The following is a 72,089-nucleotide window of genomic DNA, read 5'->3' on the forward strand; positions in this document are numbered from 1 at the left end:
TTTTTAATAAATTATATTATTAGAACTTATTCATTATATTAAAATTCTGCTCATCACCTTGGGGGGAAGTGGATTTTTAATTGCGGTAATATTTCAAACTAATTTTCATAATATTATAATTCGCTGAACAGCTGGGTATTATATTGAATACATACACATTTTTTTCGTTTTTCTTCTATAGCTAATAATAATACAGGCCTGCACGAAATTTACGTGATTTTATATGGAAATAACTAATAAAAACACCATTTATCTCTATAAATTACAGAATTTTTTTCCAAAAAATAAGAAAATATTCAAATTTATGTAGTGAGGAAAAAAATCGACTCAAGTCGCACACTTGCGGTTAAAAGTCTCTAGAAAAAAATTTGTAGCTTCGATTTACAATTTCGTGTTCAGTTTTTTTCCAGTTACTTGTGATTGCAGGGATGTCGCCTGAATCGAATTTTTTGCTCACGAGTGTAATTTTGATAATGTTTAGGGGGTTGTTATCATGTCATCACTTTATTGGTACTTCAAGGAGGAGTATTTATTTATATTATATTGTCATTTGTCTTTTGGTTCAGTCTAGTAATAAGTTTTGATCTCTAGCTTAGACTTTGACATGGTATTTGACATAAAATGTATAAAACACGTTTAGTCGGTGCTGCAAAAACAAACCAGATCATTTTTGTCTTAAGCAAAGTAAAAAATCAAAATTGAGCAACACACTTTATTTACAAGGTATGTAAGACATTGAGATAAAACGAATAGAAGAAATTCTTTCTATGGGATACGATGGTCTGAAAGGAAACGAAGAATCATCAAATTTGGACATGTGAAGCTATAAACAGAGGGAGGAAGTTATTTTGTAAATATTGTGCGAAAAATAAGGAGGAAAATCGAATTTGTACGTAACTTTATATGAAACTACGTTGAAATAATTGAAAGTCTGTTTGCAAATTCAGGATTCTTGGTATAACAACTCTGTTTCCTGGAAAATCCTGGTGACATGAGTGAAGATCAGGACAAGTGTTTAAGGAAAAAACATACCAAGGACGCTAAGACCGTTGGACATCAAGATCTTTCTTCAGCTGAATATGGCAGAAAAATAACAAAAAAAATTTTTTTTACAAAAGTTTTTCTCTTAAATATATTAGAACTAACTAAAAAATTCTCTTAAATATATTAGAACTAACTAAAAAATGAGATATATCATGATTTTTCTATAATTTGGAGCTCGCTGTTTTAGAAAATAAGTTTACGTGATACCAAAAGCAGTTAAAACTATTAAATCAGCTTTCAAAGTGTTAAAAAACAAACGCATTCGATAGAAAAAATACTTAACGACGTTTAGCTTTATAGAAAAGTTTGTATCACAAGGTTTATATTGTTTTTTTTATATATAATAAAAAAAGGAATATATGATATTTACTGAATTTAGTTATATTTTTTCCTTGGCAACGCTGTTTCTTGTGTTGCCCGCCCGCAGACGAACGCCCATGACCGCGAGGATGAGCAAACAGCGCGTGTTTTGTACGGAATCGGAATGCGAAGCCCCGGGCTGTGCACCTGGCTGCTCGAGACCCCCGTCACCCCCCACTATCCCCTGAGACTCTTATGCGATACTCCACCTTCAACTTACATCTCTTTATTTTACCTATATTAAACGATTTCAATTAATTTGTTTAACTAACAAAAAATAATTATAAATAATATTATAAAGTATGAGTAGATACTTAATTTGTTTATTATGCAATTTAGATTTCATGAAGTAAATTAATTTTCATTAAACAACTTCAGATTCTTCAACTATTCAATTTTGATTTTGTAATATGAAATAAACATTTTCAATCAATGACCTTCTGCCATCTTTCTTTCATCTTGATAGTTACCCGTTTGACCATTCAAAGATTCCTGCAAACTTCGAAATAAACGATAATCAGTGGGTGCCAGATCAGGGTTGTATGAGAGATGCGGTATTACTTCCTAGCCAAGCTCCAATAGTTTCCCACGAATTGTCAAAGATGTGTGACACTAAATCTTTCCGATTTGACTATTCTGACCGATTTTCTTTGATTGCTTCATCCAGTTGATCGTTTGGTTCTTTGGAAGCAGCTCAAAAAACACAACACCTTTGAAAATCCCACCAAATCGCCATTATAAGGTTTTTTTGTTTAGCTTACGACGTGGTTTGTGCTAGTTCATCGTGTTTACTCCATGATCGTTTCGAATTACTTTACCATCACCATCACCATCACCAGTATCACGTGACAAACTGCAAAGTACAGCAATAACATATGTTATTAAAAAAATAAAGCAACGCTCTCTATCAGTAAAAAATTAAAGTACTTAGCTGCTAATCTTTTATTTGGATCATTATCAAGAAGAAATATTTCGAAAAAAACAAATACGACACTGCATTTAATTAATATATATATATATATATATATATATATATATATATATATATATATATATATATATACATAAAGCAATCATTCGAAATTTCGTAATAATACGGTCCTGATGTTTTACGATCACGGGGTAGAATCGCGCGCGGTGGGAAAAGATGAATGCCAACGAAGACACAATATCCACAGATATCTTTGTTCTAAGACAAAGCTGCTGTTAGTGATGGCAAGTCTTATGGAATGTTAATTGCGACCCATTCGGTCTGGCATGGATGGCACGGCATCGGCATCACAACACCCGGTACCACCGTCCACTTGCCCATGCCACTTTTATATTTTACATTACTGTGCTTCTGGTGAAATACACTGCCCGACAATGTTTAAAAAATCATAATTTCATCACGACAAACGCTATCGAATTTAATTACGTATAAATTATTCCAAAAGCTCCGCTCCATATGACTGCGACCTTCTCTACTTATTGGGTTCCTCTAAATAAAGTTGTGCGACTGGTTTTTGTGACAGGGTGAGTTAAATAAGCTGGGGATAACATAAAATCACCTTCAGATGGGCTCTAAAACTGTTATATTCGATTAGAAGACAATGAAAAAGCAGACAGACCTTCTAAATTGTTTGTACTTAACCCCTTCGTAGAGACTGGACCATTCTGTGATAATGGCTACAATATACCAATAATGAAGAAAACAATATAAAGAAGATACTGGAACCCTCTACAGAGCCAAAGATACTGCTGGAAAACTATAATCATAGAAGATTCATTAATTGTGTGCAGGTTCTGATACGTAGAGGACGAAATCTCTATCCAAATTCTTTCTGTGTGTTACCAAATCACATCATCTTTGACGACCCACTTATTGATTCTTCTACAAGTTCCTTACGATTGGTTTTTATGACAGGGTGAGTTAAATAAGCTGGGGATAACATAAAATCACCTTCAGATGGGCTCTAAAACTGTTATATTCGATTAGAAGACAATGAAAAAGCAGACAGACCTTCTAAATTGTTTGTACTTAACCCCTTCGTAGAGACTGGACCATTCTGTGATAATGGCTACAATATACCAATAATGAAGAAAACAATATAAAGAAGATACTGGAACCCTCTACAGAGCCAAAGATACTGCTGGAAAACTATAATCATAGAAGATTCATTAATTGTGTGCAGGTTCTGATACGTAGAGGACGAAATCTCTATCCAAATTCTTTCTGTGTGTTACCAAATCACATCATCTTTGACGACCCACTTATTGATTCTTCTACAAGTTCCTTACGATTGGTTTTTATGACAGGGTGAGTTAAATAAGCTGGGGATAACATAAAATCACCTTCAGATGGGCTCTAAAACTGTTATATTCGATTAGAAGACAATGAAAAAGCAGACAGACCTTCTAAATTGATGGTACTTAACACCTTCGTAGAACCTGGACTATGGACTATTCTGTGGTATTGGCTACAAGATAATGGAGAAAACGATAAAAAGAATATACTGGAATCATCTACAGAGCCAAAGACTGAAAGCTGCTGAAAGACTATAATCAAAGAAGATTCATTAATTGTATTGAATTAACGCCTCAATGGACACTTGAAGATGTTAAGTTTAGCAGAGGATGCAGGTTATGATACGTAGAGGACGAAATCTCTATCCAAATTCTTTCTGTGTGTTACCAAGTAGTCTCCAATCACTACACCTTTTTAGACAAACTGATTTTTCCCAATTACTTAATTATTTTTGCAACATTAATCTGCCTACCTGTGATCCCCCAGATATCGGATAAGTTCTCCTGGTAATAATTACTATTCTAAAGTTGAGGATAGTGAATAAATCCACCAGCTTACTGCCTACAGGTACATACGTGGGTATCGGGAATGATCTTCTCCAAGACTCAACTCAATGAATGGTATTTCGAAAAGGTCGGGAACGTCAACTCATTTTGGGAGACCAAGGCAGTACTGTACGCGATATAGTTAAAGAATTGGGTATCAGCTTATATAATAGTGAGCAAATAATTGAACGGCTTGTTCACTGCAAAATTCCTTCAGCCAAGACTTCTGATCAGTGATTTACACGCTGAAAAGTTTGCACGCGTCTTCTACGGCGATAAAAAGAAGGAAAAAATTGTTTCCATGGAATATCCACCACAGAGAAGATTTGGATACATTTCTATATTCTGGAAGGAAATGCAGTTAAAGCGACGGGAAGATGTTGTGCACCGGGTTTAAGGCATGAAAGGAGGTTGATTTTTGTATTGAACAACGAACTGCGACCTCCTACAGATCCAAACGACGAGACATTCGAATCTGTAGTCTGATATTGCTGCAAAGCAACGCCAAACCGTATACAGCTCGTTTCACGATGAATACGTCGAACGAATTGGGTTTAATAAAGCCTCTTTATAATCCTGATTTGTATCAATGCGACTACTATTTATTTGGTCTATTGGAAAAGGCGTTATCACTCATAATGTTTTAATGTTCGCAAAAATTACTACTGCGTGAACGCCATCTCGTGTACCAGATTGAAAAGTAGACATTTAGTTTTGGAAAATTAAATAAAAAATCAACTCTTAATATTTTGTAGGGTAGTATATGTAGATCCCATTCGAATGCAGTTTTCCCACAGTTGTGTACGCGGTGTGTGCACATCATCAGGGAGGAGTACCCAAGCATCCGAATAGTACCGCGTATCGCTCTGTGGTACCAAGTGCACCGTTTCAGAAATTGAATAGGTACAGCGTGACGTGACGTTTCACTATACAATGTGTCATGGTCATTTTATATATATATATATATATATATATATATATATATATATATATATATATATATATAGCCATGTAAATATGGGAGAGCAGTTCTATAAAATAAACGTAAAAGATGAAATATTCTCGATACCAAATTTCGAAAACGTAATTTGAGTTTTTAGAAATCAAAAGCGATTCGGAAATTTTCCAAAAAATGGACTTTCTAGCTATTACTTGGAGAGCTACAACCAACGCAAACACAACTATCGTCGGAGTTGAATGGTCAAGAAATAATAACTGTCGATCTCCCCTCGTCATTATTGGAGAATTTTGAACCACCAGGCAGTTTTTATTAGCCTGGGAAGAGGAAATAGTCCGAGGGGGTTAAATCTGGTGATTAGAGTGCATGTAAACTTTAATTCATTAATTTTGAGCATTGCAATAACCGATGTGTGAGCTGGTTCATAATCTTGATAAAACAACACTTTCTTTTTGACCAAATGCAGCGTTCTTTCTTGATTTCTTAGCTCAAACGTTGCATAATACTCGCCGTTGATAATTTTTCGTTTTTCAAGGAAATTATCCCTCGTGCATTCCAAAAAACCGACGCAATGACCAGATGGAACGGTCATTGCCTTCTTTAGAGCTGGTTATCTCTTTTCAGTCCATTGTTTTGATTCTTCTTTTATTTCGGATGTGGAGTGATGGACTAACGTTTCATCGAACCAAACACTCGATGGAAACATCGCTGTTTTTATTCTATTGTGAGCAAACGCAGCGTTTACATTCAAAGCTCGTTTCCCAATGCAAAATTCAGTTCTTAATGGCAATTATCGTTGAATATAGTGTTGAACATCCGTTGTACTAACCCACAAACAGAATCCTACCATCTTAAAATAAACTGACACTCAAACTCTAGAGATATTTCTAAAATTCTCGTGAAAGTTTTACAATATCATAGTTTTCTGTCGGATGCTTAAAATAAGCGCCTGGAAGAGATGAAAAGCTCAACAGGAAGCTTTCAATAAATAAACGACATTCACTAGGAACCCCAGCGAATCCTAATTGCTTCAAACAAACCTCTGATATCGTTATAATAACAAAGTTCATCTTCGTTGGTATATTATTTGTTGGTATACTTTGTTGGTATATTATTTTGACATCTATAACCTTCAAACGGAAACCCAAAAGCTCTATCTTACTCTTAGACAAATTCTAACCCCTTATTAAGTCATTAAAGGGGTAAAAAATTAGGTTTTGGTAAAAATACCAATTCTTCATATTCAATAGTTTCATTTGAACTATGATACTTTATTTAAATAACGAACAGGAAATTTGAAATTTCATATTTCATACTTAGAGATGATTCCAGAAGCACCTGCTCTGACCTAGAGATTTCTTGACAGCCAACGTCTTCTACAATAGATGAAGAAATGATGTTTCTTCTCTTCTCTTTATTTACTTATAACATTTAAAAAATATATTATACAGAATGCAATATTCAAAACAATTTCTTGAAGTATTTTTTTTCAAAGCCGGTCCTGCAATTTCCAAATGCATCGTGGAAAAATTAAAAAAATCAAATCAGCTGTGCGAACACTATAGCCAATAAAAAGTTATGATCAATTTAACAAATCACCCTGTAAATAAATTAATAAAAATAAAAAAATATAATATAAGATTCTTGATTTTAGGTCTTTTCTGTTTATATATAAATAAAAATAAAAAAAAATAAAATTCTTGATTTTAGGTCTTTTCTGTTTTAAAATTAGTTTTCTTTTAATAACTTTTGAAAGATTGATAAAAAATTGACATTTATACTTAACTTCAGACTACTGGCAACTTGCGATATAAATCAGTGGATCACCTAGATGATGAACATCAAAATAAGAATAAATTCAAAATAGAAATAAATAAATAACTGAATAAATAAATAAATAAATAGATAAAAAATAAATGAATAAATGAATAGATAAATGAATAAATGAATAAATGAATAGATAAATGAATAAATAAATAACTAAATAAATAGATAAATGAATAAATAAATAAATAAGTGAATAAAAAACATGGTTTCGACTTAACTTCCATCTTTTGGAAAAATATACTGACAATTTGCATATTTATATTAATCAATATATGTATATCAAAAAAAAAAATAAAATTAGAATAGAAATAAATAAATGAATAAAGAAATTAAGTAATAAATGAATGAGTAAATAAATAAATAAATGAATGAATAAATAATTGAATAAGTAAATGAATAAATGAATAAATAGTTAAATAAAGGAACGAATAAATAAATAAATGAATAATTAAATGAATAAATAAATGAATGAATGAATAAATAGATAAATAAATAGTTAAATGAATAAATGAATGAATGAATAAATAAATGGAAAGTAGAGGGCATCCCTCCTTGAATTTGAATACGTCTGAGTCCGCCCCTGTAATTGAAACTACCTACAGCAGAGAACCAATAGGTAGTACCAATAGCGGCAAGGTTCCCATTCAAAAAAGGATATGACAAACAATACAGTCAGTCTGGTTAAGTACCTGTCATAACCTAACAATGCAGACTACATTTTCGACTGTGTAGTATTTCTTTATTCAATGATTTGGTTGTATATAAATCATTTGTTGTGTTGACGTGTGTGTGTGTGTTTGTGAGTATGTGTATTTAATAGAGTGGCTGCTCGAGAGCCTAAGAGGTACGACTAAATAGTTGGGGATTGAAAAGATTAATCTTTGACTTCTTATAACCACAAAGATCCCACGTGTATACCGTTTGAAGGGTTATTGGTTTTATTAAAAAATAAAATAAACAAATATGAGAAATATAAAATCGGATAAAATAATAATTTTTTTGATATGTATGAAGTGAGAAATCACAAATAAAAAATCGAATTGGATCATCATAATTTTTTGACATGATTCAATTCGGGGATTAGATACGAGAGTTTTCTGAAAAGTTTGAGTATATACGAGGGTGCACAGGTATTTTCGAGTGAGATGAAGATTATCTATAAAATTTCCAGACCAATTGATAGAAGCTCAATGTCCCTTGTCTTGTCGGCAAAGACAGATCCGTATCCAATTTTTTTACGTTAACTATAACCTATTTTTTCAATAAATTTTTATAAATGGGATTCGCTATGCTTTACCAAAAACGATTCCACCACTATCTATTTGAAAATTGAATGAATCGAAAAATATTATTATTACTTTTAATTTGGGTTAATTTTTACATGATTTTTGGGTGGTTAAGGCCCCTTTCTGCATCCCCTTATATACGTTCTTGACTCAGTTATTATAAATTGATATGACGGGTTGTAAAATACGAATTGATTTGACTGAAAAAATAATTTTCGACCATTAAAATTTTCGTGAATTATTTTTGAACAATCGTAAAACCGATAAAAATAAATGTATATGTCAAACAATAAGCAAACCCACAAATTACGAAAATTACGAGTTGTGGTCGTAAAGTAGAAAGCACCGAACAAAATCTACGGCAAATTGATGACTAAATCCGGGGCGTTTCTGCGGAAAGGTCGGAATCAATGCACCAAAAGGAGGCGCATGATTAAAGACGTGAAATTCCACGTTCAGGGACTCTAAAAGTCTGATCTGCGGGTGGCGAAATAGTCCTGTCCTAAAACAGCCAGTCAAAATTTTTTTCGATAAGTCTCAACTGCACCGGAGAAAAGAATAAAAATATCGAACTTCATTTTTTAGGTTATGATATTCAATTTTAGCTTTTTAGAGAAAAAAATCGACGCCATGTCCTTGCTAGCAGATGGAACGATCTTTGTCTTCTTTGGAACCGATTCTTCCTGTTCAATCCAGTGATTCGATTGTTATTTTGTTTCGGGTATGAAGTGATGGACTGGAGGGAAGATTATAAAACTGCCTTATTTATATAATTTCTCGATGGAAACATCTTCATTGTGTGAGCAAACACGGCACCCAGCTTTCACACAGCTTTTTCATGTCCTAATTTCCAGTTAATATGCGATGCATTGCACTGTTTTAAATGTCTACTAAGTCTGCTAGCTCGCGCACTTCCAGTCGTCGATCATCCAGTACCACTTTGTGGATTTTCTTCAACATACCTGTAGTCTTCACCTCATTTGGTCGACTACTGCGCTGCTGGTCTTCACAGATCGTACAGTCTCGTCTAAACTTCGCTTTCCAGTATTTCACTGTTGATAATGAAGAAGCAGTCCCAGCCAGAGTGGAATCTAGTTCAGCTTTCATATTAGTGGTATTAGTTTCCATGTTAACAAATTCACTAAAAACGTTCATATTGATGGCTGCCAAACAAATACTAAACTACGTGGCGTCTTCGAACTTGAAACATTTCTAGGTCAGACCAGGTTTCGAACTCGTATAGATCGTGTACTTTGTAATACAAGCAGCAACCGCCATCTCTAGGTCAGACCAGGTACTTTGTATCTTACGTTTTGGTGTTTTTCTTCATACTTTTTTATGTATGTATTTAGACCCTAGAATGGTACTATTATATCTTTTATATTGCTCAAAATTACATATAATAATATTAAGTGCAGTTGTTTCAATCCGAGTTTTTCGCCTTGGGAGGCAAGAAAAGAAGTTCTAGCATCCGGTGAGGCCGCGGCCGGCGTTTGGGCCATGTCATTATTCGGACTCGTTAAAAAGCACACTCTGCCTCCTAATTGGTCTAGTATGGTCGGTCTGACAGTTCAAATAACTTAAAGCGTTTGTTTAAGCCGCTCTTTCAGATACGATGATGATCTACTTCTTATCGGGGGACAAATAGGGGCGGGTGATTCTTTCAATAACATCGACGTTGCCGATTTCTTCGAGAATCGGGTGTGATTTCGTTACATGGAAAACCCGATGTGATTCAGAATGAATCAGTTTGTTATTTAATCTTTTATTGGTTCTAATTTATAGTTTTCTGTAGTTATATCCAACAAAATCCAACCAATTTGTACATTGATACTCATACATGTTAATTAAATTGAATAATAGAGCTCCAAAGTTGGTATAAACATTTCGAGAGAAATTAATTTCTTTACAACCTCTTTACTTGAAAATACCAACTTTAGTACACTGCACGATACTATTTACGGCTTTAAGATGGTAAGTAAAAGGTAATAGAACCATTCTGGGTGGTTAATTAGTGGTAACATAACCTCAAAATTTGACACAAGTTTGTTATCTGGCGGTTTATTTGAAAAATTCGAAAAAACTGATAGTTTAAGGTTAGGTCTCCCCAAATTTGTATTTTCTAGCTAAAAAATTGTAAAGTTTACGTTTTCTTCGCCTACCATGTAAAACATCAAACCTGTTGGCTAAATTTTAGCTGTACGTAATTTTCGCGTAAATCTTTAAGTGTTGCCTGTACCTTTTAAGAGTTTATTGAGTACCGAAGAGGTTTTAAATCAGAACGATTGACAATGAATCAAATTTCCATTGTTAAACAACTTCAACAGAAATGGAAAAGTAAATTGTGTAAATACCAATACGAAAAAGTAATTTTGTATGAAAAAGAGTGAAATAAACTGAAAATAACGTAAAATGATCGCTATGGAATTCAAGAAGATGGAGTATACACAAAAGGAAGAAACAAAGAACTGAAAGAACTATCACCAGGTTGGATGCAATATGATCTGCCTTAGGCAGCTTCAAAAAACTTCGAGGAGGTCCTGCAGGTTTCTTCGCCGAAGCCCACACTTTTCTATTTATCCTGGATAGCTCTGTCTTGCATGGTCTGTTCAATTCCTTCCTTCCAGGTCCTTGAGGTCCTTCCTCGTTTTCTTCTATTCTGCGGTTGATACATCAATGATTTCTTCGGCCACCAGCTCTGCTCCATCCTTATCATATGCTCGTACCAAAGCAGTTGCTTAGACTGTATTCTCACTGAAGTCGTGTATACTCGACCTCGTCTTCGTCATATATACTCAGTTCTAGATACCCTGCACGATCTTTTAAGTAGTACTCTATTATTATCTAGGTATTTGAATTGTCTACATCGTTCAACCCCAGTTCAGAGTCTCCATGACGGTAAAAAGATTTAAAAAAACCGAGATGGTTGGAACTTCGACTAGAGAGAATGACAGATGAGTAAAAAGGTGGGGAAGGTGGGGAAAAAGATGAAAAAGACGCAGTTAAAAATATTGGAGAAACATAAAAGAGATATGAGAACAGTAGGAAAGGAAGTGAAACGTATATTATGGAAACTGATGATCGCGTTTAAATGCTCAAAACCTCACGAATTATATCATAATACACTACTGATTTAATCGTGGTGGAATTGTTTTTGGTGTAGAGAACGCGGTTCTTTAAAGTACTTAAAATTTCACGGTAGTTTGTCTTCCAGTGAACCGAAAATAAGAGCATGTCTAACTTAACCTTAAAATCGGTTTAACCGTTTGTAAAAATTCGATTTAGGTCGTTGGTACAGTATAAGAATAATCTATTTTGATAGATTTTGAATTTTAAACGTTCAACTTCTTAATACATTAAACAATAAGCAGGATTTGTCCAAGTAAATTCAACAATTTTTTGTTAATAAAACTATTTTCATAACGTATTATTACAACCAATTTTTAAAATCCTAAATTGATAAAACCATTGATACAAACGTTGAGTAAGTAATAAAAATAATAAAAATAATGTCTAATAAGCAAAGTTCGTTTGTAAATGCTTAAGTATATTTGATAATATTATAAAGAAGATGAAGGATAATCTACCAAATAAAATCCCAAATACTTTTCTGATAAGCTCAGTAGAATCAGCACCGATACAAACTAAAAATAGTTTATTCTAATAAAATGACAAGCGGTGAGGTTAAGGAACCGCTAAGTTTCCCAAAGTTGCCGCTAGATGCGCCAACAGTTTCAGTTTGACATGATTCAGTCCAGCAACGTCAACGTCAATCAGTTGTGGAAGTTTCATTAATAAAATTTAGCAGCGATTTTAAGTTTCCTTAAAGTTCTCATAGTCACTGTTAAGTTTAAAGACTGTGTGACCTTGTTTTCGTTTAAGGTTTTCTTTATGTAAAACTAGTTGTGGTGGAATGATTTGGTTTATACTCGATAATGATTATTTCTTTGTTGTGGAATGAACAAAATGACAACCACAACACTCCCGATTTCACACACAAAATTTCATGCCAAATTTATTTACCCATATGGGTTTCTTTATGGTATTTTAATAACGTGTTTGACTTTTATTATTAAATAGGTTAAGATATTATAAATATATTTATTCAAAAGGATACAGTATATCCCATGACAAAAAATGAATAGTATACTGGGGGTTACATTTATAATTGAAAAATTAATATAATCCAATATTACATGACACACCCTGTATATATATTTTTTTAATCCCAATTTATGACATTTGACAGTTCTATATCGTATAGCGTCGTGATTTGAGGTTATGAGTTGAATGCATTGTTTAATTTGTGACGTTTTACGCCGTATATCGGAACGTCAAATATATAACGTAATAATTCAATTACAGAACGTCGTACTTTGAGATCAAATTAAAGTTTGTTCCAAGCTACTAATCTGGATCGTTCTTGGAACGGTTTTTTGGAAACGTTCAAATGATATTTTCTGCGCAATATCCGCTTCACAAACGATTCCTAAGTCGGTTGAAACATAAAACAGAACGTTTGGAACGAACCTAGACTGTACGCTCTGTAGTTATAGCACAGAAATAGTAAATGTCAAACAGCTGTCAATACGCTAAAACATCTGCAAACCGCGGACCTAGTATTTTCGTAGATTTTTGATGTTTTTAATCACTCAACGAGACAAAAATTGAAGAAGGAACTAAAGATACAAATTTTGAAGGAAAAGTGAATGATTTGGAAATGTTTTGTGAATGTTGTCCAAGAATTGATTTTCCAGAAGTTCACGAAAATCGTAGTTATTTATTTTACGTTCAGGAAGTGATTTTTGCCACAAAGAAACCTTGTTTTTTGGTGGCCATTTTTTTACAAATGGTTGAATGTAAATAAAAAAATAATACATAATAAAATTTTTTAATATATACATTTTGTACAAGTTTACATAATTTTACAAATAAGTATTGGCTATTTAATTTACAATATGAGTTTATCATCATTCGATCAAATAAAAATCTCAGAAAATTGTTAGAGAATTATAATTAAAGAGCCAAGCAAGCTCTAAATCGTTATTTCAAAATATATTACATTTAAATAATAACCTAGCAATTTTCAATAGATATATAAAATTATGGACATTTTCCCAATCATATTATTGAACAATTTCAGTATAAAAATTCATATTCAAATCAACATTCACCGATTGGCTTGTCCAAAAAAAAAAACTTTCAAATCTTCAGTTGAGTGCTAGAAGAAGAAAAATCCAAACGTCAATGATAAATTTGAAGCGTATATAAAAGATTATAAGGGAAATCACAACTGAATGAACCAAGATCAGAAAACATGATTGGAAAAGATAACAGACGATGATAACGAAGATAAAGTAAAAGAAAAACAAATAGAACAAATCAAAATATTGATAATTGTATATCTTAGAAAACTAAGAATTCAATGTATTCAACGAGAAAGAGATATCAAAGAAAATAAATTAGATGCAATGGAAATTGAGTTACTAGAAGGAAAAACTAGTTACAATTAGAAATGAAATTATGACAAAAAACGATCAAAGAAAACTATTTTGGACATTTAACAATAATAAAACAAAAACAACAAACAGATAAATCAAATGATGATACTGATACAGGATAGGAAAAGGCAAAAGAAAAATGAGAAGAAAAAGGATAAGAGCTAATTTAGAGTATAGCAGGGAAGCCAGCACAAAATTTAAATTAGAGTTTTCCTAAAAAATATACCACCCGGTAGACGTCAAGTTTATAATTTTTTGTTTATAATCCTGACCGCGGAAACATATTAACGTTTCTTTATCATATTTGGATAGTTTATGAGCGTTTTCGTCGTGGGATTGTGGCAAAATTAAGTCCCAACGTGTAATATTTCTAATATATTTCCTAGCTACCCAATATTCCGAGTATTCATCATCAGGGACCGAAAATTTGGAAACAAATCTATGAAAGCATAAGAATAATGAAAATTACTCATATTAATTGATTGCGAATTGCGGTATCTTAATTTTGTTTCCTAAAAAAATATTAAATTGATCAATTTCAATATACAAAATGACGCTTGATGGAAATATTGAGATTATTGACTCCGGTTGCCGTATAAATCGTGATTTATAAAAAACCGTTTTCGAACATAGATTTTTTCACGAAATATGAAAAGTTTTTGATCTCTATCAACATAAAAATTAGTGATGAAAAAATTTTACACCATATACACTTACCAATATCCATGAAAATCTATGGAGGCTCAAGGAAATCAGAGATGAAAAGCTGTAATAATATATTTGATATTCGTAATCATTTTTCGAGATATCCTTTGCAACTAATTTGATGTTCATTATAAATCCTTAAAATTTCAATGAATAATATTTTTAATTTTGTTTATTAATATACAAAATGTCCACAATTTTAATTTATTGAATCGAAAAATTATTTTTTTTGTACAATATGCACATCATTATATAAAATATTCAATAAATATTCCTTAGCAGGTACTAATATTTTACAATGACTGTTTTTGCATCGCTCTGAAGTATACAAGGTACAGTCGAAAGGTATTTAACAAAATGATACAAAAAAAACAATTACTGTTAATTTTCCTTGTATACTTCTTTTTAAATATTAGATGTCACGCCCCCTATTGCATTTCTTGTGAGATATCATCTCTTGGTTAACAGAAAATAGGTACGTGAGATCAGTATTAGTAGTTATTCCAGTAGAATGTATCTTTGATTTTTAAACAGAATTATAAAAAATATTATATATGAGAAAAAAAACACTGTATCCTGCTTTTGTTTCTCATCATTTTATTTTGCTCACCAAGCGTAATTTCTTAATACAAGATTAAAGTTAGTTTATGTATATGAATGTTAATATTAAATATATCGCGTTCTACTGAAATAACTTTATATTAATCAACTCTTAAAACTATTACAACTATTGATAAAACAAAACTCAAAACTAAAATTACAATCACAGATGAAATATAAAAAATAGTCAGCGCATTTTACAAAATTTAGGTTATACCCCAAATACGACAAACAAGTTAAGTAATCTGCCGAAAAGTGTAAAACGGAGCAGCCCTTAACAAAAATTGTTCTGCAGATGTTGTAGATTGCACCCCTGGAAAATTAACCTCTCTAAATAATGTTACTCAGTGTTAAGCAAGAAGTTAATTTCTCGAGGACGCTCTACTCCACAAAACAACAAGCGAATAGATCAGAAATGTAGAAAAAAATGTAAAAAGCTCGATCTAGTTGTTATTGAATCTATGAGTGTATTTATGAAGATTTTAGAAGAGGAAAAGATTTAATAATAGATGATGAAACTCGAAAAGTTGTTAATAAATTTCAATATCTGGGAGGAAATGTTTAGAACCAAACCAAACCAAGCACAGTCATACAATATGGCAATGGAGATTATTCTATGAAGCTCAAGAAAAACAAATAATAAGAAGAACGAAGCAACTGGAATGTTGGGCGATGACAAATGAAATCAAAAAAGAATATTTGAACGAAGAATTATCAGAAGGAATTAGCATGAACGAAAAAGATGAAATAATAAACAATGAAAGCTCAGAAATTAAAATGGTTCGTAGAATAAAGATCAAATTCACGAATACTAATAAACAATTAATGTAAGAGGATGGGAAAGTTGATGAAAAACTGGTTTGAAGGCGAATTGTCGAGGAGGCCAAAGCTTTAAGTTGTGAAATAACTGAGATCATTTTATTGAAAATATATTGCTCTAAAAAAAAAGGTTCAAGCAGTTTTTTCTTAAACCTCATTATTAAAAAGATATTGGAGGTTAAACAGGAGTAATTTTTAGGAAAATTTAATTTTTTATTATTTTTTTGTAAACCTCAGTATTCAAAAGATATTTTTGAAATTAAATTTGGATAACATTTAGAAAAATTTCATTTTTTTTATGAGTTTGATGACGATGTTCCTTTATAGAATGAAATTTTTTTTTTGATGAATAAAATATTATTGTCATAAAGGTATTTAAGTATTTATTCATCTGTGTTTTAAAAAATTCAACTCCAAACTGTTTGTATATATATATATATATATATATATATATATATATATATATATATATATATATATATATATATGTATATCTTTCTGTAAGCTAAATTAACAACAGTGTGTTAGATCTAGATTAAAGCAGTTCACAAAAAAAGTATCCCGAAGGAAATTTTCGCATATTTTAAATATTTCGTGTATTAGGAAGTGCCTTAACGTTTTTGACGAAATTTGGAACGAAATATATATTTTGAAGATTGGGAAGGAACTTAACATGAATTAAAAAAAGACAAATTTGATGAAACTCCAGATTTTTTCATAAAGTGCAAATAATTGAATTACAACAAACAGTTTGTACAATTTTTTTGTCCCCAGAATTTTAGTTCGAGAAAATTTATATTTTAGTTTATAGGAAATTTTGAAACAAGAATTTTCAGGACATTCATCGCTCTATAAAAAAAAACTCTCCTACAAGTTTTTCGTTAACTTCATCATTTGAAAGATACGAGGTCTGGTTATTAAGTAACGAGACGCCTCGTATTGTTGGTTCAAGATAAATAATTTAGACGTATTGGGCAAAACAAATTAAAAAAAAATAATTAGTCTACAGAAACTGTAAGAAAAGAAAAACCTTAGGAAGATATTCACAAAATAACTAAGAATAATAAATATTTAGAATATTTTCTACCAATAGAGAACGTTAACGATAATGCTAAGCTAGAGATATTTTTTACAGAATAGTTGATTTTCTTCAAAAATGCTAATTGGAGCTACAAAACCCTGGAACAAAAATTTTCCATATGTCTTCTTCAATATCGTTCAAATTGTGAGGTTGTCCAAAAATGATTATTACAAGAATGGAACGAAACAATCAATTTTTTTTGAACAAATACTTTAAAACAAAGAAACTTGGATGATTTTGGATAGTTTGGAGGTTTTTTTGATGAAAAAAAAAAAAATAAAAAAACTACACGATCATTACGAAATTAATTCCAAAATTTAAAACGAAACGAATTGATATTAAACTAGAGGTGATGTTCGAAGTTTTCTCTAAACTAAGAATTCAGAGAAAAACTTCGTCAACTGTCCGATATTCAAATGACAATTTAAGAAGTTATTTACTAATTTTCGATTGTCCTTCTGTTATTATGATAAGGTATTGATTTTTTCTCTTTTAGAATGAGAAAAAAATAAAAAACTGTAATGCGGAAGATCATCCATAAAGTGCAGCGCAATATTTTCAACATTAGACTGTTGCACCTGACCAAAATAGTCCTATAAACACATTCTAATGGATTTCAGAAATATTTGATAAAGTAATACTAGCAGCAAATACAAATCCTCCGTATATCAAAATGTCATATACTCTAAGAAAAATTGAAATGTTCACTTACGCTTATTGTGAAAATAAGAAGAAAAAGAAGTGTTCAACGTTTTCATCATATTTTCCGATAAGTATTTTTGACGTGGTAGTAACAACAGTTTAAATTAAGCTCCGAAAGACGTTAATTACACTCATCGGCAGAATGATATTTTTAAATATATATATATATATATATATATATATATATATATATATATATATATATATATATATATTCTGAAAAAATCGTTGAGACAATAAATGTTTAGTGCTAGAGGGTAGGGTAGCATTGAAGTTCAAATATGATCACAGACGCGGTTACGTAAAAATTGTCACAAACAAATTCGACTACCGGCAGCCACAACCTACAACAACCATATCTTTATAGTTTTTCAAAACAACCTTTTCGTCTTCATCCAAATAAAGCATCGAAATTGGATTAAGATGCGTTGGTACGCAACACGATTTCGGAACCTTCTGGGGGTTCACCGAATTCATAAGCGTCTGTACTATCGCGTGATTCGTAGTATTTAAATGCGACGCTAGAGGGAAATTACACTCTCCTTGACAATAATAAGCGTCGTAGCCGGGAGGAGCTACAATCCAATCGCTCCAACCGACCTCTCGAAAATCGACGTACATTTGATGCCTATTACACGGGTACCTCTTCTCGTTTTTCGATCGGTTATGCTTCTTAGAGTTTCGTCTTCTTCTTTTTATTTGGGTTAACTCTGCCCCGCGCCTTGGTCTATTTTTCCCGTCGTCTGTATAAGCTAAAAGTATAGGTTGAACATTGTTCCAGCTGCTATCGTCTTCTTGGACGCTTCTCCTCAAACGCACGTGACGTTTCGGCTTCTTAATCTTCTTACCAACTGATTTTATCGATACAAGTAAACCGTGGTTGTTATTTTTTTTATTCAACCATCTTTGCACGGCGGGGAACACGTCCAAACTAACGGTGGTGTTTTCCCTCGTATCGACCAATACGCTATCGATAACCCTCGTTATAGCGCTTCTTTTTTCTTTAATTCCCGGGTGGATTATGTCACTTACTAAAATCCTTTGTAGAAAATCCTCTTCGTTTAGACCTTCGCTTAACCAATGGATCTTTTCTCTGCTGAGGGTTAATTCCGCGGCTTTTATTTTTTCTTCTTTCGGCACTGAAGATACGTCGAATTTTAATCGAAACTTGTGATGACTCGTGAAACGGGTATCCACAGGACTTTCTGGAAAGAGAAAAAAATCATCAAACGTTTTGCAGTATTAACAAATATGTGAAAATATAATTTTTCACTTTTATTCGTATACTAATGTGATCTAATTAATTTTTTTTCTTATGTCAATAGAATAATTAGTATTGAACGTATAATTGCCGCACACTGTAGTTAAAAAGACATACTCCTTTAGGATTTGGAGTGATTGTAAAAAAAACAGATGAAATCTAATTTCTAATACAAAATTTATTATTCGGTCATATATTAACTGTTAAGAATAATAAAAAAAGGTTTGGATGGGCTAAAAAGCCTATGATTTATTGTTTTTATAAAGGCATTTGGTTGGGATAAAACATCTACTTCATTATTATTTCATTATCATTTCGATTTTTAGAAGTAACTCTACATTAACTGGTGAGTTTTTATATTAAAATAATTCTTTACGAACCTTTTTTTGAAAGACTACAACGATTTTTTTTTAAATTGTTAACTTGATCTTCTTTATTAAATATTTCTATTTGATTTTCCTCTTTTCCATACCAAACTTTCTTATATCTATCTTCACCTCTTCCATTCTCTAACTTGGTTTTACTGTTTTTCTCTTTCCCTCTTCTTGTACTTTCAATATATTTTCCAGTATTTTGAAATTATTCATTAGAGAGACGTTTTTCAACCATCTAACTTCTTGTGCCCTTTATACATTGGTAATTATTAGTTGATAGTGAAAAGTTGTTCAGAAACCTTCATTATATTGAATTCCTCCAAAAATTTTCCATAATTGGGATCATTATAACTGTTTCCAAATAGTCTTTTATTGTATTGTTCACTTTTATTGATAAAATGATTTTTGGTCTCTGTGAATTATCTTTCACTTTGCATTTATTAGACCCCATCTGAATTGGAATGTCTGGAGCCATCGGCGATATTCGTTCTGGATTACACTGTCTGACACGCGTTTCGATAACCAAATTAACGTAGTTTCTAACACATTTCCCGCTACAGCCTGTTCTATTTCATCTTCACTTCTTCAACTTCATCTTCAGTAGCCTACAATTTATCAAAGTAGTCTGTCTGAGTTCCCCGGGTTATTTATATACCTTGGAACAGATCCCAATTCGATATTGCATTGCATCTCAACTTTTTGACTTTTTGGGTTTTTTTAGATATTTAGAACGTTTTAGATATTTAGGGTGCAAATACTAATGGTGGAGTAAAACTGAACGCACTTGTTGAATAATCGGTTTCACAATAGGATTTGGCAGGCAAAAACTAGGGAGCTTTCGGAATGCTAAATTCGATCAAAAGCTTTCAAAAAATCGACAATTACGATAGTGAGAAGATAGTTGGTATAATACTGAATACGAATTAGAAATTTGTTTGTCCTAGATTATATTTTTTATTGCTAATAAATGATATAAATTTTCATAAAACCCTTCGAGGGAATATTACTAATTAATATTATTAAAATTAGATTATTCTGTATAAGATATTCATATATTTTCAGTTGTGACAAGTTAGTGTATGCATGTACAATATTATTTAATTAGGTATGAAATATTGTATAATATGACCGTCCCACTTTCGCTACAGAAAGGCAATAACAACATTTTAATCAGTAGCGTCGAAGGCAATAAAGAAAGAATTAAAAAAAATAACGATGATGAAATAACTGGAGATTTATTTTTCGTGAATGACAATTTGCAAACATTCATCTCATCCAATCGACTTCTCTTCTTCAATTCCCCATCAATTATAAGCCTCAACACATCTGCTATTTCTTTATTTGTTTTTTTTTCTGTGTATTCCATCAGCATTTTAATTAACCCCTAGAATTTTGGGGGCTACAATAAGAAAAAAAAGACCAAAATTTATCATTTTTGATGTCATAATAACATGGAATCATTTAAAGAAGTTTTACAAAAAAAAACGTAATAAGTGATTATACTTTAAAAACACCTTGTATTATATTTTTTTAACTCTCACCGTCTCAAATTTTACTGAAATTGAATTTACACATAGTTGTCATAATAAAAAAAAACAGATTTTTCTCCAAATTTAAAAATATACCAATTTTTTTAACGGTTGTAACTAATCTTCATAACATGGAAAGTTCGAAGAATATAAAATTGTTTTTTGTAGAAAATTGCTCAAAAAATTCAATTTTAGTAAATTTAGTTATGTCAAATGAAAAAACAACCCCTTAGAGTTGACCTACAGGGCACAACCTTGGTGAGGAATTTTTTCATATGGAAAAAAATGTTTTTTAAGAACCCTAATGCATAATTTAGGCAAGACAAAGCTTGAACCACAAATTGAAACATGGAAATTTTATTTATACATTCTTCATTTCTTTTAAAACAAATATGATGTTATAGTCGACCTGAACCTGGCGACCTGAAGATAGGCGCTTCCTTCGGCTTCAAAATCAGCCGGTTTTGCGATGTTAGGGAATCGCTCCGAGCCTCCAAGTAAAGTCGTTTTTGCGAACGGACGCAGTTACAAAGTTAACAATAATCTCTAGCTTCATAAGCTGATGCAGCTAGTGACTAGAGCTTCAATGACGTCAGGGAATGACATGGAAATTGTAGAAAATCTCCTGTATGATCCAGTTTCTTATTATCTTCATTGATCAATGGTGAAAAGATTAGAGATTCAGTGCAATTGGGATCTTTCCAATGTATTTAGCAACAAAATTATGAGAAAATACCTCAAAGTACTTTAATTAGGTCTCCTTGCCATCTCCCACTTTAAATTCGTCTATAAACCTTATCAATAAATTCACTTAAGTGTTTTAAATCAATTTCTGGCAATTTCAATTCAATTTTTCATCATTTGCAAAGGTTCTTTACTATTTTCAAACTGTTTGTCGATCAAGATATTGAAATAACTGTCTTAAAGGAAGTTGATTTGAATTTGGTATAGAAAGAAAAAATTATCTCAAAAGTAACTATCTCAAACAGGAGATCATCATCTTGTCTGATAGTCAAGCAGACATAGAGCTCTAAGCTCCAATATCATAAAATGGATTCCAGGACACAACGGAGCAAAGCAGGCCCTTCAAGGGACAGCTAAAATGGAAAAGTAGGTACATAGGAGCGAAACCAATTATTGGGACAATCTACTGGAGCTGAGATAGGCCAAGACTCTTCTGGGAAGCTTTAACCAGAGTAGATCTGCTGGGTGAAAGACTAAGGAGCTCCAGAGCACTTCACCTGGAAGCGCTTGAACTAGAAGACGAAGTTCTCTGGTAATACCACATTCTAGACTGTTCAAAAGGATTGATGGATCACACACAAATTTTCCCAAAGATATTGACTATTTTTTATTTTATAAATCTACGCCATTGCAATCGACTGTTTTATTTACATAGTTGCCAGAATTATAAATAGTGAAATGCTGATTTCTCGAGTGGAATAATCTTGTTTACGTACTGTGTTGATTGATAATTGAATTATTGTTGTTGCTAGAAATATTTTTGAAGAAAATTCGCCACGGGCGTTTTCATGGGTTCGGCATTTGGTCAAATTCTTCAACCGGTACCGGGATGTCATTCTAACAGGAATAGTAAAAAATAATCAATTGATCATCTAATAATTGAAAGATATTTTATATAAATTTCGATAGAACTTTTCGACTACATTGATAATCATCATAAAAATCGCTTACTTTCAATAAACCAAACGGTAGTATTCCAAATATACAGTGTTGAACAAAAGTATTATCAAATAATTGGTAGTCAAGACTTCCATCAAGTATCTGAAGTAGTCTTCATTCCACAACAGAATATGGCAACTTTCCTTCATTCAACTCTAACATCTTTAAGCCTATCTTGAATTTGTGGTAACCAGCTTCTACTAATTTAGCGTTAATCGTTATAATCTGGTCAAGACAACTAGCGATTTAACCATATTAAACCTAAACATTTTACTGGAATGAGCGAGGTATGGTCTATTTAACTCAATCTTCAGATGTTCCATACCATGACTATCTTTTCAAGGTGATTGATTGATCTCACGAAGTTCCTCAACTGTTATGGTTGTGAATCTCTTGTTTTGGCTTGGACTTTTCTATAAACTATTAGTTTAGTTCATGGAGACCTTTTAGAGCTCATTTATATTTTCACGCTAGCCTGTCCTATCCCCAACAGCCTAAAAAGCCTTCCGGGCCACCTGGCTGTTGAAGAGAATGTTCCAATTCTAATACTCAGAGCGAAAATGTTTATTAATTAATAAATCTGCTTGAAGAATAGTAAACGCTAACGGTATGATTAAAATCATGTCAAATCTAGCTTCTTGCACTAGCTTTGGACCATCTGTATATCAAAGAGATAGATAGAGATAGATTAACCAATTTTTTATCACCGCTTTGAATTAGATATCTGTCTCTATCAAGATCAATTGATTTGTCTTTGATTTCCAGCTTCATCAATTCGATGTATTAACATGGCCTAATTTTTTATGTTTTATATACGAAATAACGACCTGGAAGTCCATTCAATCGAAGAGGCTTTGTAGTTATTATTTTTATCGATTTTTAGATTTAACAACAGAATTTATTTTTAATAATAATAAAAAAATTCGATCATTTATTACTAATTTTTGTACATAATATACGATATTTTATTAATTTCGAGTCCAATATGGTGTGTAATCTTTTAATCGGTAATCGTCGAATGTTATTTATAACTATAATAAATGCATACATCAGAAAAATTTCGAGATATCGAGTTTATTATTACGTCTTATAATTACGTCTTTACCATCCAATAAATACGCATTTGCATTAATTATATTTGAATCTATTTGAATATTCGAAATGTCTTTTTGAGTATTTGTTGGCGTTGTTGACTTTTCGATCGAAATAAATAATTTCCACATTTTTTTATTCGTTTTTTAAGTAATCGTTTTGTGGTAAAGAAGAAGAAATATACACAGCGAACATTCAACTCCAATTTCAAGAAGACTACAAACATTTAGTAGTGAAGCAGTTTCTGTTGTAGTTCTGTGATTCCAATTCCAATCGAAAACTTCATATTTATATACGAAGAAATGATAAAATATGTAAAAGAAGAAAAAAATGAATAAATTGAACGTATACATACAACAAAGATCAATCAAAAAATGAACCTTTTCAAAACTACGAATAAGTTATATAAATCAATGTACGAAATGTCCAATAGTGAATCCACACCCTTTGATTAAATGTATAAGGTGTCCAGAAAGGGTATCGGGTATTTGTAAGTTTAAGTAAACAAAAAATATTTATAAGCAATATAAACTTATTGTTTTTTGATATCATATGAATTGGAAAATTATTTAGAAAAGATGATGTTATCCAAATGATGACCGTTACGTTGCTGGCACTCTTCTAAACGGGAACGAAGATTGGCGATAACACGTCGACACAAAGCTCTTGATATTGCTACCATTTCTGACCTCATGTTTTCTTTCAATTGGTTAAGGTTCGTTGGATTATTTTTATAAACCTTACTTTTAAGGTATCCCCATACAAAATAGTGAAGCGGGATAAGGTCGGGGCTTCTGGGAGGCCAGTTGATGTTACTCCTTCTCGAAATGACTTTATTAGGAATAATTCATTCACAACTTCCATCGAGTCATTCGAGGTATGCTAGGTGGCCCCATCTTGCTGGAACCACGTTCTTGAGATGAAACCTGCAAACTCCTGCAACTCTGGGACCAAAACATTTCGCAACATATCGCTGTAACGGTCACTATTCACATTGATTGCGCGGCGTCGTTGATCTTCATGAAAATAAGGACCAATAATTCCTTTAGCAGACATAGCGGCCCAAACAACGACCTTTGAGCTGTGCAGGGGTCGTTCATGCTTTCGTCTCGGATTCTCGACTGCCCAGTACCGACAATTCTGCTTATTAACATGACCATTCAGGTGAAAATTTGCTTCGTCGCTGAACAGTATGTTTTCAAAGTTGTTAAATTCTTCAACTGAATGAGGGCGACCAGAGTTTTGAATTTTAACTGTAGCACCTGTATTCTCGAACATCCTGATCCATTTCCTAATGCTATCGTCACTTGGCGCGTGTCGTGTACGATATTCCGCACGATACAGACGTTGAGCAGTCACTATTGAATCACCGTTACGATAATACGCTCGTACGCAAATACGCGATGCGTCCCCGAGTACTGTTCCATCGTGACTAAAACTCTACAAAATGGCGGACGCCACGAACCCCTCCCCGCTCCCTTTCGTCGCTCCGTTTCGAACGTGGCGCGAAAACAAATACCCGATACTCTTTTTGGGCACCTTGTATATAACAAAAAAAATAATCAACATATCAAGTTCTTACATTTTTTTCTTCCTGGAACTTTAATATAATTAGCTTCTGACCTATGGCCCACCCGGTAAATTACTTTATCATAACTGTATACTGAATTCATAATTTTCGAAATTCAATTATCTTCTGATAACTTGTATAAGTTCATATTTTGAAAATATGAAATATAAATACTAAAAAAAGTACATACAGGGTGTTTTCTACTCTCGTTTCTTTGTTAGAAGCCTTCAAAGCAGCGGAATCAGAAACGAGAAGTCGTATGAGAAAATTTTTAGCATCAAGTCTAGTAACACCCTGTAGTAAGTAAATAGGCAAAAATCAGTGGATAATTAAAGATGTGGTGGATGATATAGAACGAATTTAAGCAGAGAAAATGAAAAGAAATACCTTAAATTAACTTTTATCTCCGAAATTAAAATTTAACTTTAAGAAAACTTTAAATATAATCGATGTGTGCGCCATTGGGGTCGAGGAATGTTTCCGAAAGAGAATGTAGGTGGTATACATCTTTTGATTACTTTAATACTGATTTGAAAGTGTCCTGATTATTAGTCACTCACACTACTTTTTCATTGTATTGAATAACATCTTTTTTTTATATAGTATGTAATATAGATTGTTAATAATTCAAACAGGTATATGTAGGGCGGTATTCGTGGAATTTAAAACATTGTCGAAAAGATTCACAACAATGCTTATTTCATTATTCTGATAATTAGTGACACAAATTAATTTATTCGGAAAAAAAAACAATAAACTGCCGTTGGTTTATCAAATATTCAATCTTATTTAAATATTGATTATTTACGATATATATTGAGTTATTATCCTCCATTAGAAGGAATGAGTCGTCAAAAATAAAAAATGATTGTTTGAAGAATGTTTTTTAACATATTTTGGGAATAGAAACATTGTATAATAAAAACCTTATATGGAATCTTCTATTTTATCTATTACCAAGTTTGTCTAAGTAGATTTGGTTTCTTATTCCAATCAAGCTATGTAATTTAGAACATACCCTACTGGTCAAAAGTTTTGGCCATCCTATAGATCTGACGATGAGATACAATTTTTTATTCCCTTGTAACCCCCTTTTGTTTTTATTATTTCAGAGTTTCTGAACAATTTCGAGAAATAATCGTGGTCTATTTGGTTCCATTCCTTTTTTAGTAAATTAAATTGCAATAATCCAATGTATCTAAGCCGTCTCTGCATCATCTACTAGTAAATTATATCGACAAATTTTTTTTTGACAGGACAGTTTTCAGAAATTTTCTCAAATAACACAAATAGTAAATCGAATTTCAATAATCCAATGTATCTAAGCCGTCTCTGCATCCTTTACTAGTCAATTATATCGACAAATCTCTTTGCAGCAGGGCAGTGTTCAGAAATTTTCTCAAATAATACAAAAAGTAAATTAAATTTTAATAATCCAATGTATCTAAACCGTCTCTGCATTTTTTACTAGTCAATCATATCGACAAATCTCTTTACAACAGCGCAGTGTTCAGAAATTTTCCCAAATAATACAAATAGTAAATCGAATTTCAATAATCCAATGTATCTTAACCGTCTCTGCATCCTTTACTAGTCAATTATATCGACAAATCTCTTTATAACAGGGCAGTATTCAGAAATTTTCCTAAATAATACAAATAGTAAATTAAATTTCAATAATCCAATGTATCTTAACCGTCTCTGCATCCTTTACTAGTCAATTATATCGACAAATCTCTTTATAACAGGGCAGTATTCAGAAATTTTCCCAAATAATACAAATAGTAAATTAAATTTCAATAATCCAATGTATCTTAACCGTCTCTGCATCCTTTACTAGTCAATTATATCGACAAATCTCTTTATAACAGGGCAGTATTCAGAAATTTTCCCAAATAATACAAATAGTATATTAAATTTCAATAATCCAATGTATCTTAACCGTCTCTGCATCCTTTACTAGTCAATTATATCGACAAATCTCTTTATAACAGGGCAGTATTCAGAAATTTTCCCAAATAATACAAATAGTAAATTAAATTTCAATAATCCAATGTATCTTAACCGTCTCTGCATCCTTTACTAGTCAATTATATCGACAAATCTCTTTATAACAGGGCAGTATTCAGAAATTTTCCCAAATAATACAAATAGTAAATTAAATTTCAATAATCCAATGTATCTTAACCGTCTCTGCATCCTTTACTAGTCAATTATATCTACTAATCTCTTCATAACAGGGCAGTATTCAGAATTTTTTCAAATAATACAAATAGTTAATTAAATTTCTATAATCCTGTCTAAGCTGTCTCTGCATATTCTACCAGTCAGTTTTATCGATAATTGTTTTTGACATGATAGTTTTCAGAAATTTTCGGTAGAACTAATTGCAAAGTTCGTCCAGCAGTAAAAATTTTTATTTGAATATGCTTGTTCATAAATCGCGAACCGGCAATAAATAATAGTTCAGATACAGCTCAATTATATGTTTTAATAAGTATACGAACGTCAAATAGAAAATTATGAGCAATATTTTTCAAAAAGAATGTGCATTTGCCAGGTGTGCTCCTTGAAATATTCATAGTAAAACATTTACGTTTACTAAGAATCATGTTATTCATGATTTCCATGTATATTAATTTGTAAATTAATTCAACTACTTACGCCAGACTTATAGTCGAGGAGCTTGTTGGAATTTACATTATTATGGAACTGAGCAAGACTCAAAAAGCGATATGCGAAGACACAAATAGAAGTTCGAAATTAGAAGATGAAGACAAGAAATAAAAAAACACTGGAAGAATTACCACCCTATGAACCTAGATGGTGTGTCGCGCGCTAAAAAAACAAATGAGGTTTCATGAAGATGAAACAAGACTGAAACTAGCAAAGAAATGAAAAATCTAAGGTAACTAACAAAGAAACCATCAAAAAAGGGCAAAGGAACAAAAATAAAAGCATAAAACCACTTTGGACTTTTGTAATTAGTTTAAAAGTAAACCTGGATAGAAAATAATCAAAAAAAAAAGTATATACAGCTCAACCAGCAAAGACGAATGCAATCTACGTCAACATATAATTAAAAGAAAAAAATTAAAGGTTTGCTTGGAAAATTTGATGTACAAGATGATGCTAACGACAAAAATGTGGATAAATGCATAGAATTTTTTGAAAACTATGAAAGTACTAAGTCTAAATCTGACTGGATTCAATATTTGATGCAGTAGAACTATCTATTCGAAATCTGTAAACTTCTGTGATAATTTTCAAGTATTTGGACCTAGAATAAATTTTTTTGATCGTTTAATTTTGTTTTGTCAGTCTGGCTAAACCATCTAGCGAGCTGTATAGTACTAGATGTGCAGAAACGAAAGGAATCCAGGACATTGGATGGAAAAAATTATTTTTCCAATACGCAAACACAACAATCGATGGAGTGATTGCATTATTAAGTGCATACAAAATTGAATGTCAATATCATCAATTATTATGAGAATCGTCAAGATATAATTGTGATAAAGTTATTAAATAAATGAATTATTAATATTTTTCATGGGCATTCCAAAATACTGAAGCCATAACATTCCCAGTTGACTGTTGTGCCCTTGGACGTGGTTAGGTTAGGTTAAATTAGATTAAGTTTGATAATATATAACCAATTTGTGGAGTAATTACCACAATTAGACGACTAGAAGGTTCACCATCATCGACCATGTTTAAATTCAACAAACCAATAACAAATGGTTCTTATCTATGTAGTAGGGTCCGGATAACACTTTTGGAGCCATTACTGAGCTTGTACAATATTTGTTTTCCTCAAGAAGGAATAATAAAATCATTGTTTTGAAAATAACGCAAGTAACTTCACATAAATGGCTGTCACTTTTTACTGACTAATCGAAACGTTTGACACATAGCCTATTGACAGTTCGTACTTCATAAACGTCATATGGATTTGTCAATTGTAGCACTATCTGTGAGTCAGTCACACGATTTACTGGAGTTCCACCTAAACGACTGTCTACCATGTTAAAACTGACGATACCGCTTTTTCATTGAATCATGCAGATACTATCGACTTTTTGCGAATTTGCGTAATTTTTTTCAGTTATTTCCTTGATGATGGTATTGTTCATTCTAATTCCAAGCGCCCGTACTATACAGTACGTTGTATATGCGGTTGTTAGTTTATTATTTTAATATTGATTATTATCAATATTTTCTTTATTGCCAACTACCTATTGCAAATCTTTGTGGGCGGCTTGATTTCTAAAAACTTCTTCCGGGAACTATTGATATTTACTGAATTTGATTCTTTGCAATAATAAATATGGATCGAATAGCAACCGAACGTAATTCGTATTTGCGTTGTTTTGAAATTTTATTTCAAGAAATAACGCTTCGTAAAAATAACCAGTAATTCTAGACAAAATAATTACTAAAAGTTATTGGTTAGGATTTAAAAACATTAAATTACTTATATAAACATCTCGGGCATAATGCGGAATATATACTATAACTTTTTTTAATTGTTTCCATTTTAAAAAATGAACGATTTTTCGACGTTTACGTGGTTCTACAAAATTTCCCATAATCGTTCTATAAGTCACAAAGTCCAAACCTTTTTTTATTGTTTTATAAACCTCACGGTTATAAAATACCAAAAGAAGACACAAAATTTGTATTAAACTCAGATAATTTCGATTATTCTATAATACGAGGGCTGCTACTAAAGTTTTGAGATAAACAAATATTTATATCTTTCTTTTGCACACTGAGTATGTTCACCGTTAAAAATATCAAATTCTAAGATTGCAACTTAAGTAGCAACCCTCGTAATATTTAAAATAACCTTAATGTTTGTACTACAAATTAAGTTTTATTACAAACTAGTTCATACGAATTTTACAAGTAAAACCAAAAGTTTTTTGCACCTACCAACATGTGTAAAACTCCTTATGGTATTTGCACTTTTAGTGTGCCATCCCCTCCTCGGAATCGATGTCGTATCTAAGGGAAACCCCATCTGCATTTCGTATAATTCGATCATAGCTTGAGGTATCACCACTTTTGATTTATCTATTTTCGGCCGGCCTTTGAAACCAAAAAGCGACAAAAGATTCGTTTCTACTTGATCTTGAACGTCTTTGGGAACCTCCGAGGAGTTCGTCCTCCAACAACATTCGAGAACAGCCAGAACGACCAGCCAAAAACTGTTACTTAAATTCATTTTACGCGGCCTGCAACAAAAATAAAAATTCTTGAATAAAACTACTCAAAACAAAACTTTTTATTTACGTTATGTTGATGATAGATAACGATCGATTTTATTTGTGAATTATACAACATTTCCGTTTTTTGTAGAGGTTTTAACTACATTTTCATCTGTATAAGACTGTCTACTACATTTAAACACACGACACAGTTTTTAACTGTATATGTACTGTAGATTTTTCCATCAACTCTTTAAAACTCTAGTATTTGATCACCGCGCTTTCCTCGACGCAATCAATAGCATTTTCTTTGTTGGTATAAAATATATTTTATTTTTCCTACATTTTAGAATATAATTATAAAATATTTAAACTGCCGTTGATAGGTATTATAGATTTAAAAAAAAATTGGTAAATCGATTAATATCGAGTTTGATTATTTTTTACTTCGCACTATGTAATAAATTATTTCTTCTATCGATATTATTAATAATTGAGATTAACTGGAAGTTGCTGTAAACAACTTTATCTCAAAAAATGATAAGAGGACTTTGGTTTTTGTTTTATTTTTGAGGTTAATCCTTGACTTATACAGTTTGATATAACAGGACTCAAATATGAAACCGGATTAGTACGAATAAGACTTTTTTTTCATTAATTTGTTCAAATGCGATGGATTTTTTTACTTTTTGGACGATGATGTCTTGTTTGCAGCAGGTTTCTTCCGAATCTCGATTCAAATGACTCTAGTTCAAACGGGAGGAATCGATTTCAATCGACCAATTCATAACCACTTAAAGGATTGGAATAATCTCCAAAAAAAAAAACGGTTGTCTTATTTTTTCTGAGCCATAAATGGATCTTTCTGTAGTTTGTCTTCTTCTATCTATACCAGGTACACTCTGATTTAGTTTGAGAAGATAACGGACCCCAAAATTTCGTCAGTCCAATTAATATATTCTTTGGTAAATCGTAGACTTGGTGGGCTGGGGTTAATTTAAACTTAATTGAATCTTCTTCTGAGTGTTCAGCCGCTCACAGTCACTTTTCGCGTTTCACTGGATTCTTCTTTGTCTATTGGAACCGCGTCTTCGATAAAAGCTATACCTTGAGCAACTTCATCATTTGTGTGGATTTTCAGGTAGAATTTGATAGCTAACTGATAGTTGTGGGTCAGGTATATAACCTTTTATCAGTTGTCACTAATTAGTACTGTTGTTAAGAAGTTTTTGGACTGCGAGAACAAGATTTTATATCATTTTGTAGCTTTGAGATTTTACAATTTCGTGTTCAGTTTTTTCAGTGACTCGCGACTGCAGATCGACTAAATCGAGTGTATTTGGGACATTGTTATGAATTTTATCTTCAGGACGGTGGAATGAAGAAATATCAAATGAAAGACTTGGTGTACTTGAATAGGACAAAGCCCACAAGTGGCCGGAACTCCGGAAAAGAAGAAGAATATGTTTTTAGTTACATAACATTGAATGGAAAAAGGAAATTATTCTTTTATTCGCTGTAAATCAGAGAAATTATAGCAGAACAAAGATTATTCACAAGAATTAACGCAGTTTTTTAATTTTTGTCAACGAAATAAAAAATTTCGGTTTAAACATGAATATAATACCCATTCTTTTGTCGTAATACCTGTCGGTAGATACGAAACTGAAATTTCTTTGAAGTGATGGTAAAATGGGTTTCTATTTTATAATTTTATTATAGTCTGGCGCCCTAGAGACGTTGATCTACAGTGAAAAACAGAATATTCCAATTGTATTTTTAGATAGAAATATATATATATATAATAATATAATATATATAATATACTATTATATATTTTTTTCATAATTAATTTATTGTACAAATAAAAAGCGGTATTGATATTTTTTTTATTATTTCGAATAACGGACATATTACCAAAAATATTTTGATAAAATTTCCGCTATAACTCGTCGTTGATTAAACAAAATAATTCATGAAAGGATTTCAATCAAAGAAGATTCATTCGCTTTCCAATCACCTTCAAAGTTATAAAAATTTCACTAAATATCTCCGAAAAGAAAAAGTTTTAAACAAAATATAAATCTATTGAAAAGTTGTATAAAAAAGGTTTATAAACATTTTATAAGTAAACGTATTCTTTCGATTGCTAAGGCCCAAAACATCTCGACAATTTAACTAACATAACTTAACCTAAAATCAACTTCCACCCGACAGAAAGAATAGAAGAATGGATTAACCTAAAAACACGTCAAATTTACTTTTTTTTCTGTAAAATTAATATTCAATGGGTCGGAACTACACTTAATATCTTTTTTATATAGTACACTCTGTATATGTAATTAAAGAAAGTGAAGTAAGCAAAAGAAAATGGGAAAAAAAAACCACAGAAAACACTCAAACGCTGACGAACAAGCAAAAAGAGAAGAAAAAGCAAAATATCTCGAAGAATAGTAGTAGTCAACTGTCAATACTTTATGATTCTAACCTTTTTAAATCTATCTTTATCAAAAAAATGACAATTTTAATAAAAATTATATCGAAAATATGATAAAGAATCTGATGTTTGCCGGGTTTTTATTAATTTCCCACATTTTTTTCTTCAGTTTGATTCTTTGTTTGTGTGTGAGTGAATCCAAAATCTCCCGACATCAACTATCATTATAAATCAAAAAGTTTAAAACCAAAATTTTAAATCTACACAAAAACTCCTCCAAAGCAAAGTAAAATAAGCATCAATAATACTAAATAAACTGTTTACAACACAGTTTACCTGAAGACAATCATTTGGTTATCGAAACGCGCGTCAGATAGTGTAATTGTGAGTGTTGGTGTAAACAGTATATTCAATATGAATATCACCAACGGTTCCAAAAATTCCAGCTTAGTTAAGCATCAATATTCTCTAGAACGAATAAAACCCGGTTGAGCTACTTAAATAGCGAAACTAGTATGTTATTGTCAAACTTTATGACGGCAACTTGACATATTCACGTCAGAAAGTAAACTTAAGTAGTAGCCCTCATAATAAGTAACAACAACAAGGTGATAAAAGGATAAAATTCGTTTAAGACATAAAATCTCATCGATTCCCACATATAATCAATGGGTATCAAGTTTGGAGAATTTACTGGACATGGTTATTTTTGATTATTATGAATTTCTAGTGCGATGAGGCTTAGTATCAATGGCAAAATATTCACCCCCAGCGCGTCGAATGCAGTTAGTTATTTTTACATGTTTTCCATAACGTACGAAGAATTGACATCATTTCTATTATTAATTTCGAAAAAACTTGTTTAAAATAAAATTAATTATGTTAATCATTTACTAAAAATCAAAATACACACCTGTTTATTATAAACAAACGTCAATTCGAACAAGTTCTTTCAAAAATAGCCAATATTAACATTAAGTACTTTTCCTTGAAGGTCATATCTTATATTTTACATATATTCAAAGTTTTAAATACAAATTTTATCGTAATATTGCGACTGCAGGGTTAAAAAATACCTACAAACATTTTATATAACTAAAAGACATCCAATCCATTCGCTTTCCTAAATACCTTCAATTGGCGTCAATTCAGAGGGTAGGCAACAAAATAAACGGGAAAAAAACTTTCTTGTCCACTCTGTTTATATTCCTGTGATTACCAATTTTGAACTGAAATTTTTGATAAGTGACTTCAAACTTTGAATTTTAATCTTTACCTCCATACAAATAATCATCCCTGTATTAAATACAGGGATATTAAAGATAATTTATGTCAGTGATAGTATCCTGAAAGTCCTCAATTCATCTAAATCTTCTTATCAAAATAATAATCAATTGACAAAAATCGTGATTTATAATTTAGGTATCTCAGAAACGACGTTTACTTAAAATTTGTTGACGTATCTTTGTATAGGCACAATTTAAAACAAACTTTAATGAACGATCAGTTGTTTTTCTAGTGTATGTAGACATAGTTGCGCCACTGAGTCTCTCAAGAATCTCTAGCATGAATGTTGGCAGTTGGTGGCTTTGGTGAGGTCAAGCAAGTTGGACTCGTTCACCTTTTAGTAACGACTGGAGAAAGCGGACTGCTGAGATGCGAGATGCGATCACTCTTGTCTTCAACTTGCGACTTCCAAATAATATCTCTCGGATCCTATACGTCTGTCGTATTAAACCACCGTTGCCGGATATTCGAATTTAAATAAATATTCAAAGATAATATCTCCATTTCATTATAACAAATTCAAAAATTCAAAATAATAATTTTTTTGTTGACAAATCATCAAAAATATCAAACAAATATGTGTTTCAAACAATTATACGAGGTTTGTTCAAACAATACAAAACTCGTTGTCACTAACTCATAAGTTTTCGTGACTAGCTTCAACATAACCTCAGTTTTGCTTTTTTACGTGATCCTGACGCCATTATCGTAAAATATTATCTCTCAATCTTCATTTTATACACAAATCTTGACAATTATTTCACATTTAAATTACCCATACTTTAAACTAAACGTCTAACAGAAAGATTTAGCAACAGTCAAATACGTGAGATCTATCGCCACAGACCCATCGTATAATAGTTCATTCGGCTTTAAATTTTTCATTTCATCATACAAAAGGTATAAAATTGACCATTGACCACAGACTGAAATGACGCGTTCCAGATATCTGAAGAAATTAGTTGTTCCTCTCAACTAAAAAATGCCTTTTACTAAAAACCCTGTATATTACTACCATGTTCTATAGGCCATAATCATAGATTATGAATTCCATACAAATCCCCTGGTATTTGTGTTGGTATTATTGACAGAATGTAACTAACCAATATTATTTTCAGGTCCTAAATTATTGTCTCAGAAATATCGAATTCGACACCCTCAGGGTGGATATGATGAAAAATTTGCGTGGTATTTTCATAGAATATTTGATCCACCAAAAATCCAGCATCTTTGATTACTGCAACAACATTTTATTACCATCGTACCATAGATCTAATGGTGGATGTCAGTAAAGAATTCTGTAGTTGATATACTTGCTTCCAAGCTGAAGATGAAGAGTGGAATTGTTGGATCAGCTGTAAACACAGGGGCCTCCAGTAAACGGGAACACAATGGATCCTTTTTAATGTTATTGTTGACAATGACAAAGAGGAAAAATCCTTTTTGAGGACACCATTTCAAATCGCTTTCCCGTAGCACCACGAATTATGACATGATTTGATTGTATTTGAGTAGACGTGGCAACGTTTTTCATCAACGTATATACTATTACATAGTAAAAATACACGTAACTGTTTTTACGGCGTGGACTGAAGGTTAAAATGTATAAGTTGCGTGTAAGTGACTTCTTGTATTTTGGTCAAAAAAAAAAAAAATGTTACGGAAATATTTCAAATAGTTATTCAGGTGGTTTCTGCTCTCTCGATTAAGAAGACAGGTTTATAGTGTATGGACGCACAAGATAAATATATCTTGGTTATCTTCCTCGTAGGTTCAAGGGCAGTTTTCTTTTGTACAAAGAAAAAGTTGAATGTCCAAGCGGATTTAGAAATTTTTAATTCAAATTGACGTGCCAAGAATTTTTACTGTTTTTATAGGCATATCTCTTCAAAATTCTTGACATCGCAGAAATTCACGACGATTACTTCATTGGTACTGACATCTCGTCAAGCTTGACATCTGATGATTTACTTTGCTTTTCTTAAGACTCTACTTTTAATGATCATACAAGGTTTTTCAAAACTACAAACTTCCAAAGAATTTAATATGCTCTATGTTTAACATGGTTTAATAACATAAATTGAAAATTGACCATTTAGAACTAAACACTTAATATCTTAATAATTGGTATGACTTCTAATAACATCCCTAATACCATTAGCCATAGATCTATATCTATAATTGTCTGGCAACAGCTCGCTTTCCAAGTTCATTTTCGATTAGAGCAATAACTTGAGCTGCTTTTTTGTGGTATAGTATGCATCAAACTAACAAACTTGAACACTGTTGAGATTATAGAAAACGTTCAACCGCGCTAGAGCTGTTGGTGATTCGCAGATCCGCGCTAGAGCTGTTGGTGATTCGCAGATCCGCGCTAGAGCTCTGGGAGATTCGCAGATACGCGCTAGAGTTATGGGAGATTCGCAGATACGCGCTAGAGTTATGGGAGATTCGCAGATATGCGCTAGAGTTCTGGGAGATTCGCAGATATGCACTAGAGTTATGGGAGATTCGTAAATCCGCGCTAGAGCTGTTGGTGATTCGCAGATCCACGCTAGAGATGTGGGAGATAGAGAAAGATAGAGATAGACAGAGAAACTAGAGATGTTCCAACTCCCTTCCAAACGACAACTACCTTTCATTTGAAGGTGCCTTTAGTCCAAAGTTTTAGGAATATAAAGCAGCCATCAAAACTGGATGATCTTCGACTGAACGTGCTTGAAATAGCAGACATACTAGACATTTCAAAGAGTGTAGTACTAAAAATTTGGACATGAGAAAGCTGTGTGTGTAAGATGGATGCCGCGTTTGTTCAAACAGCATCGTGAAGATGTTTCCACCGAGTGTTCGGCTTGGTGGTGAAAGATTTTCCAACAATGGAGAGGTAATGTTAATAATGACAGTTTCGAGTTAAACATCGATGAGAAAAGTGTCCGGAGCTGAAAGGAGTTGAAGAATAAATATATTTTCCCCAAAATTTTCTTCGTCAGACTAGCTGCTTCAGGAAGCGTCCTCGTAGAACGAAAACTAAATTCTATACCGTTTTATGTTTGTATAAAATTTTATCCTATTCGAATTGATCAACCTTGCAAATTGTATATAATATCACGATAATATGTTTAGAGGAAAACTAAGATGAAGGTTACACTCTGTTTAATACAAGTTATTTAAGCAAAACAACATGAAATTACTAGCATTGAACAATAGTATTTTCAAGTACAAAATAGTATAAATCGGAATATAAATTTTTCGTGTAGGTGTTAGGAACAAATATTTGTGAATAAATCACAGGTAGTCGGCGACATGCTGGCTAGATATTTTTGTTTAAACACACGGGGAAATTACGGTTTATACGGGGTGTAGCTAAAGTTAAATTTTAGTACAATACACTTATTGAAAGTAAACATATTTTCAAACAACTTTTAACATGCCATTCGGTTTTATTAATTTCCTTTCGTTTTAAACAAATTTTATATTTGAGGAACACATCAAATATAATATAACATATTCATGTTTGGTTATATTTATTTTTTATTCAAATCTGTTCTACCTACTCGATCATTTTTTAGTAATTTCCGTTTCTTTTGTAATTTCGGACACTACAATAAAGAAGTTCAAACATTTTTCGAAATTTACTTTGATTTCAACACGTAGATTGGTTGAGGACACACATTTAATTATTATATAATTACTACAACCACAGAGATTATTAGCGACATGTCAATTCACAGTTTGTGATAAAATTGAGTGTCTTTTAGATACTTGATTAAGTTTGGGATAATACAATTATTGTTTAGTAGAAAAATTGTATTATTTGGGAAGTTGTTAGTTAGCTTCTATACATTCCACAATTCAAAAAGTGTGATTTTTATTTGGTTCGTACGATTTTTCCATGGTTTTATAGATTTTAATATCGATTGCGATCTGTTCAACGCATTTTCTACTTGCACTAAGCTTTCGTAGTCATTCGTTATCACTTTTGTTTGTTTTTTTGTTTCCTGGGATGCCGGTGATGCCACCCAAATAATTGATACGTTTGCCTTAGATTAGTGGATAAAATGTAATTGACTTTTAACGAGGAGACCTAATGGAAGTTTGGGAAAAAGCGAATAGTATGGACAGAGCTCGTAGAGTCTGTACTTTTAGGATAGCCATGTGATAATCCAAGGACTAACGTGAAGCTTCAAGTGGAGCTAAATCCTTTTTACGCATAAAGGAAAAAAGACGAGAAAACCACGTTTCCAGTAGGAAATTCCGCACTTTTAGATTATCAATTTATTCAGAAGCAGTTTAGCAATAAAACTGAACATAATATAATGTAAAATTCAAAAAATATGTTTAGAAATTTGTTGCCATTTGATCGTTTGAAAGAGGAACTTGGTGAACCGCGATTCAAAAGGAATACGACGGGAAATTATCTTGAAAAACTGTACAAAAATTCAGCTTTTTAATTTAGTAATAAAATTTTTGAACTGTCCTCGTACTTCTGTTATCTTCATTCGAACTTACTATAGTTCACTAATAAGTATTTTATCGGTGGGTCATTTTAGAGTCCCATTAGGTGGTCGAATCACATTTTAACTTAAATGACATTTCTGACGATTGTAGTACCTGGCAGGTACCATTAGTCAAAGTCCACCTGAGTCTTGTAGGTCTATTTATATTTCTAAAGAAGTTGTTTGTTCATAATAGTTGAATATTATAGTAAAAATACTGCTAATTATATAATAAAAATTACTAGTACATCAATAAATTATTGTTTATTATTATAATTGCATCGGTTTCGATAAAATGTGTTCAAAACAATCGAAAGTCTATTTAAGGTAACTTGATCACAACAGCGTCAAACTGTCTGATGGATAATCACATCCGTAACAGTCAAGAAAAATAGAAAAGACGTACGAAAATATATTTGAAAAGGGATGCAATCAATAATTTCACCATATAATATAAAGAATAAAATCCTGTAGAACTTACCAAACATAGATTTCAGAAGCAAAATCTTGTAGATTTTATCAAATCCAGAAATCTCAAGTAAAAAAAAACTAATCAGCTTTGCAATGCAACAACCAAACTAATAATATTCCAAAAAGTAGCTGAATTGAAGGGAAAGATGCTGCTTCCTTTTAGAAATAAGTTCATTCATCGAAAGTATTTAAAAAACTAAAATAGAAACACCTTCACATGCAATTTCTTATAATTGGTTTATTTAAAAGTAATCGAAAAATTAGACAGAAGACAAAAAATTCACAAAAAAGATTAATCAAAGAACACACAAAAGTTGCTGGAGAAAATAATGTGAAAAGAATAAAAGAAAACGTAAATAAAAGATTCAAAAAATTGAAAATATTGAAAGAAAATTGGTTTTGCAATATATAACCATGGAAAATAGATAAATGAATATCAGATTTTGACCTAAAGTGGTGTCCCAAGCTGCTCGTGGTCTACCTTTTCTTTTGCCTGGCATTCGATTTTCCCATAATTTCAATATTCTATGAGTTCTTGTTTTGGTTCAATTTTCAAATATTCTGTTTCATGTAGGTTTCTAAATCTATTAATTCTAGTTACGTCTTCGAAGCTATTTCATCTCTGCTGTTCCAATTTAACTCTTCATACATACTAAATCCTCCCTTTTTTTTCTTTCGACATAATTCCTAGGTTTTGGAAGCTACTAACTTGATCTATAAGTTCCTCATCAACCCTGATTCCAATTTTCCCCTCTACATTTACCATTGCCATAATTTTGGTTATCATTTTATCCAGTTTCAGTTTTCTGCCAATATTTGGTACCAGTTGGTCAGAGTTTATTGTAGATCCATCTAGTTTTCTGCCATGATCTTTATATCATCCGCAAAGGCATATTAATAATATTTTGTTAATAGTTTTAGTTGTCATGGACTCAGACTGCTTCCTTGTCGCACTCCTTCTTGTGTTACGACAGTCTTCGAATCATACTTCGCTTATTATCTTCCTACTTGTTTCTTTGTACAGGCATTACTTGGTTGCAGGATCTTTCATGAATGTAAAGTCAGGATATTATAGAAAAACTTGGAATTCAAAATGTGGTGAGATGGATTGAAGATATTATGTTGAAATAAGATAAATCCTGGGCTCCACATATATGTGGTGTAACGTATATGAGATTCCTTATAAGTTGGGCTAAGCAAGAATCAAAACATTTCCCTTTTGGTACACAAATTATTTGGAAGCAACCACAAGATCATCTAGGCGTTACAACCAAGCCCAAACACATTGTTCAGTACCCAAACTTATGACCGATCAACAGACCAAACCTATATAGTGCCTAAATCAAGCAAGAAAGTCAGGATTCTGTTTCTAGTCAACCCCATCAAGTATCTCAAGAGAATGACTTAAGTTATAAACCGCAAACAAATTGAGCTTTTGAAGTCTACAAACTTTGAAGGAAAGTTGATTGAACTGGAAGAAATCGCCTTGAAATGTTTTGTGAATGTTGTTCAAAAATTCCAAGTGAAACCATAAATTATAAAGCTCATAAATATCCTGCAGAATCATCTAGTTTTCTTTTCCATGAATTTGGGTGCTCTAAATGATGAACAAAATGAAAGGTTTCATCGGGATACTGTTGGAGACGTCAATTTTTTTTCCATTGACATATTATTGTTTGGTGGCCAAAATTTGGTGTAAATTTTAGTGTTTTTAATGTCATCTGTCAAAAATTGGGTTAATTTTGCCGTCGCTTTGACACATTTCGATGTTTTTAAAAAAAGAAAAATTATATTGCTTGGAAAAAATTCTCCAAATCTTTTTCTATTACTGCAGCAAAATTAGTCAAATTGTTTCACATTTTAATGCCATATCCGCCTTATTTACCCGATCTAGCTCACTTAGATTACATTCTAATCTTAAAATTATAAAAATTTACCCGAAATAAAGTGTAGAAGATGATTTTATATCAACTTGGATTAAATAAAGCGAAATAGATTCCATTTTGACTTTAAGTAGTATTCAAATGTGAAATTAGTAAAGCAATTTTATCGAATTCCCCTTCTATTTTCGAATAGAGTTTCTTAGAAAATTTCTCTTCCATATTTTATTAAATATTTGAATAAATAATTTAAAAATGTATTGTTCTTAAGATAATTCATATTCGTTGGAATTTGTAATCCAAAAGGATGCCAATTGTATACCTCAAAATATTAACAATGATTTTAAGTCCTTCAGAATGAGCATTGAGCGTTCAAGTAGGTACAATTTATGATAAAATCTTCGGTGACAACTAAAATTTATTACAAAGCACAAAGGAAGGAAAATCGTAGGTAACACAGGTAGTCCATATTTATCATCTTCAACAATTAATAATTAGAGTACATATAAGATACATTATATATATATTGAAAGTATGTTGAAATTTGTTGACTTCTCAAACATTATAAACGAATAAAAAAACGAAGAATCATACCTTTAGAGATAAATCAGTAAATAATCCGTAATTCTTTGATCTCAAACTATAAAAACAAACATTGCATGAATCAGTTAATATGTCATAGAAAATATTCACTATAACTGTTCACTAAACTAACACAAACGGAAAGTCGAAATAGCAAAAACATTACAATCACTTTGTTAGGAAGAAAGAAAAAAAACTTTGAAGAAAACTGCTTAAGTAGGAGACGCACAGGTCAACTGTGTTTGGCGTCTTATACCAGACTGATGAGAGATTTCCACCCTCTACCTGTTAGTACCTGGGAAGGTGTGGGGTCTTGTTCATCCAATCAGATACCTCCAATCCGCTTGACACGTGCTCTGACAATGACTTAAGTGTGTATTGTCAAATACACTCTCAACGTAACTTTTTTTTATAAAAACAACCACACAATTCAGGACCGGGCAAGAAATCTTATAATCTACAGGATGTTTTAGAAATTATCAAATAAAGATCAATAATTAACTAAATATATAATAGAATAAAAGTCTATTTTTAAGTACGAGGACTGTTACTTAAGTTTTGAGATAGATAAATGAAAACAAATTGGATTATTTGAACGCCTCAGCCGCTTCTTCTACAAAGACGTTAACCTGCACGGGAATCGTTGGACTTCACGGTGGATGACTCATCAATTCGATGTTTTGACTATTCAAAAGTCGTGGTACAAAATGATTGGTTTCCCTGATTTTTCCGAACAAACATTCTGGTGTCTTATAGAAGCACCTCGAACATTTCCTTGCACGAGCTTTTCTTGAGCGATTTTCAAATTATGCACTCAAATGTTAATGCAATATTGAATGTTTGCTAGTGGAACTAATGTCCAAATATGCATCAATCTCAAGGTATTGAACATAACATCTTGCAATTGCAGTTTACGCACGGCATCGATGTTTTTTTGGCACACAACACCCGATTTTGGACAAAGTCGAAACGAGTCGGATCTGCACACTGCTGTTGGTTTAATCCACGTCGAGAGTCATAGAAAATTTTTGACCAAGATGGATGTAAATAACTCAAATATGACACCATGTTCTAAGTACATTCACCATTAAAAATGTCAAAGATCGTGGCGACAATTCTCAACTATTTGTGACTATAGATATGAATGATTTCTCCAATTGCTGTTTGTCATATTCTAGTTATTTATATCATGAAAATTGAAGTCCAAATGCAATCTCAGCTAACGATAGATTGAAATCTGATCTTTCACTAGTTGTTTTAACAGTTAGTGAACATACTATAGAACAAGGAATCAATCCAAGATCGATAAAGAAACTAATAGACTTGCATAGGTGTGAGTTGGAATAAGAAGAAGAAATTATCTCAACGAATAAACAAAAACTAGATTCAGAGATCGAAGCAAATACAAAAATGTACTCCTATTATTAGAAAGATAACCGAAGGGATCAATTATCCACTTGGTTTGTAAAAAGAGAAAATTAGGGACCTTATTGACAGGATAAACTCGAAATAAACTCGGAAAAATTGGTGCTTAAATAGATGAAATCCCTTATAGAAGAAAATAATCTGATTCCATCTCTTCAGATGTTTATTTTCAGTCTCTGAAGACGATAATTCGGTTATAGAAACGCAAATCAGACAGTGCAATCGTGAGCGTTGGTGTCAACAGTGTGTTCAGTATGAATATCATAGAAAAAATTGAAGAAAATATAAAAAGTTTAAGAAGCTCTCGATGTCCTAAGTCAACTACCAAGTAAAGAAATAGTTAAGCTGATAGATATAATTAATCTTTTAGTCTAAAATATGTACCATTAATGTGGAATGTAGGGGAGGTTTTTATGATACCTAAACCAGGATAACCCCCAGAAGAAGTTTTCTCTTACATGTCCATATCCATTCTCTCGATTTTGTCTGATCTATTGGAAAAATTGCTGTTTGTATAGATGAAATCCCTTATAGAAGAAAATAATCTGATTCCATTTCTTCAGATGTTTATTTTCAGTCTTTGAAGATGATAATTCGGTTATCGAAACGTGCATCAGACAGTGTAATCGTGAGTGTTGGTGTAAACAATGTGTTCAGTATGAATATTGCCAACGGTTTCAAAAATTCCAGCTTAGCATTCACCTAAAGATAAAGAATAAGATAATTATAATACAACCCTCGTATAGTGAATAATAATTACCGTTCGCAGGTATATTCTTTGTCATCGAATTGTGTAAAAGTCAAGGTTTAAGTACGTGAATAAAAATTGTTCTAGATAACTTCTTCATTGATTAAATCAATTATACAAGATTGTCATTTAAGGTACTTAAGTAGACTGACCGTCTGAGCGATGACAGACAAATGGAGACGTATGACGCGGCAGTATATTAGTCATAGGTAGTTTATATAAGAATTTTTCACGCCGATAAATTGTTTTAGTTCAGCTGTTCCTTTAATGGCTTCATTTGTTCAAAGGCACACTCCTTAACATATATAAGCGTATACAAATTAACCGAGAAAGTAAGCTCATCGAGAATGCAACTTGGTACGTCGTACGGAAATTTTAATTACTCATTGTTGGTATAAGAGAAACTTTAAATGCATAAAAAAATCAAGAAAGGGTGTTGTATTGTATTATAAACGAATTGATTATAGATAATCCCAATATTTTACAATTTTTCAAACATTACTCGCTTTATTAATGAGAAAAAAACTCTATACGAGGGATATTCGATGAAAAACGAAAACTCTTTTTAATTTGACACACTTCCGCTACAGTAATTTTCCGCCATATTATGTCATCTGTCAATAATTCACTTAAATTAAAAGATATGAACTTGTCCAACCCAGTTATAATAGCATGACATTCAGATGATAAAGAGGTCAGTATTTTATCCAAAAGGCAGTAATCGTTGTATCTGTAAGTATCTGTCTATAGAGAGGTACCAGATAATGTAATTTATAAAAAACTATGTGCTCAAATTTAGACTTAATCTTTCGATCTATTACCGTGAGATTCTAGCTTCATTTTCGGCGATAACCTCTTCCACGATGCAAAATTTCTATCTAGTGAACATCCTCTTGAGATTTTAGAACAGTGAATAGTCGTTGGGAGTTAGATATTAGAAATACGGAACAATTAGAGGACTACTCAGAATTCACGATACGCTCTTTTGGGACGTTTTTTGAGGATAAAGGTTAACAAAAATAGTATGGAATTAATAATGATAAACCCAATCCGAATTATGATCTCATGCTCGGTTTTTGATTTGTTTGATCCCTTCAATTATGTAACCAGACAAAAAATTTGAAAAGTTGGCAAGAAAAGATTTCGAAATAGTGGTAATAATTATTAATAGCGTCTATAGTAAACGTTAGTAAATATTATTAGACCTTTGACCTTGATGATGAACTCGCCAACTGCTAATTTTGTAGTAGATTCAAGATATACACAATAAATTTGTATGACGTTGAGAAAATGATGTATTTAATACAATTATTCTTGATTGGGACTTCCTTTATGAGACATGAATGTCTTGTTGTTTAGAAAGAAGTTTTTCAGATATCGGAAAGTTATATATCAATTGAATTATGAAAGTAAATCCTTTATAATGAATATTTTTTCTTTAATATTTGATTCATATTCTTTTCGCTTATCATTGTGAGTAGAAATTATATATGAAGCTCTAGGCTCTATAAGAATTATTATCGGAATCGAATAGAGGCAATCATCGTCTTCATTTCTTCATGTGAAAGACATTTTTTCAAACTTCTGTCAATACTACAACCTCCATACAGTCCAGATTTAGTTCTCACAACTTTTGGGTGTTTTTGGGTGTTTTCTATATTAAAAATTCAAAGCGAAACTACGTTTGAAGCTGAGATTATTTCGAAAATTAACTGAATTTAAAACTCTTTTAAATGTCAATTTTATTTGATATAAATAAATTTTTAAGATAATTTATCGATGTATCGATGAGTAAAAACATTAAAAATGTAAACAGATATATTCATAATAACGATGAGTCGGTTAAGGTTCTGAATCACCTCATATATAAACGAGGGTGGTTTGAAAAGTTTCTTACACAAAAAATAGAACAAAACATTTTTTCAATTGTTTTTTTAACCTAAACACTCCCTAGTATTTGTTTTAAAATGTCAATAAAATTTTGAGGTTAGGAAAAAGTTAATATATGATAAAAGCGTTCTTTTATTATGCCAATATCGTCTTCTTTTTTTCTAAACTCTAATCGATGGTCGTTTAGTATTGTTTGGTGAACTTTTTCGATGATATCTTAGTTTTTGTTAATCCCAAACGACGGTCTAAAGTCAAACTTCTACAGTCACGTTTAACTGTAGCTGCTCGAAATTTTAATGCCCTAAAATGAGATATAGGGAAACGCTTTATTATCAGAAAATTGTTTACAATTTATAGACAAAAGCTTGTCAAAAACTAAACTAGGTAATAGACTTCAATGGAAAATATAGAATAAAACTAATAGAACATTTGGATTTAAAATCAATACGAAATCAACAAAGGACAACTAAGAATATGACAAGAAGAAATAAAGATTACAGGTGAAAAATGAGGAATGAGATTGAAGAAAATGGAAAAATGAAATAGGATACGAAATAATTGAAACAGTGAGCTATGAAACTCACTGCCTGCAAGGTTCTTACCTGAAAAGGTAGGAAGACAAATCGTTCCATACTTATGATGATGAAGAAAACTCAAAAATTTTATTGCTTTTATCTCCTTTTAGTTAAATACAGTACAATCGTCAAGATCCTCAAACTAGTCATTAACTTCATTGTTGGAAAATCTTTGACCACCGAGCGATTAATTCAAGTCTAGAAACGCCATGACCTTGGCAACAGATGGAACGGTCTTGACCTTGTTTGGAGCCGGTTATTCCTTTCCAGTCCATTGTTTTGATTGTTCTTTTGTTTCTGGTGTAAATTTTCTTCAACATTTCTAGAGTCGTCACTTCATTTCATCGACCACTGCGCTGCTGTTCTTCGCAGATCGTACGGTCTCGTCTAATCTTTGCTACCTAATATTCCACTGTTAATAACGAAGGAGCAATTTCACCCAGAGTAGAATCTAGTTCAGATTTCGTATTGGTTCGACTAAAGGCTTCCAAATAAAATTGTACTTTCTAATACAGTGTTATTTTCAAAGCAATTACCTCTAGATCAGGCCAGGTTCTTCTGGAACCATCCTCGTATGAATCAAAATCTCTTTTACGCTTTTTGGAATATTTTCCTGGTTTCAAACTGGTTGGAAAAGAGTCGCCTAATCTGCATTCCATGTACTTTTACATATTTTCATATCTTGAAACGATTTCTAATTCATGCCATTGGTTTTTTTAAAAACATATACTAGAATTATAGCAGGGAAAACTAAGATAAACAAGATAAGAAAGAAAATAATAATAAAAAACACCCTGAAGTGCATAAAGAGCTCAAGAAAAGAAGTTAAAGAAATGATGATGTTAACTAATTATTTATTTTGCACTTTTTTCTTAACATATAGTTAATAAAACACAATTTAAATTATACTTAAAGGCAATTTTTGTTTCAATCTCGTGTAGTTTTTGATTGACGCATTGCATCATATGCTGGATAATTTCGATAAGTTTTTTGAAATATATCTCGTAATACCGAGTGTTTCGTTAACATTTTCCTTTACGCTTATTCTAACGATGGAATCTGTTACAAATTATACAATTTCTTTCGAAAATAACGTTTTCTCATTTTTTTTATCAGTCGACGATATTCGTTTTGCAACATCAACAATTTTATTAATCTCTATCGTTCGTGCACAATATTATTGAATCCAGACATTCAGTCTACTCGTGCACAAGCAATTACTTGTCATATATTTCATATTTATGTGTAAAAAAACTATGAATACAATCGTTCAGTACTCTGTCGAAAATAAATATTTAATTTATTTTATTATGTCTAAGCACATCGCCAACAACAATTCAAAATTGTTTATAGTGATTAAGAATATCGGAAAATATATTTTGCTCAGCAAAAACTATTAAAAAAATTTAAACAAAAATATACAGAGTGTTTAAATCGAAGTTATCCACCTGAAGATATTTTCAAAAACAGTTCTAAGAATACTCCTCATCATTTCTTCAATATTGTTGATTAAATCTGTCAAATTTCTTGGATTATTCTCGTAGACCACCCTTTTAAGATAACCCCACAAGAAAAAATCTGGAATTCTGGAAACAACTAGTGCAATGCAGTTGTTTGTGGTGACCCACGTGGCCCCATCTTGTTGGGATCATGTCAGCAGGTTATAGTGCTCACATTTTTAGAGTTGACGCCCGAAAAAATAGGTTACCATATCGATATAAGGTGCAGAAGTTACAATTACTGTATGTCCTTTGTTAATTTCATAAAAGAAATCGTGTTTTTCTTTCCCGTTTCACTTTTTGTAAAAACTTGTAATATAACCCTCGTATATACGACAACAAAGAAAATCATCAAGCTCCTCAAAATAGCCTCTGCCTCTTCATTGTTGGAAAATCTTTGATTATTTAGCTATTTTTTAAATTTTGGAAACAGAAAATAATCCGAGGGAGATGAATTGTCCTGAAGAAAATTGCATACAGATGGAACGGTCTTTGCTTTCTTTGGAGATCGTTCTGCTTTTTTTTCTCTTCCTTGAAAGTTTTCTTCAATATTTCTGGAGTCGTAAATCATAATGATGACCTATGACAACGTTTACTATTAATGGCTGTCCAACATATACTAAACGACGTGGCGTGTTCAAACATCTCTAAGTTAAGTACTTTTGGAACCATCCTCGTATATTTGTATAGCATAGTTGTTTCTTAGAATTGAATTATGAAGAATGATTTATGAAATTAATAATTTAATTTGCAATGCACTGCATTACAACATACATCGAAGTATCCTTGTAGTTGCAATGAGGAGGTTCTTCACCGAGATATGTTTTTAAAAAGCATATAGAAAGACCTCAATTAAGTATGTTACCGCAGTTGTGTCAACAAATATATAAATTTAAATTATTGTCCTAGATTGTCATCTGTTAGTTACTGCTGTTATGGAAAATCCCATCACATGCCGTTAACCATAACCGCAAATTACTGTTGATAAACCACCATTTGCTATAGTAATTTCGATAAAATCCACTTTTTGAAAAATGCTTTTAGAACCTTTCTTTAAACTATACAACGTGGTTCAAAGAAAAGGTAATTATAAAAATTATTTAGTAGAGACCCATAGAAGATGTCTTTAGAAGTAAAGGACGCTGGACTAACGATATTAAGAAGATGATTCCCAGTTGGAGGACTGTTGTTGAAGATGCTGCACCGTCTAGCAGTTAACGAGATTGGCTATTTAATGAAGCTTCAAAGAAATGAAAGAAAGAATCCTTAAACCATTATTCAAGTCAACTAACAGATGGTCAAATGATCAACAAAAAGAATAAACCGACTAATTCAACAGATCTCGCTAATCTGAATAAAAGATGGATGTAGGGAAGTTGACAAACAACGCAGTAAAAAGTGTTGAACGTGTTTGACATGGAGACAAAAAGTCTCATCTTTAGACAGCTTAGCAAGTGGACATTGACTGAGGTTGTTATTGATCCTCATAATTTAACAGTTGCCGAATGTCTCAAGAATTAGATTAATGCAGTTCAAGAAGAAAAAGCATTTTGACGAAAATTTTGTGTTAGAATGTACCTCAACTGAGGCCAATTGAACGATTTTGGAGAAATTTGAAACGAAACGTATATTCTGATAGATATTTAGAATGAAAGACAATCAGGATCAGGCAGAAGAGCTAATGGAAAAACCGGAACATCGAGGAAGTGAATTCAAACGTGTAGTTCAAAAGAAACTGAAAGTTAAACTGCAAACTGTTGGTATGGTTGAAGATATCTCTTCGTGGTCGTTCTTCAGCATATATTTGTCTTTCTGTAAATTCTATAAACGCCAAAATATATGAAGATTGAATTAGATTATTGCAGTTCATGAAGAAAAAGATCTTGACGAAAATGTTGAGTTAGAATGTATCTCAACTGAAGCCAATTGAACGATTTTGGAGAAATTTGAAACGAAACGTATATTCTGTAAGTTGAAAATGAAAATAATTAAATTAAAACAAACAGTTTGTACGATTTTTTTGTCCCCACAGCCTTATTCAATTACTATTAAAAATTCAGTCATAAAAAAATTTAAAAACTCTCTAATTTGATGGTTTTCTTCAATTTGTTCGAGGAATGTTTTAGATTTGAGGTAAATAGGTAAATAATAGTCGTTCTTATCGTGTTTTACGTATCTTGATGTGAGTTATAAGTAACTTTTAGAACTCACCTAATATAATAAATCTTTCATTTTCTAAAACCTTCTTAAACTTTTAGTAACTTTAAAAAATAAAACGAGAATGTTGATTAGATCGTTTCGATGTCAGAAATATTCAAAAAATGTCAAGGTTCTTACTAAAGGTACATTTCTTTTAGAATAGTCAAATTTCAGATAATCTTTAGATTTGTGAAATTTGACTAATTATAAAGAAAATTAATAAATACAGGATTTCCCATTGAACTACATTCACACAATCGGTTAGGTTAGGTTAGGTTAGAAATTTATCAAAATTCAAAAAATATCAGCAGAAATTATTTAAAATACTAAAAAAGAAGAAGAAAGTGTTCTAAATCTACCCCAAACAAATCAGCACGTATACCAGGAAGATGTCGATTTTATATTGAAAGTATAGAAGACAATAATGATGTTATTTATAAAGAAAAACCAAAATTTGCTGATGAAGCAAGGACAGCTTTAGATTTTAAAAAGTATCCACCTCAATCTTGAAGATTTTGGAGTACTTTCATCTGGTAAACTGCATGACGGAGCGTGGAAAACTGAAAATGACGGTCTGAAATAATTAGAAAGCACTGGATCTATTATTTAGACATCCCATTGTTCTACAAACATTTGCTATCAGATTTTGTCCCAGAAGTAGTTGGCCTGACCAAGAGATGGCAGAAGATTTTAAGCGTACGACATCTGAAGATGTTTCCATCGAAAAGAAAGTGCTGTTTCATTAAGACAAACCACCACCTCACACATCCGTTATTGTAATGGACAAAATTGATGAATTCAATCTTGAATTGTTACCTTATGCTTCCTATTCACCATATTTAGTCCCCTCGGATTATTTTCTCTTCTAAGACTTGTAAAAATGGCTTGGGTAGTCAAAGATTTTGAAGAGGTGATGTCTGCAGAAACCTGAAGATTTTTATCATACAAATACAAATTCCTCACGTTTACCGTCCATAAATGTTTGTTTTTATTCCTTCACCTTTGCATTTCTACTTCTTCGGACCCTTCGTCATTTATCTTGAGTCAATCTACCACGAGGCGTGGCTATCAAGAAACCAAACTAAAGACAAAGTACGCATGTGCCAAAGGTTAGCGACTATCCTTAAATAAACCAGTGTAGCCGTGGCATTAGTTCGTTCACATTCCAATCGCCCACCCACGATCGATAAATCGTGTGCAAAGCTAGTGCTCCAATTCGTTAAGAGGTTTCTACATTACAGTGATCGACTACACCACATTATTCGCCGGATCTTGCACCATTCGACACTCGAGTCTACTGAAGCGCGCGTCATGAAAAAACTAACAGAAAAAGACTACCTGGACTGTTTCGAACAATGGAGCGATTAAGAGGTCTCGATATTGAATATTATAACATTATCGTCTACTTCCTTATGATTACCCTTCGCTTGAGCCCTTTTTTCTTGAAAACTTTCTTTCCACAATAATTTGATCCCAGTTCTATAGAGAGAGTTAAATAATCCAATTCACAACTTTGTATGACGCTATTTATCAGGCAAAAAATATATAAATGAAGTGGTTTCATTCGAGTCTCTAAAGGACTTATGGAATCGCTAAACTACGATAGATTTATGATTCTTTACATACGAGATTAAAATTATGGTGAAATAAGGGCCACTTTGTATCACTTAATATATAATTAACAGATCCTAATGGTGCCCATCAGGAGTGGCGATATAATTAGAGAGCGTTTCATCTTCTTCTAAGTTTTCACCGTGTACATATAGAAGGGATTTATTTGCGACGATCGCCATATTTCAATTTTAACGTGAGGGATCCCGTTTAATTACAAAAAAATTAATGGTAAAATACACGAGGTTTCATGAACTGTAAACATATTTTAGAAAAGACGTTTCCAGAAAGGTCCGATGTGTGTGTGTAACTAAAACAAGTACATAACTCATTCTTTAATGGGTTCATTAAAATTCCGAATGCGTAATTAAATATTCAAAATCCAAAAAGTTGCACCTAAACGCTCAGAGTTTTTCTTATCTGTGTTTTTATCTGAAATTAAGTAGTTTCACTCATATATTTACTACCTGATGCGATCGTACGATGTAACAGATGAGATTCTCGATGTTTTAGTTGATTTACTTGAGAAAATAAACGTCCATTTCATATGTTTGTTTCAAAATGTATCTGAATCGATAGATAAACAAATTTTAAAAAGTGCCCATCCGACTAAACAAATTACTGATATACAGAATGTCAAAAAACAATTTTACAACTCGTATCGTACATTTTTAACTACGAGGGTGGATCAAATATGATTGAGGCCAACGCTGTAGACGACACGCTCAAAATCGCGACTAGATTACGCGTTAGCTGGCTCCCTAACTAAAGCCGGTACCACACGATGCGTTTAAAGCTTCCAACGTTTGACGTTCGTATAATTGAACGCATCGTGTGCTCCCAATCCGTTTGTCATCCTACGAATGTTTTGCTCTCAACAATAACATTGGAACGTTCTCTTTGGAAAATCGTATCGTGCCTAAAATGATTCTACCATTGTAGTAGGGCGGATCAAATATGATCGAGGCGAACGCTGTAAACGACGCGCTAAAAGTTCCAGAATTCTTTCAATGTTCAACCGTACGTTGGAATGTAAATGCTAGATCTATCATGTAGTACCGGCTTAACAGTTTAGCATAATTTTCGTCGCTAATACACGTTTCACGCGCGTGCTACGACCATGGGTGACCGTCAACTATTAACCGCTGTTGCGTTTATTGTAAATCGTTTTTTAACTATGGAAAGGTGGAAATTTTTCGACGTTTACCAAATCACTTCAGTGGTGAGTGCCTGAGTAGGTTTGCTGTATTTAATTGATACAAAGATAGTCGCGAAACCACATGATTGTCAACTGTAAACCGGGATCACACTATACAACATTAATGTAAAGTTTATCATCCATTAGCACCTTCAAAATCGAAAATTACCACGCAAATCGTTCACAAGCTATTATTGAATTTATAGCAACAATTTAACAACAATTTACTAGAACATCGCTTCTATAATCCGGATTTATCACCCTAGTATATATTAAAATGATTAAAAGAAGCCGTTAGAGGTCAAAAATGCAACACCGACGACGTATACATGGCTGTCCGAGTTGCCTAAGGAATTCTTGCACTAAAAAGCTTCCGGAGAGGTATTTTCAACTACGGTACTTGCACTTAGAATAGCCCTGCTTCTAAAATAAGCCACTTTCATATTTTCCACATTTATTAAATCGGAGGAATCCAAATTTCCCGCCAATATTCTTTCAGTACGATAAACTAGACTGCAATTTCACGTCAATACTAGGGAGCGTCCATTTTATAATGGTGGACAATTTGTCAGTGACGTAGCGAATGGTTTATAACCACAAACTTTTTAGTATTTAAAAAAAAAAACAAAAAGTTTTCGTAAAGTTAGATTAATATAAACGATATTCCAAAAAAGTTTCTTTTGTTCATTTTCATTTAAGAGAAAAAGTTCTTGTTGGAAGTAAAAGTTGTTAAAAAGGCCTACAACTTGAGTTTCTAAGATGGTCCGGGCTTTAAGAGTGCGTTGGGCTAACCAAGAAAGATCTTGAAGATTATAACTATAGACCTGCTAAGAATTATTATAATTTTGCTAGTTTGCTATTAAAGAAATTTATAAAAATCTAATGGCAGTCCAACCGGTCGTTTTCCTTCATTTTCATCAAGTTCTTGATGAGGTAAGTTGTTGGTTTTGGTCTAGGAACACTCAGTGAATGAAGCTCTTTCATTTGAGATATATTATGAGTGAATTGGTTGAGTCTGAGGAGATTTAAGCTCGAAATATTGAAAATTCTGATTTATACGTTGATTTTGTTCATAAAATATTATTTTGCTATTATTAGCGACGCAGACGTTATTAATAATCATAGTTAATGAAGAAGTCTATTAACAAACTTCAATGGTCGTTGTTTTTATGGTGAGAAGGAATCCCCAAACTACGCCATTGAGATAAAAAGATTTTAAACAAGATTGGCTGCTTTAATTAGCCCTAACTAATAAATGTCTTTATAGATGGGGGAGATAACAACCATGATTTTTTACCTTTGTCAAACAATAGTCAGATAGTATAACATTTCAACCTACCAGGATGCTTTTTACCATTGGCGTGAGGTGAAACAGGTATCGTGACAGTGTTTATCTGAAAAGATAAAATAATTTTTGAATTCACCTGGGAATCGAAAGACAAACGACTGAATGTTAAAAATATCTTTTGATAAAACTTATGACAACATCTTCGAAATAACGTCGCAAGAATGTTGATTTGTATTCGTATAAATGTACAAGGATTTTTTTTTTAAACAAATTTCAGTTCATTCTACAAGGGATAAGTGATATTTTTATCAAACCACTTCGTCTTCCATCATTCTTTTCTTTCCCCATTTTCTTAATAACCACAAAATGGTTTTCTACGGTAAAATGGACGTCAACCATGTTTCAAGAACGGATTATATTAAAGCTTCTGGGAAACTTTTTTTAACCAAAGTGGCACTGAGAAATACCCGGAAATTATTTTCAGAAATTTAGGTCCACCACTAGAGGGTGTTTTTTGGAAATAAACAATTTAGAAATTGAAATTTTTTCATTACACGCAATTAAGTATCGTTCTCGAGAAATTTCTCATCAGTGGCTTCTTCAATCTCTTCAAAGCGAAGTTTCCTAAACACCTCAGTGGCGAACGTGCTCGTTGCTGTCCAGGAAGTCTTCGTCGATAATATAACCTCGGTACTGAGGAGCGACTCCACGCGCGGTTAACAAAAAAAGCTTTTTTAGTAGTTAGTACAGTCTTCAGTTGGTGATAAATTCGAAAGGATAACGTATTACATCCTTGAAGGTATTTAATCGAAAATTTCGCAAGCTGGTGGTTGCCCGAATTTCCATTAGACCCACATATCTCTACGCTACCCTTCATCAATTAACTACTGTTTCTTTTTCTGATCTAAACATCTTTTAATTTTAACTGGGTGTATGAGATCGATAAAAAGATAAAAATGGAATGCCATGATGAAGATATTGTAACTAATTGTAAACATTCAAAGGGTTTTTATCCAAGATCTTTATTGTTTACCACTAATTGATGTAGAAGCGATTATAAAGAAACGGTTATGAGATTGGTTAATAAGATATTCATAGATAAGAACAATATAAACATTATTATTACTACTAGCAAAATTTTTTCATAATTCTTCATAGGTTTCATTTTACATTATTTTATCTTCATTTATTTCTTCCTTACACTGTTAATTTTGATTGTATCTAATTATATAGTCTAGTCAAATTAGGCATTTCCCCTGTAGGAAATATTGGTTTTAAATAACAAAATATTTACTATTAATACTGATAGCCAAGGAGATATTCTTGGTCATCATTATATGATACAATTCTTTTATTTGAAAGGCGATAGCCCAACCAATACGAAGGCTGAACTTCGTTATCAACAGTAAAATATTGGATAGCAAAGTTTAGACGAGACCGTACGTTGTGGGTAGACCAGCAGCACACTGGTCGACCAAATGAGGTGAAGACTTCAAAAATGTCGAAGAAAATCCACTGGATGATCGTTGATTGAAATTGCGCGAGCTAGCAGACATATTTACAGAAAATTTGGACATGAGAAAGCTGTGTGCAAGATGGGATGCTAACAACAGAACAGAAACAGCGTCGTGAAGATGTTTCCATGTTGTATTTGACTGGATAAAACGTGGATCCATCACTTTACACCAGAAACAAAAGAACAATCAAAAACAATGGACTGGAAAGGAATAACCAGCTCAAAGAAGGCAAATATTCTTTAAGTCAAGGCGTCGGTTTGATGGGATGCGAGAGGGATTATTTTCATTAACTATCTTCTAAAAACATTAAAAATCTTCAAGCACATTTCTGTAGAAGACGTCACCTTGCATCGACGGCTCAGCCTTGTTTCTTGTTATGAAAAATCTTCACTTTCAAGTTCCGCAGGATCAATATCTTCGATGAGGAACGGGGAACTTGATAATAACACTTAATTTCAAAGAACTTGATTGGTAAGATGTAAATGTATTTCTTCGGGTTTTCAGCTGAGCAGTACATGTATTAAGAAACGTAAAAAACATTAAGTACCAATGAAAAATAAAAAAAGACCCTTATAGACCAAATAAGGAAGAAAACAATATTCGAAGTCAGAAAACTATAAACCAGAAGTAGATGAAGTCCAAGAAAGGCCTGGAAGGACTAAATCTATTAAGATACCTTCAAACTTTATCTTAGTCCCTTTTTCTTGCAATTTGATTCCTCTGCGTCTTCTTTGCTTGATTTGCTAGCACTATATCAACGAATTTTCCCAGTTCTTAGAGATAAAATCACCATAGGTATGTATACACAACTTTCCATCGGCAACAAACGATGAAAATGGTACTAAAGTGGATTTGAAGTTTTCTAAATTAGAAAACTTATAGGTGCCATCAGTTTTTCTATGGTTTCTCAAAAAACTTCATACTTCACAGCAAATTCTAATCCTCTACAAGGCCCAGATTCGTCCATCTTTAGAATATTTGGAGCTCGAAAACTCAGAGATCAAAAAGCTTCTTATTTCACAGCAAATTCTAATCCTCTACAAGGGCCAGATTCGTCCATCTTAAGTGTGTTTAGAGCTCGGCAGTTCAGAGATCAAAAAGCTTTATACTTCTCAGAAAATTCTAATCCTCTACAAGGCCCAGATTCGTCCATCTTTATAATAATTGCTCCCCAGCACACAATTGTTTTACCGATACTAGCACGGCTGATGCTCTTCTGAGCTATCACCCACCTAGAGCAGTATTTGAAAAACCTACTCAAAAGGCAGACGTGGCTCATGAATCCTAAGATCGCTTGCAGAAGTCCAGAAGGTGAATTTATCGGGACTCCTTCCTTTGGTGCAAGTCTGTGGAATCAGCTTCCAAGCTACAGAAGTACAAGATAAATATCCAAAAGCATCTCCATTCGATAGGCACCATTCGAGCTAATCGAGTTGATAGGGTTTACTTTATTAAAACAGCGATTGTTGGCTGGTTTTGTAAAACATATTAAAAGAAGTTGATGGGACAAATTTCGTTAATATTTTTGACAATGTTAATATAACTGTGGTAGGTAAGAATCTGATACTGAACCATCAACATCATCAATCGTAGAATGATGTAGCAGGCCTTGAATACAGCGTATTACATTTTAACAATAAAATTTGAATAAAAAAGTTTTTTATAAATAATAAGTCTTGTTAATGAATAATTATGGTAAGTAATTATTATTTTTACACGCCAATTGTTCTGTTTGATGTTTTTGTGGTATTTTTTTTACCTTGAAAGTCGACTAAAATACCAAGTGGATATTTATAGATTTATCTGTAGCACCTTCAGCGCAAACATGCATAATTTAGGAATAAAAAAAAATCTATTGTGACAGGTTAAAATATTCATTATTCTAATGGAATGTAGTTGGTTGTATGAATTAAATAACATGTTTTCACACCCACAATCGTTTTAATGTTACTAGTTCGAGTACAACACAAAAAACAATAAACAAAATGGTAGATTTTTCATCAAATCTCCAACGAAGAAGAAGATATCATCAAATCCGTAGAGAGGACCATTAATTTTTAGCCTGACATACAAAGAGAGATAATATTTAACAAAAAATGTGATTAGTGTCCATTATATTCGTTTCAACTAACTTCTCATAACGTCTGTCTAAAGCTCCTATTCCAAACGGCGACAGATCAGGGGTATATGGTGGGTGTTTAATGAACAGCAACCTTGGAAAGCGAACCAACCATGATTTTACCTCGTTTTTTCCGATAATTTTTTGAAAAAATTACCTCAGTAAGTGCCAAAATATTGTAGCCATAACATTTTTGAAGGATCTCCTTTGCTTGTTTTTGAATTTAGTAAAAGAATATTTTTTGGTCCTCGTTCCAATGCTCTAAAAATCACGCTAATAATTCAAGACATGCACTAACTTTTCGATTTTCATTTATTGACAGCGTTCATTCTTCTTTTAATTTATTCAAAACAACTTATATAATACAGAAGTGAGGCAAGGCTCTCGAAGAATCGGCAACGAAGCCTGACAACGCTGTCGAAAAAGATTGAAACGAAGCATGTTTGAGCTGTAGACATTTTATGATAACACATCGTTCAAAAGTATGGAAGACGTACCAGAAATTCTTAAAAACGGGCTCTGTTGTCGACGCGCGGTCTTCTGAAGGATCGTCATCTGTAACAACTAACGAAAATATGGAAACGCATGCACTATCGAGTGTAGCGTCCGCGTTTCTTCACGAGGATGATTTCTTTTAATGAAAATTTATTGCCAAACTTATACCGATCTATATATACTATTCTAAACAAGTAGCGCTATTTGACTGTATAATTGCAATTTCACAGAGGAGCGTTATTTGGCATTTAAAAAAGATGACATTCGCTAAAACCTGCCTAAATAGTTGAGTGGTTGCATGAACTGTACAAACAAACATCAAGTAAGGATATTATGGTAAAATTATGTCATTACGTCGAATGTGGATGACCTCTACTACACAAAACTCTTCTTCTGAACGAGTAGACAGTATGACGCTTTGTCGAAGTCGTTGTAGAATATTTCTTGTCACCGGAAACTAAACATTAGGATAAAATAAATACCGGATACGTTTTTACAAAATACAAACGGCGGTATACGATATTTATTATTTGCTTTAAGATAAATTGGAGTTTCCATTTCACGATATACAGTGTGAAATAAACGAAGACGATTCGTACATAATGTTACTAATTGTATTGTATCGTATTGTAAAGACGTTTTATAGTCCAGTCAAATTAGTGTTTACCCTAAACCAAAAGGTTGTTTCTAATAGTTAAATACTGACAAAAAATAGAAAAAGTCAGTAATATTTAATGAAAAAGTAAGCGGGTTCTAGCTAAAACTTTTCCTATTACTTAAACGATTAGACAGTCTCAAAAAAATTGAGAAAATTTGAGAAAAGGAGGAAGAAAAGACGATAATTACAAGCAACGAAAAATTAATACATAAACAAATGTAAATAAATAAATAAAAGAAAAGTGAATAGCTTGAAAAACTTGAGCTCGAAAATAATCAACGATGAAATAAAGAAACAGGGAAAGGAAAAAGTTTTTTAGGCATTATTTGGAAACCACAACGCAAAGATAAAGAAATAAAATACAGAACATAAATATGAGACATTTAATGAAGATGAAAAAACGAGATTAAAACAAGATTAGAAATATCACAAAACAAAAAGATAAGAACAGTGATTAAAAGGGCACATAGTGAATGGAAACCAATTTTCACAGTTCAAACGAGGTTGATACGAGACAAGTGCCTTTAAAGCTGACATCATGAATAAAATGAAAGCTTTCTCGAGATGTGGTTCTGTTGGAGAATCTTCAAGATCAAGTGGACTGCACAGAATAAGGAAGGGCAGCTCCTGAACATCTTACAAACAAGAAAAGTCAGTTATCACAAACACGAAAAAAAGAAGAAGATTGATTAGGTTAGGTATGACTAACCTCGATTTATATTAGTACTAATTCATTCTTTCTTCTTTTCTAGATATTTCTTCCTTTTTATCCTACTCCTGGAATCAGTTTTGTTGATCTCGTGGTTATTTTGAGTTTGAAATAAGATTATGTCGATTTGCTTCATGATATAATTCAAGATATTGTTGGAAATTTTCAAAATTACAAATCCTAAAAAAAATGAGACACTATCACGTAATTCACGGAATTTTCCGCTTACGTTTTCTCGATAAAAAACAATATCAATATAAACAGTTTATGAATTACGTTATAAAAAAATGACTTAATTTGATTATACGGATACTATTTCAAGCAAATGAAATATATAAATAGATATAAATGGAATGGAAACTCGATGTTTTATTTTTAAAACTTCATATAATTTATTCTTGTAAAATAAATCAATCAATATGTAAATATAATTATTTCCTTTTAATATTAATTGAAATTGAGGTTATGTTAATCGAATTAAATGTGTAGCACATTGACGTATGTCATAATTGACATGCGCTTCTGCTTACTTTGTGATCGTTATTTCAACGTGCAGCATAAAATGATGTCTGCAAATCAGCATCAGATATAGTTTTTCATTTTCCTTGATAATAAATGGAAATTATAACTGTAGAATTCCAATACATTGTAGACTTTTCAAGAATTTATATTTGTAACCTTGTAACCTTCACCACAGATAAATAAACAGAGGAATTGTATATTTCTTTTTCAATGTATCCTTTTAGTTCTATTTCCTTCAACATTTCTGGAGTCGTAACCTCAATTGGTCGACCACTGCGTTGTTGGTCTACCCAGAACGTACGGTCTCGTTTAAACTTTGCTACGCAATATTTTGCTTTTGATAACGAAGTAACAGTCTCATCCTGAGTAGAATCTGGTTCAGCTTTCGTATGGTGGTGTCTTTTTCAAACTTCAAACACATGCTGTATAGTACTTTTTGATACAGAGGTATTTTTAGAGCAAATACAGCCATCTCTAGGTCAAGCCAGGTACTTTCAGATAAGGAAATTAACTTTACAACTTCCCTGATTAGACCATTAGACCACATAACTTCAGTGGTAAAGTAGCTGAAAACATGCATTAACTCTCTATGGTGATTGCCTACGTCATGGTAATTTGACAGGTCACTATAAGAAGAAGACATTTGAAAATCATCATTTAACCTTGTAGCAAACTTCAGTAATATATTTATTCAATCTTCATCTTATATTTTTAGGTTTTATACATGTAAATATTGACTCGAGATTGAGGTTTATCACATATACACATTGCTTTGGAGATTTCTGGTGGTTGTATTAGAAATCACAGATTTCTAATCAGAAACATCCCTTGCGTTTGATTGCAAAAGTTAGTTTTTCAAGAATTAGGTCTTTACGCAATCTAATTCCTTCAGTTTCTGATAGATCTAATCTAATCTGGTGGCTTAATGAGATCTAATGTAGCTCGTTTTTACTTAGATACAAATACTTCACTGAAATCTTTAATTCCGTTGATTTATATATGACCAAGAGCCCAGATTAAAAGACTATAAGAATGAATCCAAGGATACATGTCGCTAAAACGAATACTGGAATTGGAGCCTCCACGGAGAAGACGTCCAAATCTAAGATATGAAGTATACATTAGACTTGAGGAAATAAGATACATTGGAGATTGTTAACTCAAAATAGAAGCTTCTGAGATGTTTCTAACTTTTCTTTTTAATAATTTTATCACTTATCATGTTTCTAAGTATTCTGAAAATTGTGTCATTTAATGGTTGGTACATCAATAGATTTCTTCGATTCCTTCAAAATCCGTAATTGGAGATGTTTTCGCTGCTCAACCAAATAAATATTTGAGCTTTGTTAATGGTTTCAGATGCCATATTTTCATTCCGTTATATCTAACATCCCTCGTACATTTTAATTAAGTTTTCTTTAAAAGTTTTCAAGACAAAAATTTGTCGATTCACCCTTGTATGTATGAGGTAACGGGAGCTTGTTTACAATGGTATCTACTACCGCTAATCTATAAAGATAAATCAAAAGCTGTTGTTTGGAAATTAATTGAAATATCAACTTACCATTATCCGAATCTCTATTGTTGTTTGACTCCAGATCAATTTAAATTCAATACCACGATCTTATCGCATTGAAAGATCTCGCTTTTCGAACTTACCGAATGTTTTGTATTCGATGATATTCATAATAAACGCCAAAATTATTTTGAAAAAATAGTTTAAAAACTAATTTCGGAGTCAAATTCAAATCTATAGATAAAATTTGTTGGATATTGAATAAGATATTTGAAATTCATTTTATGGAGAGGGTGGTCTCAGAGGTACCTGGGCCACCAAAGAACACTTTTTTCAGCTTTGTTCATTGAGTCTGACCACCTTTTTATAATAGAAATCGACAAAATCCTCAACATAGCCATTAACTACTGACTTAACCTCTTTATTTTTGGAAAATCTTGGAGCACCGTTCTATTTCTTCAAGTCTAGATAGAAAATCATCCGAGGGGACTAAATCTGCATGAGGTAGCATTTCAAACTATAATTATGACCATTGGAATAACCGATGTGTGAGCTGGTGCATTGTTTTTATTAATAAACACTTTCTTTTTAGCCAAATGCCGTTTTTGATCGATTTATTCGCGGAATAAGTTCGCATAAGACACGTCGTTGATAGTTTTTCCATTTTTAATATAGTCAATGAAAATTATATCACGGGCATCCTAAAAAAACAACACCATGATCTTATCTGCAGAAGAAACTGTCTTTGCCTTATTTTGAGCCTGGAGTCCAGAAGTTCACGCTTTCGAGAGCTATCTGGAGAGGTAGGAGATTTAGAATCACTTCTAGTGCAGGTGTTAGGCAAGATTTCATAACCCCAGTTGCACACAAGCAACACAGTCTTTATACCTTTGTTCCTTGGTCTTTTTTGGAACCCGTTCTCTTTTTTCAGCCCATTGTTTTGATTGTTTTATGTTCTGGATTTGAAATAATGAACCCACGTTATGAAACAACGCAAAAATGTCTGTTAAACATTGCCAAACACTCGATGAAAACATCTTAACGACGCTGTTTTTGTTCCATTGTAAGCAAACGCGGCACCCATCTCGCACACAAAGTTTCGTTTTGTTTTTTGGAATGTCTGTTATGTCTGCTAGCTCACACACTTCCAATCGACGATCATCCAGTGGATTTTCTTCAACATTTCTGGAGTCTTCACCTCATTTGGTCGACCAGTGCGCTGCTGGTCTTCACAGAACGTACAGTCTCGACTAAATTACGACACACAATATTTTACTGATGATAACGAAGGATCACTCTCACTTAGAGTAGAAACTAGTTCAGCTTTCATATTGGTTGGGCTAAGGCCTTTCAAATAACACATAATGATGACCAATGAAACGTTCACTATTGATGGCTGCCAAACAAATACTAAACAACATGGCGTCTTCAAACTTGGAACATACCCCGTATAGATTACGTACTTTCTAATACAATGGTTTTTTACAAGCAACTACCGCCCTCTCTAGATCAAGCTACTTACTCGTATTTTACCTTACTCTTGGTGATGAAATCTTTTTTGTGTTTTCTTTAGAGCCCATCGGAGGTTTAAAATAAAACAATTCTCGTATATAAAGGATTCGGTAGCAGAATAAAATAACCCTGTATGATATCATACATTGTATAATAATAATAATAATAATAATAATAATAATAATAATAATAATAATAATAATAATAATAATAATAATAATAATAATGGTAATTTCCATTGTATGTAATAAATTATGTGTACACGATCTACGGGAAAGAAAAAATCTAATTCATCTACCGGTTGTTGTATAAATACTGTTATAAATTTCTTAATGACTAATCATATCATATCTTGTAGAAACAATGTAACACTCGTTGAGACACGCCGCATCCTGCATAAAGATAAGCGCATCGAAAAACCAACCTTCACAATATTCTCGCTAATAATTCTTTCTTTCAGTTCAGGAAGAAGTAAAAAATGTAGAATTCTTAAAAGAACTAAACATAAATCGAGTTAAAAGTAGTTCTGGCGCTTTAGTATCAAACTTGAATAATAATCGATTTTAAATCTAGCAAACAAAAAATGAAATTAGACAGCTACACTTATAGTATGACGATGAATTAAAAATTCCAAGAAACGGATGATTTGTTTATTATTTTTTAACTCTGTACTATTTTTTTGGTATTTATGATTGTAGTTTAGTTCTAGCTAGACACAAAAACCTGCTTTTATTTATACTTTCTGAACCAAGACATCTTTTATTGAAGTTTGTATACGAATTGTTTTCATTCTGGTAAATTCAGACTAGAAAGTTTTAAAATTGGTAAAACCAAGAAACTATCGGAAGCATCAAATGCAAATCTTCATAGTCTGGGCCGAATTGAAAGTACCGTGGACTACAATGTGAAAAAATATGCATCAATCAGAATGTTTTCACCCAAACCAATATAAAAGCTGTACTAGATTCTAGCTCCTGCAAGGACCAGCAGCGCAGTAGTCGATCAAATGAAGTGACGACTCCAAAAATGTTGAAGAAAATCCACAAAGACAGTTCCATCAGCAAGCAAGGTCATGGTGTTGTTTTTTTGGGATGCGCTTGATACAATTTTCATTGACTATCTTGAAAAAGAAAAAACTATCAACAGCGAATATTATACGAACTTATTCAGCGAAGAAATCAAGCAAAAATGCCATATTTAGCTAAGAAGAACCAAAACAATGCACCAACCCACACATCCATTACTGCAATGACCAAAATTCATGAATTAAAGTTTGATTTGCTACCTCATGCACCCTATTCGCTAGATTTAGCCCTCTTGGATGATTTTCTGTTCCAAGACTTGAAAAAATGGCTCGAAGACTTTCCAGGTACTTCTAGGACCATTCTCGTATTGAACAGTAAACGTGATCCACGAGACCCAGAGATAGTAGCTCAGATCAATGAACCTTTGACAGTCAAAAGGAGCTTAAGGGAAGCTGGAAGGTTGGAAGTGATGAAACTTCTTTAAAATTGGTTCCATAGGGCTAAAGAACAGAGTTTGAGGTTACTGGGTCTAAGAGTTTGTACCCACGTCACGAAGAACGGATGTAAAACACGGCAGAGACTCGGTGATTGTTTGGGGATGTTTTAGAAAAAGGTCGACTGGAGATCTGGTAAAAACTAACCAGATTTTGAAATTTAGAACATTCCGACCAGCACCTGGACATTCCTCGAAGATAATTGGAAAAGAAGATTGTACTGAAAGTGATGATTGGGCCATTTTTAACAGTAGTTTTTGGATAAATCTAAATATTGGTGTCACCTTATTAAAACTTTAACATTAACTTTGTCAGATGATGTTTTCTAAAAGATTGTTTAGATTCATGAATATAATTGATATAAATGATAAAGTTTTATAATCAGACGCAATTGAGGAAATTAAAACCAAAATTTTAAATAAATATTTAATGAGACCACTGGTTCTACCAAAATGTTACCTCATTGGTTCTAAAGAGTTTGAAGAAACCAATACTCAGATAATAATCAGATTTGTACAAAATATTCTTTTAGCATTTTTTCTTCTTGGAAATATTTTTTGTAAAACTAATGAAACAATATGAGGCAGCTTTTCAAAACGGGCGGCTTAATTTTTCAAAAATATACGTTTATTTTGAAAAGGGAATCAATAAATTGAAGTATGAGAACTTTTTTTGCATATTTTCAACATTTTTGACTAAACAATTTGCATATTTTGGATTTCTCACTTGCATATTTGGTTTTTCTTATTCATTAATATTATTGGTGTGTGGTTTTGGGTACCATTTCTTTTATTGGTTTCATTTCATTCATTCATTTCAATCCATTGATAATTATCCCTTCATCCAAGTTTTAATTGGTACTTCATTCTTTTTAGTAATGCTTGCAAGCTCCCGCACTATCGATGTTCTCGTGGAGGAATTTTATGAGATAGATACCAGTCAATTAAATTTTAATAAGTAGTTTCATCATAAGTACATCCTGTGTAGATCTCTTGTGGTATGTTTTCATTTACACATAATTGAATAGTTTCTCAGTAAAAGGTCTATAAGAGCTGCTGTTCTGCAGGTGAAATGAATTTTTTCGTCGCAAAAAATAAGAGTGAAATATTAATATCTGCTGGAGCGTTCCATCAACGAAAATAACGGAAAACGAACCAGTAGCGTCTCAAATAGTCCGAGATGTTACAATACAAAATATGGAACTAAATCTCAGCTTTTTGGGTATATTCTACTCGGAAAATAAGTTCTACAGACTCGGATCCAAGCTGGACGACAAGACATCTTCCAATAATTTTAGAACGCTACATGATCAGCGATACGTATCCCAAGACACAATTAATAGACTGCACAATCGAAGCATAATCGCAAGCAAGATTAGAGAAGGTTGAGGTTCATAAAACTAACAAAAAACCCAACAAATCTCCAATTAAATCAAAAATAACTAACCTCTAGACAACAACAACAACCTCGCACCTCCTCCCAATTACCATCCATGCAAACCCTAAACCTGAAGAGCCTTCTTCAAAAATACACCACCAAGAGGGAGCTCTATAATCTCCTCTATACCCAGGAGCTGTTAAGAGAGCAAATGAGCTTTCTCCAAGCTAAAGCTAGCGACACGGCTCTTGGAAAAATCCCTGCTTTACTTCACCACAAAACGTTAGTTAGAAATAATCTGGTACTTCATTCTCGATGATATAATCTTCATCATCTCACAAAACACCTTTTGTCTGATCTGCAAAAATTGAGGGTCCTCAAACCGGTCCAAATCCTGCAATCAGCCACTCCACTGAATTCGGGAATCTGCTTATCAACCACGTTGTCTGAAGAGAATGGAAACCCCCCAGGAAACTGCTTCAGTAACACTACAAAAGCCCCAATTCCACTATGATCTGTTAAGAGATTCAGATGTATGTCAATCAGTTAGTATGTCTATTATACAGGGCGATCAGTTTTTACCGATTTCTGTGGGGAACCTCACATTGTTATAAGAAAGAAATAAAGGGAATTTAACATATCTAACTGAAGGAAAACTTTTGATCGCCCTCTATAAATGATTGTTTTTGCGTTTTTATTGTACAAGTTGTTCTTTTCAACAATGTTCATAGATAATAACATCTCAGACCTACATTATTTCGATGGATGTGTATAAAAAGAAAATAAACATTTACAGAATTTGAAATTTAACTTTCGTACATATATTCGTCAATGGGGATAGTGGAATGCCGCATGAGACTCGACCCATGAAGTGAAAAAACCACTACAAGACATTAATTAACAAAAACAAAAGTGCTGGGAATTGGTAATCGGTAAGAAATTGCAAATAGAATGCAGAGGCGGATGGAAACGAAATCTTTTAGATTTGAGATTTAAAGCGGCATCGTAAAAAACTTTTTGATGTCGTTAAAACCTGGGAGGTATATTTGTATAGACAGAATTTAAAATAAACTAATTTTATTCCATTGTTGTTTGTGATGGATCAACCCACAAAACACTGATTCCATTTTGAAACATTCTTTCGTCAATAGAAAATTATGTATTGTAGAAAAATTTGAAAATTGCACGGAAACGTTTAAACATTATACTAATGTGTGATTTTAAGCGCTGAATGGAAGCCACCCTTTCTCGAAAATACAAAAAAAATCTCAGGAATCGATAAATAACTGAATTTTGGAGAAAAAACATTCTATACATATTTTTTATCGGTTCAATACTTTTTCAGATATTCACGATTATAACTTTCGAGTTTTCGTACATCTTTTTGAATAAACAGTATACAAAATTTTGAACAGTATACAAAATGTATTCGATCAAGAGCTACGTGTAGTTGTGTCCAGCACGAACTAACAGAGCTAAACTAAGTTAGTTTCGTTTAGATTACGTAGCAGTGTATATTTTCTACGTGTAGTTGTGTCCAGCACATACCAACAGAGCTAAACTAAGTTAGTTTCGTTTAGATTACGTAGCAGTGCATATTTTCCTAAGTGTAGTTGTGTCCAGCACGAACTAACAAAGCTAAACTAAGTTAGTTTCGTTTAGATTACGTAGCTGTGCATATTTTCTACGTGTAGTTGTGTTCAGCACGAACTAACACAGCTAAACTAGGTTAGTTTAGTTTAGATCACGTGGCTGTGCATATTTTCTACGTGTAGTTGTGTCCATCACGTACCAACAAAGTTAAACTACGTTAGTTTCGCTTAGATCACGTAGCAGTGCATATTTTCTACGTGTAGTTGTGTCCAGCACGAACTAATAGAGCTAAACTAAGTTAGTTTCGTTTAGATTACGTAGCTGTGCATATTTTCTACGTGTAGTTGTGTTCAGCACGAACTAACACAGCTAAACTAGGTTAGTTTAGTTTAGATCACGTGGCTGTGCATATTTTCTACGTGTAGTTGTGTCCATCACGTACCAACAAAGTTAAACTACGTTAGTTTCGCTTAGATCACGTAGCTGTGCATATTTTCTACGTGTAGTTGTGTCCATCACGTACCAACAGAACTAAACTAAGTTTCATTGAGATCACGTGGCTGTACATATTTTCTACGTGTAGTTGTGTCCATCACGTATCAACAGAGCTAAACTACGCTAGTTTAGCTTAGATCACGTAGTTCTGCATATTTTCTACGTGTAGGTGTGTCCAGCACGAACTAACAGAGCTAAACTAAGTTAGTTTCGCTTAGGTTACGTAGAAGTGCATATTTTCTATATGTAGTTGTGTCCAGTACTAATCAACACAGCTCAACTAGGTTAGTTTAACTTAGATCACGTAGTTGTGCATATTTTCTACGTGTAGTTGTGTCCATCACACACCAACAGAGCTAAACTATGTTAGTTTCGTTTAGATCACGTAACTGTGCATATTTTCCTGGTAAATACTGACGCTTTTTATTTTATTGCAGTTTCGTTTCGATTTCTGAATCGTTTCATGATTTTAACTGCGGTTAATAATACCAAAATTATGTCGCTATAAATTTCGCTAATACTTGAACGTAAATAAAAGCCTAATCAACGATAAAATGTTGCAAAAGTGCCTTCATTCAGATTATAAAATGTTAAAACCTGTCCTGACACCATATTTAAAAGGTGTGTCAAAACTTCATTGGAGTAAAACCAAAGATTGTAGGGGTGAGTTGGAAATGCAAAAATACATTTTTTATTTAAATTCTATAGTTTTCTACAACAATTAGACGAGTGAAAAACTGATCTACAAATAACTTTCTATCTTCTCAATTTACATATTTTCGAAGTACTTTCGATTTAGTATGAAAATATATCAATAATGATACAATTAAGTTGAATTAAAAACAAAAAATACATTCAAAATATTTGATAATAACTCTATAAACAGATATATTTGATTCCCCGTAAGATATGATGACGAAATTCCGATAACGACCAGCAAAATTCCCAGATTTGAAACCTCTAAATTATTTAGCATATAAAAATGGTAGTTTGGATTGTGATCTAACTTTTGTTACCCAACAACTGGAAACATTTGCTGTAAAGAAGTAAGTACTAATTTTTTTCATTAAATTATTCCATTTAATTTCTAGTTATCGTTAAAATATTTATTTCATAACTCATTGGTTCGTCTGAAATACTTTTTGATGTTTTGGAAAGTGATTTCCATGTCTGTTTATGAAAATAAATCGTTCTAGCATGTCCGGAGCAGTCATCTCGCACATCCGACGAATTATCATAATTTAGAGAAAATTCTATTTAATGCAAGTTGTCTAAAGAACCACAGAAAAACCCCTACTCTATTTTTTTTTCAAGAAACTTATTGTTGGCATTTTGTCAAACAGGACGCTCTCCTGCACAATCGGCGCTGATGACGTAATACCTTTTTAGACGGATCTAAGGCGGTTTCAAATATATCCAGACTTATAAGTTTGTTAAAACTAATCCTAAACATCATTAGTGTAAAATTAAGTTGTATATTTCGGATTCGAATATAGCGAAAATTTTTCAAACTTAAATTTGTTTTTGCTCTACTTTCCCCTACTCTGTTGATTTTTCCCAGATTTATGATTTTAATTAGATGAACCTCAGGATAACAGCATCTCGAATAATAAATTACAAAACGCCAGTTTGAAAAAATAAACAAAGATTAACCCTACCAGATCTTATACCGAAGGAATAAAAACCGCCGTATGATGATATTTAAAAAACACACCTGTTGAAGCAACAGACGATTGGGCACCAATGAATTTCGATCGAAAAAATATAATAAAACAGTAGCGTACAGTAGTTTGATTTGTCAGAATCAACTTTTACCAAATATTGTCACTAAAACTAATCATCCAATATACAAAATAGTTAAAAAGATCATCGCTTTCTTAGTTAAGTCGAAAACATTTTTAAAACGACCCTCGTATTTTGAGTAAACTGTTTACTTTATAATGAACCGACTATATTAAATTGCATTTACTCAAAACAGATAATAGATGGCGTGATTGTTCAAATAGCTTTGCCATGTCAAAGATCCGGGAGATTGTAGATTATTTCATTATTAAAAGTGAGGTTAAAAACAACAACAAATGTATTATTTCACTGATAGATTATTCTTATAACTTTCTATTAACGAGTTTCGATACAACGACCGGTCTATATATTTCGCTATTATTTATTTAAATCTAGTTTCAATTGAGTTCAACGATTTTGACATTACACAGGTGTGCTCTTATTTACAATCATTATAGACCTTTTCTTTCGATGTAGACAAACTCTAGGTCTTTTCAAGGTTGTCAACTTTTGATATTCTTTATTTGTGACGTCAATATTCGTTAGGCAATTACTATAAGTCAATAAGTAGGTGAATCAAACGATTTTTAACCGATCAAATTTCGTGGTCTTGTTAAGTACGAGGGAGATTCAGAAAATAAGAAACGGAGTACAAAACAAAAATAATTTGGAATTCTACTTTGACTCCTTATGTTTTCTGTATTACTATTTGGTGTTTTTATTATATGGGACAAAAAAACTAAAACTCCCGTTGTTGTTTTTGATTTTTTTTTTGGTAAAACCAACTCAACTTTTGCAATTGAAACGCCCGCCAATACCATACAAGAACCTCCTCCAAAAACCGCGATTTCTTTTATTTAAAACAGCGCGAATCTTTCTCCAAGTCTTCTGTAGACTATTTTGACTCAAAGTTAGCTGAATTAAGTCTTCTTCTGACTGTCCATCCACTCCTCGCGTTTCTTTGAGCTCTTATTGAGCTTGAACACCAATGAGGGATCTATATGCATGTCCACATATTTTTTGCTCATTATGTTTTTTTCTAGCACCGTATGTAAATATTAGAGAAGCTGAAAATATTTCCACGATTAAAATGACCACAAACGAACGTGAATTTGAAATAAAACGTACAAAGATAATATAGGAAGGAAGTTGTAAGCATTAAAGATAATCAAAACATAGATTTCAAACGTGTAAATTATTTTGATCGTTATCCAAAGGAAGTGGAATCCATTTTACTTTAACTCCTTCTAAATTTATCTGAGAACAAATTTATAAACTATTCTTCTTTTATTGTGAAGTCTATTACATCATTTTCATCGTCTAATGTTTTCCAATATAAACTATTATTGTTAAAATTGATCTTTGATTATACTATTTAAAAAAAATCTTCCTTTAATTAGCAAATTACGAAAAAAAATACTTTTAATTAAATTTGATTGATCAAAAAACAACGAATTTTTATGGGAAAGTAAGAAGAAGTGCCAAAAATAGTTAAATATGACAACATCAGAAAAAGTGAAGAAAAAATTGGATTAGCACTACGAATTGGTGATTGAATGGAGAAGGAATGAAAATAATACAAAAAGACAGAAGGATATAAAAAGGAAAAACTGTAAATAGAAAAATTAAATGTTATAAATTAAGATATCAAAAAATGATAGAAGAAAACTTGAAATTCATCAAAATAATAGACGTAGTAAAGAAGATGTTGGAAGAATTTAGAAATATACTAATAAATTAAACAACAAAAATAAGAGGATGGTCTCAAAAATACCTGGAAAATAGCAGTAGATGCTTAGAAAGTATACAATCTATAGAGGATATGTTTTAAGTTTAAAACCGCCTCGTTGTTTAGTATTTATTTATTCTCATATCCAAATTTTCAGTTAATATATCTGTTAGCTCGCGCACTATCAGTCGGCGATCATGCAGTACCGCTTTGGGGATTTTCTTCAACATTTCTTGACTCTTAACCTCATTTGGTCGACCACTGTGCTGCTGGTATTCGCAGATCGTACAGTCTCGTCTAAGCTTTGCTACCCAATATTCCACTGTTGATAACGAAGATTCAGTCTCATCCAGATTAGAATCTAATTCAACTTTCATATTAGTTGAGCTAAGACCTTTCAAATAAAACGATTTAAAAGTCTTCAAACTTGAAATGAAACGTTCACTATTGATGGCTGCCAAACAAATACCAAACAACGTGGTGTCTTCAATCTTGGAACATATCCTGTATAGATTGTGTAATG

At 32.3% G+C, this 72,089-nt stretch overlaps 1 protein-coding gene across 1 annotated transcript; it reads right to left on the reverse strand.

Moving 5' to 3' along the window:
• Positions 1 to 17,948: 17,948 nt before the first annotated feature.
• On the reverse strand, positions 17,949 to 41,729 carry LOC130445149 (protein decapentaplegic). Its single transcript, XM_056780673.1, has 3 exons — positions 41,603 to 41,729; positions 30,163 to 30,464; positions 17,949 to 18,920 (listed from the first exon to the last, which is right to left on the reverse strand). The coding sequence occupies exons 2-3, from the start codon at positions 30,452 to 30,454 to the stop codon at positions 18,043 to 18,045; spliced, it is 1,170 nt and encodes a 389-aa protein (XP_056636651.1). The 5' UTR covers positions 30,455 to 30,464; positions 41,603 to 41,729; the 3' UTR covers positions 17,949 to 18,042.
• Between the last annotated feature and the right edge of the window lie 30,360 nt (positions 41,730 to 72,089).

The sequence above is a fragment of the Diorhabda sublineata genome, chromosome 6 (assembly GCF_026230105.1).
Source record: "Diorhabda sublineata isolate icDioSubl1.1 chromosome 6, icDioSubl1.1, whole genome shotgun sequence".
NCBI classification, from domain to species: domain Eukaryota; kingdom Metazoa; phylum Arthropoda; class Insecta; order Coleoptera; family Chrysomelidae; genus Diorhabda; species Diorhabda sublineata.

Excerpts from the sequence above, each read along its gene's own strand:
- LOC130445149 (XM_056780673.1), bottom strand. The coding sequence starts at position 30,454 with ATGAATTTAAGTAACAGTTTTTGGCTGGTCGTTCTGGCTGTTCTCGAA. Across the intron at positions 18,921-30,162 it reads AAGGAGTTTTACACATGTTG|AAAGTCCTGTGGATACCCGT; the intron begins GTAGGTGCAAAA and ends TTCTCTTTCCAG.